Source organism: Oncorhynchus masou, chromosome 2 (genome assembly GCF_036934945.1).
Source record: "Oncorhynchus masou masou isolate Uvic2021 chromosome 2, UVic_Omas_1.1, whole genome shotgun sequence".
Classification (NCBI taxonomy): domain Eukaryota; kingdom Metazoa; phylum Chordata; class Actinopteri; order Salmoniformes; family Salmonidae; genus Oncorhynchus; species Oncorhynchus masou.
This window is the reverse complement of record NC_088213.1, coordinates 9,259,018-9,317,899: the sequence shown is the minus strand read 5'-3', so window position 1 is coordinate 9,317,899 and position 58,882 is coordinate 9,259,018. Positions and strand designations below refer to the sequence as shown.

General features: G+C 45.5%; 1 pseudogene; it reads left to right on the top strand.

The window, feature by feature from the left end:
- Positions 1-24,933: 24,933 nt before the first annotated feature.
- LOC135554994 (long-chain fatty acid transport protein 2-like) lies at positions 24,934-48,827 on the top strand (annotated as a pseudogene).
- Positions 48,828-58,882: the final 10,055 nt, after the last annotated feature.

Genomic DNA, 58,882 nt, shown 5'->3' with positions numbered 1-58,882 from the left:
GATACATACTGTAGATACATACTGTAGATACATACTGTAGATACATACAGTTGATACATACTGTAGATACATACAGTAGATACATAGTGTAGATACATACTGTAGATACATACAGTAGATACATACTGTAGATACATCAGTAGATACATACTGTAGATACATCAGTAGATACATACTGTAGATACAAACAGTAGATATATACAGTAGATACGTACTGTAGATACAAACAGTAGATACATACAGTAGATACAAACAGTAGATATATACTGTAGATACATAGAGTAGATACATACTGTAGATACAAACAGTAGATACATACAGTAGATACATACTGTAGATACAAACAGTGGATACATACAGTAGATACATACAGTAGATATAAACAGTAGATACATACAGTAGATACATACAGTAGATATATACTGTAGATACATACTGTAGATACATACTGTAGATACAAACAGTAGATACATACTGTAGATACATCCTGTAGATACAAACAGTGGATACATACAGTAGATACATACAGTAGATACATACTGTAGATACAAACAGTAGATACATACAGTAGATACATACAGTAGATATAAACAGTAGATACATACAGTAGATACATACAGTAGATATATACTGTAGATACATACAGTAGATACATAGTGTAGATACATACTGTAGATACATACAGTAGATACATACTGTAGATACATCAGTAGATACATACTGTAGATACATCAGTAGATACATACTGTAGATACATACTGTAGATACATACTGTAGATACATACTGTAGATACATACAGTAGATACATACAGTTGATACATACTGTAGATACATACAGTAGATACATAGTGTAGATACATACTGTAGATACATACAGTAGATACATACTGTAGATACATCAGTAGATACATACTGTAGATACATCAGTAGATACATACTGTAGATACATACTGTAGATACATACTGTAGATACATACTGTAGATACATACTGTAGATACATCAGTAGATACATACTGTAGATACATACTGTAGATACATACAGTAGATACATACAGTTGATACATACTGTAGATACATACAGTAGATACATAGTGTAGATACATACTGTAGATACATACAGTAAATACATACTGTAGATACATCAGTAGATACATACTGTAGATACATACTGTAGATACATACTGTAGATACATACTGTAGATACATCAGTAGATACATACTGTAGATACATACTGTAGATACATACAGTAGATACATACTGTAGATACATCAGTAGATACATACTGTAGATACATCAGTAGATACATACTGTAGATACATACTGTAGATACATACTGTAGATACATACTGTAGATACATACAGTTGATACATACTGTAGATACATACAGTAGATACATAGTGTAGATACATACTGTAGATACATACAGTAGATACATACTGTAGATACATCAGTAGATACATACTGTAGATACATCAGTAGATACATACTGTAGATACATACTGTAGATACATCAGTAGATACATACTGTAGATACATACTGTAGATACATCAGTAGATACATACAGTAGATACATACTGTAGATACATCAGTAGATACATACTGTAGATACATCAGTAGATACATACTGTAGATACATCAGTAGATACATACTGTAGATACATACTGTAGATACATCAGTAGATACATACTGTAGATACATACTGTAGATACATACAGTAGATACATACTGTAGATACATACTGTAGATACATACTGTAGATACATCAGTAGATACATACTGTAGATACATACTGTAGATACATACTGTAGATACATAGTGTAGATACATACTGTAGATACATACAGTAGATACATAGTGTAGATACATACAGTAGATACATACAGTAGATACATACAGTAGATACATAGTGTAGATACATACAGTAGATAATACAGTAGATAATACAGTAGATACATACAGTAGATACATAGTGTAGATACATACGGTAGATACATACAGTAGACACATACAGTAGATACGTACTGTAGATATATACAGTAGATACATACTGTAGATACATACTGTAGATACATACTGTAGATACATACTGTAGATACGGCATAATATCTGACAATGTCATAACTCTGGGAAGTCAAATGTGCTTCAACAGGGAGCCTAGAAAGTCAGCATGGAATACCTGTCGTTCAAACTGACCATGTAATGCTGCATTCAAGTTTCAGGCTCCCGAGTGGCTCAGCGATCTGAGGCACTGCATCTCAGTGCTAGAGGCATCACTACATACCCTGGTTCAATTCCAGGCTGTATCACAACCGGCTGTGATTGGGAGTCCCATAGGCGGTGCACAAATTGGCGCTGGGTTAGGGTTTGGCCGCCATTGTAAATAAGAGTTTGTTCTTTAACTGATTTGCCTAGTTAAATAAAGGTTAAATAAATTAGGCTAGTCACCAGAACATAGGGGTTTGCCTGTATGGGTGGATGTTGACATTAGAAAGCACTGTTTTGTAGAGTAGCATTTGTCTTTCTGAGCTGCGTTGCAGTACACACGTGTCTGTTGTTTTAATGCACACTGTAAGGCTATGCCGTTGTCTTGGCCAAGTCTCTCCCTCATAAAGGACATTCTTTATCTCAAGGGGACTTCCTGGTTCTATAAAGCTCATATTCCCTATTTAGTGCACTACTTTTGACAAGAGACGATAGGAGCTCCGGTCAAACGTAGTGCCATTTGGGACGCGAAACCTACAAGCTACTCTGCCCACACGTCAGTGGCCTCCATTACAGGCCAGTAGCAGCAGACGGTCTGCAGGACATCAATGCAGGTGAAGGGATCATAACATAATGCTAACCTATTTCACATGACATGGTGCAGACTACACTAGTACCATGAGGTCAATTCAACGTCATGACACTTGGTGTGAAGCCCACAGCCTGCATTGCAGCAAGCAGGTTAGTTGACAGAGAGACAGAGAGAGAGAGAGAGAGAGAGACAGAGAGAGAGGGGAGAGAGGAGAGGAGAGGAGAGAGAGAGAGAGAGAGAGAGAGAGAGAGAGAGAGAGAGAGAGAGAGAGAGAGAGAGACAGAGAGAGAGAGAGAGAGAGAGAGAGACAGACAGAGAGAGACAGAGAGAGACAGAGAGAGACAGAGAGAGAGAGACACTGACAGAGAGAGAGAGAGACAGAGAGAGAGACAGAGAGGGAGAGGGAGAGAGACAGAGAGGGAGAGGGAGAGGGAGAGGGAGAGGGAGAGAGAGCTAGAGAGAGAGAGCTTGATAGAGAGCTAGAGAGAGAGAGAGCTGGAGAGAGAGAGAGAGAGAGAGAGAGAGAGAGAGAGAGAGAGAGAGAGAGAGAGAGAGAGAGAGAGAGAGAGAGAGAGAGAGAGAGAGAGAGACAGAGAGAGAGAGAGAGAGACAGAGAGAGAGAGAGAGACAGAGAGACAGAGAGAGACAGAGAGAGACAGAGAGAGGGGGGGTGCACGTAGACAGGCAGTGTGTCAGCACCACACGTTTCTGTGAGCTGTTCTGTTTCTCAACGTGGCAAAGAGTGACCTCGGTGACCGCTGATATTGGCCTGGCTTCAAACCCAATAGCTGGAGAACAGGATTCAAAGGGTCTGGAATAGGAGGAGTATGATCATCCGTAACACAGGGGCTGTTAAGCTTGAGTTTATTAAACATAACAGCATAACGATATGAAATAACATTCTCTGTACGTGTTGAGGACCACAATAAAGCCATAAAATCACATAACGATATGAAATAACATTCTCTGTACGTGTTGAGCACCACAATAAAGCGATATGTTACAAAGGATATGTAATAGGATAAGGTATATCTACTTAGTCTTACGCTGTAAACGCCAGTCATCACAATAACCAAACCAGCCATTTCAGGACCCTAGACTTCCCCTGGGGCGGCAGGGTAGCCTAGTGGTTAGAGTGGAGGGGCGGCAGGGTAGCCTAGTGGTTAGAGTGGAGGGGCGGTAGGTAGCCTAGTGGTTAGAGTGGAGGGGCGGCAGGGTAGCCTAGTGGTTAGAGTGGAGGGCGGTAGGTAGCCTAGTGGTTAGAGTGGAGGGCGGTAGGTAGCCTAGTGGTTAGAGTGGAGGGGCGGCAGGGTAGCCTAGTGGTTAGAGTGGAGGGGCGGTAGGTAGCCTAGTGGTTAGAGTGGAGGGGCGGCAGGGTAGCCTAGTGGTTAGAGTGGAGGGGCGGTAGGTAGCCTAGTGGTTAGAGTGGAGGGGCGGCAGGGTAGCCTAGTGGTTAGAGTGGAGGGGCGGTAGGTAGCCTAGTGGTTAGAGTGGAGGGGCGGTAGGTAGCCTAGTGGTTAGAGTGGAGGGGCGGCAGGTAGACTAGTGGTTAGAGTGGAGGGCCGGCAGGTAGACTAGTGGTTAGAGTGGAGGGGCGGCAGGTAGACTAGTGGTTAGAGTGGAGGGGCGGCAGGTAGACTAGTGGTTAGAGTGGAGGGCCGGCAGGTAGACTAGTGGTTAGAGTGGAGGGGCGGCAGGTAGACTAGTGGTTAGAGTGGAGGGGCGGCAGGTAGACTAGTGGTTAGAGTGGAGGGCGGCAGGTAGACTAGTGGTTAGAGTGGAGGGGCGGTAGGTAGCCTAGTGGTTAGAGTGGAGGGGCGGTAGGTAGCCTAGTGGTTAGAGTGGAGGGGCGGCAGGGTAGCCTAGTGGTTAGAGTGGAGGGGCGGTAGGTAGCCTAGTGGTTAGAGTGGAGGGGCGGCAGGGTAGCCTAGTGGTTAGAGTGGAGGGGCGGTAGGTAGCCTAGTGGTTAGAGTGGAGGGGCGGCAGGGTAGCCTAGTGGTTAGAGTGGAGGGGCGGCAGGTAGCCTAGTGGTTAGAGTGGAGGGGCGGCAGGGTAGCCTAGTGGTTAGAGTGGTGGGGCGGTAGGTAGCCTAGTGGTTAGACTGGAGGGGCGGCAGGGTAGCCTAATGGTTAGAGTGGAGGGGCGGTAGGTAGCCTAGTGGTTAGAGTGGAGGGGCGGCAGGGTAGCCTTGTGGTTAGAGTGGAGGGGCGGTAGGTAGCCTAGTGGTTAGAGTGGAGGGGCGGCAGGGTAGCCTAGTGGTTAGGGCGTTGGGCTAGCTGCCGAAAGGTTGCAAGTTCAAATCCCCGAGCTGACAAGGTACAAATCTGTCGTTCTGCCCCTGAACAGGCAGTGAACCCCACTGTTCCTAGGCTGTCATTGAAAATAAGAATTTGTTCTTAACTGACTTGCCTGGTTAAATAGAGGTTAAATAGAGGTTAAATAGAGGTTAAATAGAGGTTAAATAGAGGTTAAATAGAGGTTAAATAGAGGTTAAATAGAGAGGTTAAATAGAAAATAAAGGTTAAATAAAGGTTAAATAAAAGTAATACTTTGCTCATCCATTAAACCTCTAAAAGGTGTGACACATTACCACACCTCAGATGTCTTGTCAAATAGGAGAAATGAGGCCCAACTTGTATGGGAATGACATCCTCCTTCACACTTTGCTTGTGTCTATAGTCAAAAGTAGTTCACTCCAGAGTGAGTGCCATTTGGCATGCAAGCCTTGTCTTGAAACCTCTCTGGGAGTGGTCTCTACAGCTGGGTGTGATGACAGGTCATTGGAGTTCCCAACATGGCACAGTATCTGTAGTGAGTGAGTGGGTTGTCACTTAGTGCACCTCGCAGTCAATTCTCTAGCAGAGGTTACATTGCCATGGAAATCCTATCTTCACACTGCCAAAACATCATCATTCCTCAATAACTTCAAGCATAGACTGGGGGTCAAAACTACCCAGTAGTAGACATGGAGTCAGGGTTCAGCCTGATGAACCGAACTACTCAGGAGTAGACTAGGGGTCAGACTGATGAACTAAACTATCCAGTTGTAGACTAGGGGTCAGGGGTCATCCTGATGAACCAAACTACCCAGTAGTACACTAGGGGTCAGCCTGATGAACCAAACTACCCAGTAGTAGACTAGGGGTCAGACTGATGAAACAAACTACCCAGCAGTAGACTAGGGGTCAGGGGTCATTCTGATTAACCAAACTACCCAGTAGTAGATGAGGGGTCAGCCTGATGAACCAAACTACCAAGTAGTAGACTAGGGGTCACCCTGATGAACCAAACTACCCAGTAGTAGACTTGGGGTCAGCCTGATGAACTAAACTACCCAGTATAGACTAGGGGTCAGGGGTCAGCCTGATGAACCAAACTACCCAGTAGTAGACTTGGGGTCAGCCTGATGAACTAAACAACCCAAAATTAGACTAGGGGTCAGGGGTCAGCCTGATGAAACAAACTACCCAGTGGTAGAATAGGGGTCAGGGGTCATTCTGATTAACTATACAACCCAGTCGTAGACTAAGGGTCAGGGGTCAGCCTGATGAACCAAACTACCCAGAAGTAGACTAGGGGTCAGCCTGATGAACCAAATCAAACCAAATCAAATCAAATCAAATTTATTTATATAGCCCTTCGTACATCAGCTGATATCTCAAAGTGCTGTACAGAAACCCAGCCTAAAACCCCAAACAGCAAGCAATGCAGGTGTAGATGCACGGTGGTTAGGAAAAACTCCCTAGAAAGGCCAAAACCTAGGAAGAAACCTAGAGAGGAACCAGGCTATGTGGGGTGGCCAGTCCTCTTCTGGCTGTGCCGGGTAGAGATTATAACAGAACATGGCCAAGATGTTCAAATGTTCATAAATGACCAGCATGGTCGAATAATAATAAGGTAGAACAGTTGAAACTGGAGCAGCAGCACGGCCAGGTGGACTGGGGACAGCAAGGAGTCATCATGTCAGGTAGTCCTGGGGCATGGTCCTAGGGCTCAGGTCCTCCGAGAGAGAGAAAGAAAGAGAATTAGAGAGAGCATATGTGGGGTGGCCAGTCCTCTTCCGGCTGGAGATTATAACAGAACATGGCCAAGATGTTCAAATGTTCATAAATGACCAGCATGGTCGAATAATAATAAGGTAGAACAGTTGAAACTGGAGCAGCAGCACGGCCAGGTGGACTGGGGACAGCAAGGAGTCATCATGTCAGGTAGTCCTGGGGCATGGTCTAGAGGTGGGTCAGTCTGATGAACCAGGTTAAGTAGTAACTAGGTTTAATGAAACAATACCTAGGGCTCAGGTCCTCCGAGAGAGAGAAGGAGAGAATTAGAGAACGCACACTTAGATTCACACAGGACACCGAATTGGACAGGAGAAGTACTCCAGATATAACAAACTGACCCCAGCCCCCGACACATAAACTACTGCAGCATAAATACTGGAGGCTGAGACAGGAGGGGTCAGGAGACACTGTGGCCCCACCCGAGGACACCCCGGACAGGACCAAACAGGAACCAAACTACCCAGTATAGACTAGGGGTCAGGGGTCAGCCTGATGAACCAAACTACCCAGTACTAGTCTAGAGGTCAGCCTGATGAACTAAACAACCCAGAAGTAGACTCGGGGTCAGGGGTCAGCCTGATGAACCAAACTACCCAGTGGTAGGTATAGGGGTCAGGGGTTATTCTGATGAACTATACAACCCAGTAGTAGACTAAGGGTCAGGGGTCAGCCTGATGAACCACAATAACCAGTAGTAGACGAGCGGTCAGCCTGATGAAAGAAACTACCCAGCAGTATACTAGGGGTCAGGGGTCAGCCTGATGACACAAACTACCCAGTAGTAGACTAGGGGTCAGAGATAAGTCTGATGACCCAAACTACCCAGTAGTAGACAAGGGGTCAGGGGTCAGCCTGATGAACCAAACTACCCAGTAGGAGACTCGGAGTCTGGGGTCAGCCTGATGAACCAAAATACCCAGAAGTAGACTAGGGGTCAGGGGTCAGGTGTCAGCCTGATGAACCACAATAACCAGTAGTAGACTAGGGATCAGGGGTCAGCGTGATGAACTAACTTGTAGTAGACTAGGGGTCAGGGATCATCCTGGTGAACCAAACTACCTAGTAGTAGACTGGGGGTCAGCCTGATGAACCAAACTGCCCAGTATAGACTAGGGGTCAGGGGTCAGCCTGATGTAACAAACTACCCAGTAGTAGACTAAGGGTCAGGGGTCAGCCTGATGACCAAACTACCAAGTAGTAGAATAGGGGTCAGCCTGATGACCCAAAATTCCCCAGTAGTAGACTGGGGTCAGGGGTCATCCTGATGAACCAAACTACCCAGTAGTAGACTAGGGGTCAGGAGTCAGCCTGATGAACTAAACAACAAAGAAGTAGATTAAGGGTCAGGGGTCAGCCTGATGAACCAAACTACCCATTGGTAGAATCGTGGTCAGGGGTCATTCTGATGAACTATACAACCCAGCCGTAGACAAGGGGTCAGCCTGATGAACCAAACTACCCAATAGTAGACTAGGGATCAGGGGTCAGCCTGATGAACCAAACTAACCAGTAGTAGACTCGGGATCAGGGGTCAGCGTGATGAACTAACCTACCCCGTAGTAGACTAGGGGTCAGAGATCAGCCTGATGAACTAACCTACCCAGTAGTAGACTAGGGGTCAGCCTGATGAACCAAACTACCCAGTGGTAGAAAAGGGGTCAGGGGTCATTCTGATGAACTATACAACCCAATTGTAGACAAGGGGTCAGCCTGATTAACCAATCTACCCAGTAGTAGACTAGAGATCAGGTGTCAACGTGATGAACTAACCCACCCCATAGTAGACTAGGGGTCAGAGATCAATCTGATGAACCAAACTAACCAGTGGTTGACTAGGGGTCAGGAGTCAGCCTGATGAACTAAACAACCCAGAAGTAGATTAAGGATCAGGGGTCAGCCTGATGAACCAAACTAACCAGTAGTAGACTAGGGGTCAGCCTGATGAACCAAACTAATCAGTAGTAGACTAGGGATCAGGGGTCAGCCTGATGAACCAAACTAACCAGTAGTAGACTAGGGATCAGGGGTCAGCCTGATGAACTAAACAACCCAGAAGTAGATTAAGGATCAGGGGTCAGCCTGATGAACCAAACTACCCAGTAGTAGACTAGGGGTCAGCCTGATGAACCAAACTAACCAGTAGTAGACTAGGGATCAGGGGTCAGCCTGATGAACCAAACTACCCAGTAGTAGACTAGGGGTCAGGGGTCCGCCTGATGAACTAAACAATCCAGTGGTAGACTAGGGGTCAGGGGTCAGCCTGATGAACTAAACAACCCAGTGGTAGACTAGGGGTCAGGGGTCAGCCTGATGAACTAACCTACCCAGTGGTAGACTAGGGGTCAGGGGTCAGCCTGATGAACTAACCTACCCAGTAGTAGACTCGGAGTCAGGAGTCAGCCTGATGAACTAAACAACCCAGTGGTAGACTAGGGGTCAGGGGTCAGCCTGATGAACTAAACAACCCAGTGGTAGACTAGGGGTCAGGGGTCAGCCTGATGAACTAACCTACCCAGTGGTAGACTAGGGGTCAGGGGTCCGCCTGATGAACTAAACAACCCAAAGTAGCCTAGGGGTCAGGGGTCAGCCTGACGAATTAAATTACCCAGTAGTAGTATAGGGGTCAGCCTGATGAATTAAACAACCCAGAAGTAGACTAGGGGTCAGGGGTCAGCCTGATGAACCAAACTACCCAGTAGTAGACTAGGGATCAGGTGTCAACGTGATGAACTAACCCACCCCATAGTAGACTAGGGGTCAGAGATCAATCTGATGAACCAAACTAACCAGTGGTTGACTAGGGATAAGGGGTCAGCGTGATGAACTAACCTACCCCATATTAGACTAGGGGTCAGAGATCAATCTGATGAACCAAACTACCCAGTAGTAGACTAGGTGTCAGGGATCAGCCTGATGAACCAAACAACCCAGTAGTAGACAAGAGGTCAGGGGTCAGCCTGATGAACCAAACTACTCAGTTGTAGACTAGGCGTCAGGGGTCAGCCTGATGACCCAAACTACCCCGTAAAGGACTATGGGTCAGGGGTCATCCTAATTAACCAAACTACCCAGTAGAAGACTAGGGGTCAGCCTAATGAACCTAACTTCCCAGTGGTAGACAAGGGGTCAGGGGTCAGCCTGATGAACTAAACTACCCAGTGGTAGACTAGCAGTCAGGGGTCAGCCTGATGAACCAATCTACCCAGTACTAGACTAGGGGTCAGGGGTCACCCTGATGAACCAAACTACCCAGTAGTAGACTAGGGGTCAGGGGTCAGCCTGATGAATCAAACTACCTTGTAGTAGACTAGGGGTCAGCCTGATGAACCAAACTACCCAGTAGTTGACTAGGGATCAGGGGTCAGCCTGATGAACCAAACTACCCAGTAGTAGACTTGAGATCATCCTGACGAACCAAACTTCCCAGGAGTACACTAGGTGTCAGATTGATGAAACAAACAACCCCAGCAGTAGACTAGAGGTCAGACTGATGAACCAAACTACCCAGTAGCAGACAAGGGGTCAGCCTGATGAACCAAACTACCCAGTACTAGACTAGGGGTCAGGGGTCAGCCTGATGGACTAACCTACACAAGTGGTAAACTAGGGGTCACCCTGATGAATCAAACCAGCTAGTAGTAGACCAGGGGTCAGGGGTCAGCCTCATTAACCAATCTACCCAGTAGTAGACTAGAAGTCATCCTAACGCACCAAACTTCCCAGTGGTAGACTAGGGGTCAGGGGTCAGCCTGATGAACTAAACAACCCAAAGTAGCCTAGGGGTCAGGGGTCAGCCTGATGAACCAAACTACCCAGGAGTAGTCTCGGGGTCAGGGGTCATTCTGATGAATTAAATTACCCAGTAGTAGACTAGGGGTCAGCCTGATGAACCAAACTACCCAGTGGTAGAAATGGGGTCAGGGGTCATTCTTATGAACTATACAACTCAATCATAGACAAGGTGTCAGCCTGATTAACCAAACTACCCAGTAGTAGACTAGGGATCAGGTGTCAACGTGATGAACTAACCCACCCCATAGTAGACTAGGGGTCAGAGATCAATCTGATGAACCAAACTACCCAGTAGTAGACTAGGGGTCAGGAGTCAGCCTGATGAACTAAACAACCCAGAAGTAGATTAAGGATCAGGGGTCAGCCTGATGAACCAAACTACCCAGTAGTAGACTAGGGGTCAGCCTGATGAACCAAACTAACCAGTAGTAGACGAAGGGATCAGGGGTCAGCCTGATGAACCAAACTAACCAGTAGTAGACTCGGGATCAGGGGTCAGCGTGATGAACTAACCTACCCCGTAGTAGACTAGGGGTCAGGGGTCAGCCTGATGAACTAAACAACCCAGTGGTAGACTAGGGGTCAGGGGTCAGCCTGATGAACTAACCTACCCAGTGGTAGACTAGGGGTCAGGGGTCAGCCTGATGAACTAACCTACCCAGTAGTAGACTCGGAGTCAGGAGTCAGCCTGATGAACTAAACAACCCAGTGGTAGACTAGGGGTCAGGGGTCAGCCTGATGAACTAAACAACCCAGTGGTAGACTAGGGGTCAGGGGTCAGCCTGATGAACTAACCTACCCAGTGGTAGACTAGGGGTCAGGGGTCCGCCTGATGAACTAAACAACCCAAAGTAGCCTAGGGGTCAGGGGTCAGCCTGACGAATTAAATTACCCAGTAGTAGTATAGGGGTCAGCCTGATGAATTAAACAACCCAGAAGTAGACTAGGGGTCAGGGGTCAGCCTGATGAACCAAACTACCCAGTAGTAGACTAGGGATCAGGTGTCAACGTGATGAACTAACCCACCCCATAGTAGACTAGGGGTCAGAGATCAATCTGATGAACCAAACTAACCAGTGGTTGACTAGGGATAAGGGGTCAGCCTGATGAGTGAACTAACCTACCCCCATATTAGACTAGGAGTCAGAGATCAATCTGATGAACCAAACTACCCAGTAGTAGACTAGGTGTCAGGGATCAGCCTGATGAACCAAACAACCCAGTAGTAGACAAGAGGTCAGGGGTCAGCCTGATGAACCAAACTACTCAGTTGTAGACTAGGCGTCAGGGGTCAGCCTGATGACCCAAACTACCCCGTAAAGGACTATGGGTCAGGGGTCATCCTAATTAACCAAACTACCCAGTAGAAGACTAGGGGTCAGCCTAATGAACCTAACTTCCCAGTGGTAGACAAGGGGTCAGGGGTCAGCCTGATGAACTAAACTACCCAGTGGTAGACTAGCAGTCAGGGGTCAGCCTGATGAACCAATCTACCCAGTACTAGACTAGGGGTCAGGGGTCACCCTGATGAACCAAACTACCCAGTAGTAGACTAGGGGTCAGGGGTCAGCCTGATGAATCAAACTACCTTGTAGTAGACTAGGGGTCAGCCTGATGAACCAAACTACCCAGTAGTTGACTAGGGATCAGGGGTCAGCCTGATGAACCAAACTACCCAGTAGTAGACTTGAGATCATCCTGACGAACCAAACTTCCCAGGAGTACACTAGGTGTCAGATTGATGAAACAAACAACCCCAGCAGTAGACTAGAGGTCAGACTGATGAACCAAACTACCCAGTAGCAGACAAGGGGTCAGCCTGATGAACCAAACTACCCAGTACTAGACTAGGGGTCAGGGGTCAGCCTGATGGACTAACCTACACAAGTGGTAAACTAGGGGTCACCCTGATGAATCAAACCAGCTAGTAGTAGACCAGGGGTCAGGGGTCAGCCTCATTAACCAATCTACCCAGTAGTAGACTAGAAGTCATCCTAACGCACCAAACTTCCCAGTGGTAGACTAGGGGTCAGGGGTCAGCCTGATGAACTAAACAACCCAAAGTAGCCTAGGGGTCAGGGGTCAGCCTGATGAACCAAACTACCCAGGAGTAGTCTCGGGGTCAGGGGTCATTCTGATGAATTAAATTACCCAGTAGTAGACTAGGGGTCAGCCTGATGAACCAAACTACCCAGTGGTAGAAATGGGGTCAGGGGTCATTCTTATGAACTATACAACTCAATCATAGACAAGGTGTCAGCCTGATTAACCAAACTACCCAGTAGTAGACTAGGGATCAGGTGTCAACGTGATGAACTAACCCATCCCATAGTAGACTAGGGGTCAGAGATCAATCTGATGAACCAAACTACCCAGTAGTAGACTAGGGGTCAGGAGTCAGCCTGATGAACTAAACAACCCAGAAGTAGATTAAGGATCAGGGGTCAGCCTGATGAACCAAACTACCCAGTAGTAGACTAGGGGTCAGCCTGATGAACCAAACTAACCAGTAGTAGACGAAGGGATCAGGGGTCAGCCTGATGAACCAAACTAACCAGTAGTAGACTCGGGATCAGGGGTCAGCGTGATGAACTAACCTACCCCGTAGTAGACTAGGGGTCAGGGATCAGCCTGATGAACTAAACAACCCAGTGGGAGACTAGGGGTCAGGGGTCAGCCTGATGAACTAAACAACCCAAAGTAGCCTAGGGGTCAGGGGTCAGCCTGATGAATTAAATTACCCAGTAGTAGACTAGGGGTCAGCCTGATGAACTAAACAACCCAAAGTAGCCTAGGGGTCAGGGGTCAGCAAACAGAGGGCCACCATGCTACCACCCCATAGACCTTACGATTGCCCCATCGACCTGTTTCCGGGCACTTGCCCCCCCAGGGGTCGGATCTTTTCCCTATCTCCACCCGAACGAGCTGCTATGGATACCTACATCAAGGACGCTCTGGAAGCAGGCCTCATGCGTCCATCCACCTCCCCGGCGGGAGCAGGGTTTTTCTTTGTGGCCAAGAAAGACGGTGGATTACGTCCTTGCATCGACTACCGGGGACTCAATGCCATAACCGTCCGTAACCGTTACCCGCTACCCCTTATGGCCACAGCCTTCGAGCTGCTCCAGGAAGCAGTTGTTTTCACTAAGCTTGACCTGCGGAACGCATACCATCTTGTGCGGATCAGACCTGGTGACGAGTGGAAGACCGCTTTCAACACGCCTACTGGTCACTATGAATACTTGGTCAGGCCGAAGGGCATCACCAACGCCCCAGCGGTGTTCCAAGCGCTCATAAACGATGTGCTTAGGGATATGCTTAACATATTTGTGTTCGTTTACTTGGATGACATCCTCATCTTTTCGAGCTCCCTTCAAGAACACACTAAGCATGTCAGACAAGTACTCAAACGCCTCCTAGACAGCCATCTGTACGTTAAGCCGGAAAAATGTGAATTCCATTCATCCCGAGTACAATTCCTGGGATTTGTAGTGGAACCCGGTCGAGTCCAAATGGACCCCAGGAAGGTAGGGGCGGTAGCGGATTGGCCCACCCCCAAATCCGTTAAGGAAGTTCAGCGTTTCCTGGGCTTCACAAACTTTTACCGCAAGTTCATCAAGAACTTCAGCTTGGTGGCAGCCCCTCTCTCAGCTTTAACCAAGGGTGGCAATGCAAGGTTTTTGTGGGGAAGAAGAAGCTGAGACGGCCTTCCCAAGGACTCAAGCAGCGCGTTCTCTCTGCTCCCATCCTGATACTACCGACTACGGATGAACCATTTGTGGTGGAGGTAGACGCATCAGAGGTTGGTGTTGGAGCTGTCCTGTCTCAGAGGGGTGAAGACAAGAAGCTTCATCCGTGCGCTTTCTTCTCACACCGGCTTACCCCGACTGAGAGGAACTACGATGTGGGGGATCGTGAACTCCTAGCGGTTAAGATGGCATTGAAGGAATGGAGACACTGGCTCGAGGGGGCTTCTCACCCGTTTCAAGTGCTTACGGACCACAGAAATCTGGAGTATATCCAGCAGGCGAAGCGGTTGAACTCTAGACAAGCTAGATGGTCTCTTTTCTTCAATCGATTCCAGTTTATCCTCACCTATCGGCCCGGGTCGAAGAATCTCAAACCGGATGCCCTGTCCCGAGTCTACGCTCCTGCCATTCGAGATGACACGGACATGCCTGTCCTTCCTGCTGCTAAGATTGTGGCTCCGATCTCGTGGCAAGTTGAGGATACCGTGAGACGTGCTCAAGCTAGCGAACCGGACCCGAAAGGAGGTCCTGCCAATCGGTTGTTTGTCCCCAAGGCAGTGAGGACTCAGGTCCTTCTGTGGGGGCACTCCTCTCGCCTCACCTGTCATCCGGGCGTAGGTCGCACCTTGGAGTTCATCCAGCGTAAGTTCTGGTGGCCTACCATAAGAGAAGACGTTGTCACTTTCGTCAATGCCTGTCCCGTGTGCTGCCAGGGCAAATCTTCTCACCTCCGCCCTCAAGGACTCCTTCACCCTTTACCTGTTCCCCACAGACCCTGGTCCCATATCTCATTGGACTTTATTACTGGCCTTCCTCCATCCCATGGCAATACTACTATCCTAGTCATAATCGACAGGTTTTCAAAGGCGGCCAGGTTCGTCCCTCTGACTAAGTTACCTTCTGCCAAGGAAACGGCTGAGTTGGTAATTAATCATGTGTTCCGAGTCTTAGGCATTCCTCAAGATATGGTTTCTGACAGAGGTCCCCAGTTCGCCTCAAGGTTTTGGAAGGCCTTCTGCCAACTCATGGGGGCTTCTGCCAGTCTATCTTCAGGGTACCATCCGGAGTCCAACGGCCAAACAGAGAGGATGAATCAAGAGCTGGAAACCACCCTCCGATGTATGACTCGTGACAACCCGTCCACATGGTCATCCTTTATTGTTTGGGCCGAATACGCGCACAACACCTTGCGCTCCTCCTCCACTGGTATGTCCCCGCACGAGTGTCAGTTTGGCTATGCTCCTCCATTGTTCCCGGACCAGGAGGCAGAAGTCAGAGTGCCTTCAGCCTTGAAGTTCGTCAGACGCTGTCGGCTTATGTGGAGGAAGACCCGTCTTAATCTTATGCGTTCCTCACAGAGGTACCAACAACAAGCCAACAGACGTCGCCGTCCCGGGCCTACCCTGCGCCCCGGCCAGAGAGTCTGGCTCTCCACAAGAGACTTACCTCTACGGGTGGAGTCTCGCAAGCTGTCCCAAAAATACATCGGTCCCTTCAAGGTTGCCAGGAGAGTTAACCCAGTTTCTTATCGCCTACACTTACCCAGATCCCTTAAGATTAATCCCACATTTCACATTTCATTGTTAAAACCTGTTGTTTTTTCTCCCCTTGTCCCGGCAGACAGACCTCCCCCTCCGCCTCGTGTCATTGGAGGCCAGCCGGCTTATACCGTCCATCGGATACTGGATTCCCGCCGGGTGCAGCGGTCCTGGCAGTATCTGGTGGACTGGGAAGGCTACGGTCTCGAGGAGCGCTCCTGGGTTCCTGCCAAAGACATCCTGGACCCTGACCTCATTCGTCAGTTCAGGGCCCTCCACCCTGAGAGAGCTGGTAGGAACGTCAGGAGCCGTTCCTAGGGGGGGGATTCTGTCAGGATTTGGCCAGGGTTGTTCCGGGTTTTGGTCACTAGATGCCCCCATTGTGCTTTTTGACCTTGTGTTTTTTCCCTTGTTCCCCATTATTATTTGCACCTGTGCCTCGTTTCTCCTGATTGTATTTAAACCCTTAGTTTCCCTCAGTTCTGTGCTCTGTGTTTGTATGTTAGCACCCAGCCCTAGTGTTCTGTGTATTCTTGTCGATTCCGGTGGATGCTCTTGTGGAATTCTGTTTTTGTTTTTGAGTATCTCTTGAGGCTTTTTTGTGCTATTCCTACCACCTTTTGGATTTGCCATTTTTGTATTGAAGGACTTCTCCTTTTTACTTTATTAAATACACCGTCTTAAGTACTGCTGTGTCTGCCTCATCTTCTGGGTTCTGCTGACTATTCGTGGCTCAGTTGGTTAAGTGACTGTTTCTCACTCCGGACACCCAGGTTCGTAACCGGGTCCTGACAAGTAGTAGACTAGGGGTCAGCCTGATGAACCAAACTAACCAGTAGTAGACGAAGGGATCAGGGGTCAGCCTGATGAACCAAACTAACCAGTAGTAGACTCGGGATCAGGGGTCAGCGTGATGAACTAACCTACCCCGTAGTAGACTAGGGGTCAGGGATCAGCCTGATGAACCAAACTACCCAGTAGTAGACTCGGAGTCAGGAGTCAGCCTGATGAACTAAACAACCCAGTGGTAGACTAGGGGTCAGGGGTCAGCCTGATGAACTAAACAACCCAGTGGTAGACTAGGGGTCAGGGGTCAGCCTGATGAACTAACCTACCCAGTGGTAGACTAGGGGTCAGGGGTCCGCCTGATGAACTAAACAACCCAAAGTAGCCTAGGGGTAAGGGGTCAGCCTGATGAATTAAATTACCCAGTAATAGACTAGGGGTCAGCCTGATGAATTAAACAACCCAGAAGTAGACTAGGGGTCAGGGGTCAGCCTGATGAACCAAACTACCCAGTAGTAGACTAGGGATCAGGTGTCAACGTGATGAACTAACCCACCCCATAGTAGACTAGGGATCAGGTGTCAACGTGATGAACTAATCCACCCCATAGTAGACTAGGGGTCAGAGATCAATCTGATGAACCAAACTAACCAGTGGTTGACTAGGGATAAGGGGTCAGCGTGATGAACTAACCTACCCCGTATTAGACTAGGGGTCAGAGATCAATCTGATGAACCAAACTACCCAGTAGTAGACTCGGAGTCAGGGGTCAGCCTGATGAACCAAACTACCTAGTAGTTGACTAGGGGTCAGGGGTCAGCCTGATGAACCAAACTACCCAGTAGTAGACTTGAGATCATCCTGACGAACCAAACTTCCCAGGAGTACACTAGGGGTCAGATTGATGAAACAAACAACCCCAGCAGTAGACTAGAGGTCAGACTGATGAACCAAACTACCCAGTAGCAGACAAGGGGTCAGCCTGATGAACCAAACTACCCAGTACTAGACTAGGGGTCAGGGGTCAGCCTGATGGACTAACCTACCCAGTGGTAAACTAGGGGTCACCCTGATGAATCAAACCAGCTAGTAGTAGACCAGGGGTCAGGGGTCAGCCTGATTAACCAATCTACCCAGTAGTAGACTAGAAGTCATCCTAACGCACCAAACTTCCCAGTGGTAGACTAGGGGTCAGGGGTCAGCCTGATGAACTAACCTACCCAGTGGTAGACTAGGGGTCAGCCTGATGAACCAAACTACCCAGTAGTAGACTAGGGGTCAGGGATCAGCCTGATGAACTAAACAACCCAGAAGTAGCATAGGGGTCAGGGGTCAGCCTGATGAACCAAACTACCCAGGAGTAGTCTAGGGGTCAGGGGTCATTCTGATGAATTAAATTATCCAGTAGTAGACTAGGGGTCAGGGGTCAGCCTGATGAACCAAATTACCCAGTAGTAGACTGGGGGTCAAACTACCCAGGTAGACTAGTCATCCCTGATGAACCAAACTACCCAGTAGTAGACTGGGGGTCAGGGGTCAGGGTCAGCCTGATGAACCAAACTACCAAGTAGTAGACTAGGGGTCAGGGGTCAGCCTGATGAACTAACCCACCCCGTAGTAGACAAGGGGTCAGGGATCAGCCTGATGAAAAAAACTACCTAGTGGTAAACAAGGGGTCAGTATCATTTACATTATCACTGACAGTCCCCAGCTCTCTCTCTATCATATATATTATCACGACAGTCCCCAGCGACAGTCCCCAGCTCTCTCTCTATCACATTATCACTGACAGTCCCAGCTCTCTCTCTATCATATCACAGACAGTATCACCAGCAAAGCACACCCACACCATCACACCTCCACCTCTATGCTTCACGGTGGGAACCACACATGTTGCAAGCATCCGTTCACCTCAGAAAGAGACAGCGGTTGGAACCAAAAATTGCAAATTTGCACTTATCAGAACAAAGGACAGATTTCCACCGGTCTGATGTCCATTGCTCGTGTTTCCTGGCCCAAGCAAGTCTCTTCTTATTATTGCTGTCCTTTAGTAGTGGTTTCTTTGCAACACAGGACACTTTATGTCCCTTAGAGTCATACCTGCTGATCCCTAATCAGATTGACACCACAACAAGACAGTGAAGAATGTAGGTTACAGTCAGTGAGTCAAGATGTGGGGTTTGAAAGGGCTTATTTACTAGACTGAGACCCTTTATCTTAGTCACAGTACACTCTGGTTATGTCAATTCTATTGACCCAGGTCACACACACACACACACACACACACACACACACACACACACACACACACACACACACACACACACACACACACACACACACACACACACACACACACACACACACACACACACAGCTCTCTCTCTATCATATACATTATCACTGACAGTACCCAGCTCTCTCTCTATCATATATATTATCACTGACAGTCCCCAGCTCTCTCTCTATCATATACATTATCACTGACAGTCCCCAGCTCTCTCTCTATCATATACATTATCACTGACAGTCCCCAGCTCTCTCTCTATCACATACATTATCACTGACAGTCCCCAGCTCTCTCTCTATCATATATATTATCGTTGACAGTCTGACATCCATGTACTGTCCACCACTACTGCTCCCATCAGAGAGCAGACACACTGAGGGAATTTACTAGTTTGTTTGTGTGTATGTCGTTTAGCCGTCAAAGGTTGCTCATCTTCCAAGAGTCTATAAAGTAGAACATCCCTGCCCTTTAAAACCCACTACAGCTTCTGCCAAGGGGTTTGAGCTTGTTTGGCGCAGCTGGTTATATGGGCATGTCCTCATTGCGCTGAGCTCGTTCTGCCAAGAGGTTTGAGCCTGTTTGGCACAGCTGGTTATATGGGCATGTCCTCATTGCCCAGGGCTCAGTTGCTGGTTTGAGTCCAGTGTTTACAAATTGCATCCCAAATGGCACCATTTTCCCTATACAGTGTACAACTTTGACTAGAGCCCTACTCCCTATATAGTGCACTCCTTTGACTAGAGCCCTATTCCCTATACAGTGCACTCCTTTGACTAGAGCCCTATTCCCTATACAGTGCACTACTTTGACTAGAGCCCTACTCCCTATATAGTGCACTCCTTTGACTAGAGCCCTATTCCCTATACAGTGCACTCCTTTGACTAGAGCCCTATTCCCTATATAGTCCACTACTTTGACTAGAGCCTAAAGGCCCTGTGAATACAATGCCATTTGAGACACATCCCGAATCCACAGACAACCCCCCACCCTCCCCTTCCCCACACTTTACAGTTGAACAAAATGGAGGGTACTACAGGTATAGAGTATCAATCCTAGAAGTACCCTACGTAGGACTGTACTGGCCATGATATGGTGCTTTAAACCTGATCTGAGAAGCACATCGTTCCCATTGCTCACTACTAGCGTCAAGCTCCTTGTGCGTAGGGTCCAGGGAGGAGCTGGAGCTTCAACACTCTGGGCAGATTTCCAAGCAGGGAAATGAGAGGCTATAGAGGCCAATGGACTACAAGTTGGAAATGAGGAAATGTTGAAACTTGGCTCTAGGAGGATCCTATATAATTATGTATTATGATAACATAGATAGGTCAACCACGTTGAATGCATTGGTTACTTGCCCTTCAAAGTGTAAGATTGTATTTATAGGTATCCAAGCAGTGCATGTAGAGGCAGGCTACTGCAGGGCTATTTGACCAGGACGGAGAGTGATAGAGTGCTGCCTCAGATGACCTGGCCTCCACAATCACCCCACCTCAACTCAATTGAGATGGTTTGGGATGAGTTGGACCATAGAGTGAAGGAAAAGCAGTCAACAAGTGCTCAGTATACAGTAGGTGGGATCTCCTTCAAGACTGTTGGAAAAGCATTCCAGGTGAAGCTGGTTGACAGAATGCCAAGAGTGTGCAAAGCTGTCATCAAGGCAAAGGGTGGCTACTTTGAAGAATCTCTCAAATACATTTTGATTTGTTTAACACTTTTTTTGGTTGCTACATGATTCCATATCTGTTATTTCATAGTTTATTGGGGGGTCGGGGGGGGGTCAGTGAACTTCCTGCATTTCAACACATTTTACCATGGTGCAGAGAGAAAAATGTTCGGTTTTATAATACTATTATACACATTCTGTTTCAAAGTTTTAAAGCTCATTTCCAGCAATTCAACATGTTTTGCCATGGGTCAGGGGGGTTGCTGTTTTATATCTCATATCATGCTTTAGTTCACATTCTGTCATGACACTGAGAGAACTTTTCACTGTTTTAAAGCTGATTTCCTGCTATTACACATTTTGACATGATGTTGAGAGAAAATTGTGCAGATTTAAAGCAAATTTCCCGCTTTTCTACCCATGTTTCTATCAAATGCTACCTAGGGCCCCACCCAAAGATAGGTTGAGGCCCCTGGGGCACGGGGCCTGCGTGACCATTTGGAAATCCTGCTTTGAGCGCATTAGCTCAACCACCACGAGGTTATCCTAGATCCTGTTAATATGAGTAGTCTGAAAGCAGGCTAACTCTGCTCCCTCCCTGGAGCCTGCTATGCTCTGTGTGTGTGTGTGTGTGTGTGTGTGTGTGTGTGTGTGTGTGTGTGTGTGTGTGTGTGTGTGTGTGTGTGTGTGTGTGTGTGTGTGTGTGTGTGTGTGTGTGTGTGTGTGTGTGTGTGTGTGTGTGTGTCACCTGGGTCAATAGAATTGACATAACCAGAGTGTACTGTGACTAAGATAAAGGGTCTCAGTCTAGTAAATAAGCCCTTTCAAACCCCACATCCTGACTCACTGACTGTAACCTACATTCTTCACTGTCCTGTTGTGGTGTCAATCTGATTCGGGATCAGCAGGTAGGACTCTAAGGGACATAAAGCGTCCTGTCAGTCAGGAGCCATCTGCTAATTTTCATTCTATCTCAGGCAGAGCCGCTTCTGCCTATAAGCAGACTACATGCTGACCGTCGGGGTCAGTCAGTTTCCCTCTTGTTATGTCAGTCACTGACAGTCAATCAATTACCCATGTCAGCTAACATGTTATAGATTGCCAGTTATCTAAACCTTGTAGAAACAATGGCTGAATTATTGACCAGGCACACAAGGCACGTGCCCAGGGGCCCTGACCTCCATTGGGCCAGCATTTATTTTGTTAGTCACTCTCACTCAGATATCATATGATCATGACATACAGTACCTGTCAAAAGGTTTAGAACACCTTCTCATTCAAGTGTTTTTCTTTATTTTTTTACTATTTTCTACATTGTAGAATAATAGTGAAGACATTAAAACTATAAAATAACAGATATGGACTCATGTAGTAACCAAAAAAGTGTTAAACAAATCTAAATATATTTTATATTTCAGAATCTTCAAAGTAGCCACCCTTTGCCTTGATGACAGTTTTGCACACTCTTGGCATTCTCTCAACCAGCTTAATGAGGTAGTCACATGGAATGCATTTCAATTAACAGGTGTGCCTTGTTAAAAGTTAATTTGTGGAATTTCTTTACTTAATGCGATTCAGCCAATCAGTTGTGATGTGACAAGATAAAAATGGTATACAGAAGATAGCCCTATTTGGTAAAATACAAAGTCCATAATATGTCAAGAACAGCTCAAATAAGCAAAGATAAACAACAGTCCATCATTCATTTAAAACATGAAGGTCAGCCAATCAGGAACATTTTAGGAAATGTGAAAGTTTCTTCAAGTGCAGTCGCAAAAACCATCAAGCGCTATGATGAAACTGGCTCTCATGAGGACCGCCACAGGAAAGGAAGACCCAGAGTTACCTCTGCTGCAGAGGATAAGTTCATTAGAGTTAACAGCACCTCCAATTGCAGACCAAATAAATGCTTCACAGAGTTCAAGTAACAGACACATCTCAACATCAACTGTTCAGAGGAGACTGTGTGAATCAGGCCTTCATAGTCAAAGTGTTGCAAAGAAACCACTACTAAAGGACACCAATAATAAGAAGAGACTTGCTTGGGCCAGGAAACACGAGCAATGGACATCAGCCCGGTGGAAATCTGTCCTATGTTCTGATAAGTGCAAATTTGCAATTTTTGGTTCCAACCGCTGTCTCTTTCTGAGGTGAACGGATGCTCGCAACATGTGTGGTTCCCACCGTGAAGCATAGAGGTGGAGGTGTGATGGTGTGGGTGTGCTTTGCTGGTGATACTGTCTGTGATTTATTTAGTCTTCAATGACCTGGCTCCCACAATCACCCAACCTCAACCCAATTGAGATGGTTTGAAATTATTTGGACAGCAGAGAGAAGGAAGCGCTCAGCATATGTGGGAACTCCTTCAAGACTGTTGGACAAGCATTCCTCATGAAGCTGGTTGAGAGAATGCCAAGAGTGTGCAAAGCTGTCATCAAGGCAAAGGGCGGCTACTTTGGAGAATCTAAAATATATTTGGATTTGTTTAACACTTTTTTGGTTACTACATGATTCCATATGTGTTATTTCATAGTTTTGATGTCTTCACTATTATTCTACAATGTAGAAAATAGTAAAAATAAAGAAAAACCCTTGAATGAGTAGGTGTGTCTAAACTTTTGACTGGTACTGTAAGTCATGGCAAAATGTGTAGAACTGCAGGGAATTACCTTTAAAAATGCAAATTTGTCTCTGTATCCCATGGCAAAATGAGTAGAATCGCATGAAATGTGCTTTAAAACTTCAAGGTTTGCCATATAGCACGCTTCTGTCTCTTTGAGCTGGTTAGTATGTGTAGGTAATCCTGTCAAACGTGTATTTAAAAATATATATATTGCTTAGTAGAACTGCATCAGTGTTGCTCTCCACTTTCTGAGTTTTGAAATCAGTGGAAATGTGCATGTGATAGCTAAGGAGATGGAGAAAACACCTGTCTCCGGATTACATCTTCAAACTATGGCATCCGTGACAGGGAGAAGCATCCAACCATGATGTACACGGGTAAGATAGTCTAGCTAGTTACATTTTCAGATATTGCACGTTTCTAATTTTGACAAAGTAATTTTAATTTCAAGTTAAAGTGTACAGTTAGCTAGCAAGCTAACGTTAGCTGGCTGGCTCGCTAGCTAAGGTCACGTGAATGATCTTTTATATATATATATATATTTTTTTTATCTCACAGCCATTTGCTTGGCTAGTTATAGCCTAATGTTGGCTAGCTAACATTAAACCTGGTTGGTTAGCTACCTGCAGATTAATGCAGGGTAGTAACATAATGAGTTGGGATTATGGTTAATTGTTTAGCTCGCTAGCTAGCTACATGTCTTAACAAAAGACTCCACTATGCAAGTATCCATTTCAATAGAATGTCACTGCGACAACTGTTGATAGACGTAGCTGGTAAATTTGCTCTGGTTATATACTCCGATTTCAAACCACGGGTAAGATAGTCTAGCTAGCAACATTTTCAGATATTACACATTTCTAATTTCGACAAAAAGTATTTTCATTTCAAGTTAAAGTATACTGTCAGCTAGCTAACTAACGTTACGCGTATGATCTTATGATTTGTATCTCAGATCCATTTGCATTGCTTGTTATAGCCTAACTTTAGCTAGCTAACATTGAACCTGGTTGGTTAGCTACCTGCACTTTGCAAGCGTCCATTTTAATACTGCGACAACTGTTAGCCAGTTAGCTTGTGTTTGACTGCTTTTGTTAGGTCAGAAAGCTCGGATCAACCCTTAAAGAGATTGGTGGAGCTAAAGCTTAAGAGGGTGTGAACGATACTGAATGGGTGTCGACAAAGAAGAGCTCTCCAGAAGGTACCAAAACATTCAAGGGCCATTTTCTCAAAAGTGAGGTTACAGTTTTATCAACTTTCAAAGCAGTATTACTTTGTCATTGTTCATTGAATGCAGTGCATGATATACAATTTTGTAGCTCAGTGTCTCTGCTTTTATCCAATGTAAAATGTTGCTACATAAGAACGATTCCAGGCGGAAGGTCACAAATGTTATCTTCGCAGCCATGAGGTGGACCCCTAAATTGTTATGCCTGCGAGTTGGGGGGTCAACCAAATCTTGTGTAGGGCCCCCAAAACGCTAGAAGCGGCTCTGTGTGTGTGGCTCTGTGTGTCTATTTTGAGCTGAAAGAGGGTGTATAATATGGGATTTCAGAAGAAAGAATGAAAAACGTGGGCCTCCTGCATTATTAAATACTCAATGCCACGCCCTCACTTGAAAAAAACCCATGTTTAGTCGAGTTTAGGCAAAGACAATACTGTACGCTGTGAATCTACAATTTACCCAGAAGCATAGGAGCTCGACGTTGTGCTCAACAATGTACTTGGTTTCTATCCTTTTTGCCAGTTTGGCCATCACACCGCTAGTTCTTAAAACGTTCTTCCCTTACTTCTGGAAAGATGCATTTTACATCGCGAACTTGGTTCGTATTTTGCTGAAGCTTGTTTTACGGAGGAGAAGAAAACCGTTATTTTTGGTTTTGGACCGATTTTTGGAGCAGTCGGTCGCGCATGCCGACAGACCGTTCATCGTGTTTGAAAATAAAACCTATTCGTATCTGGACACGGACAAAAGAAGCAACAAAATAGCCAATGCTTTACAGAGGCACTCGAAGCTGCGACCGGGGGATACCGTGGCTCTTTTTATGGGAAACGAACCTGCCTTCATCTTCACCTGGCTGGCCCTGGCCAAACTGGGATGTCCCGTTGCGTTTCTCAACCATAATATCAGATCTAGATCTCTGCTGCACTGCTTCAACTGTTGCAGCGCCAAGCTGCTCATAGCAGCCGAAGGTAAGTGACCAGTACCACTGGTTCAGTAGGCAGAGAAACTCATCCCGAGGCTAATTCCTCATAGGCGGAAGTGTCTGGTTGAGATTGCTACATTATGACAATAGGTATTAGTTTATCAGAGACATGCACATCCAGACTGATGGAATGAAAAAGACAAACGTGTGTCATAGCCTATTGGAACACAAATGATAATGATAATCAAACGATCATTCAATCATTCAATCACATGGGGGCAAAAGCATTACATTTTTTTTCTCTGCAGTCCAGTTTTGATGAAATATTGAATATTGAGTTGTTTTCTCAGAGCTGCAGGAAGCGGTGGAGGAGGTGCTTCCATCCCTGAGGGAGCAGGGTGTGTGTGTCTACCTGATGACTAAACAGTGTGACACACCTGGCGTGGAGGGGTTCTCTGACCAGGTGGAGGGAGCATCGGACACACCTCTCCCTCAGGCCCTCCGCTCAGACATCACCTTCAAAAGCCCTGCTGTCTACATCTACACCTCTGGGACCACAGGTGAGGGGGAGGCCGGAGGGGAAGGGAGAGGGAGGGGTACAGAAGCAGCCACTGTATATGAACCCCCCCTGTCTTCTGCCTGAAGCAGCCACTGTATATGAACCCCCCCCCCTCGTCTTCTGCCTGAAGCAGCCACTGTATATGAACCCCCCTGTCTTCTGCCTGAAGCAGCCACTGTATATGAACCTTCTGCCTGAAGCAGCCCCCCCTGTCTTCTGCCTGAAGCAGCCACTGTATATGAACCCCCTGTCTTCTGAAGCAGCCACTGTATATGAACCCCCCCCCCCTGTCTTCTGCCTGAAGCAGCCACTGTATATGAACCCCCCAGGTGTCTTCTGCCAGGGCCCATTCTACTGCTGTAACTCATCTCTCTCCTCTGCCTGTTACTCCTGTAGGTCTTTATATGTAACTCATCCTAAACTCCTGTAGGTCTGCAGCAGTGATTAATCAGAACCGGATGCTGGTAGCCCTGTCCGTGCTGGACTCCACCGGTATCAAACCAGGTGATGTCATCTACCTCAACCTGCCCCTCTACCACACCGCCGGCTTCCTCATCGGCTTCATAGGATCCATCGAGACAGGTGAGTTTACATAGGATCCACAGAGATAGGTGAGTTTATATAGGATCCATAGAGACAGGTGAGTTTATATAGGATCCATAGATACAGGTGAGTTTATATAGGATCCACAGAGACAGGTGAGTCCATTATATAGGATCCATAGAGACAGGTGAGTTTATATAGGATCCATAGAGACAGGTGAGTTTATATAGGATCCACAGAGACAGGTGAGTTTATATAGGATCCATGAGTTTAGAACAGGTTCACCAATTTGTAAGTTTGGATAAGAGCGTCTGGGTTAAATGACTTAAATGTAAATGTAAATCCACAGAGACAGGTGAGTTTATATAGGATCCATAGAGACAGGTGAGTTTATATAGGATCCATAGAGACAGGTGAGTTTATATAGGATCCATAGACACAGGTGTGTCAAGTTGGCTGGGTGGTGGATCATTCTTCATACACACGTGATATTGTATTGTATGAGGTAGTAGCTGGGTAGGGCTTAAATATTGGGGTGGTAGGTGGGTAGGGTTAATATTGAGGTAGTAGGTGGGTAGGGGGTAATATTGAGGTAGTAGGTAGGGTAGGGTTAATATGGGTATGGGTTAATATTGAGGGTAGGGTGGGTATGGGGTTAATATTGAGGTAGTAGGTGGGTAGGGGTGTGAGGTAGTAGGTGGGTAGGGGGTAATATTGAGGTAGTAGGTGGGTAGGTGGGTGGGTAGGGGGTTAATATTAGGGGGTTAATAAGGTTAGGGGGGTTATTGAGGTAGTAGGTAGGTGGGTAGGGGGTTAATATTGAGGTAGTAGGTGGGTGGGGGTTAATATTGAGTAGTAATAATATTGAGGTAGTAGGTGGGTGGGGGGTTAATATTGAGTAGTAGGTGGGTATTAATATTGAGGTAGTAGGTGGGTAGGGGGTTAATATTGAGGTAGTAGGTGGGTAGGGGGTTAATATTGAGGTAGTAGGTGGGTTAATATTGAGGGTAGGTGGGTATTATTGAGGTAGTAGGTGGGTAGGGGGTTAATATTGTAGGTGGTAGGGGGTTAATATTGAGGTAGTAGGTGGGTAGGGGGTTAATATTGAGGTAGTAGGTGGGTTTAATATTGAGGTAGAGGTGGGTAGTAGGTAGGGTGGGGGGTTAATATTGAGGTAGTAGGTGGGTAGGGGGTTAATATTGAGTAGAGGTAGTAGGTGGGTAGGGGGTTAATATTGAGGTAGTAGGTGGGTAGGGTTAATATTGAGGTAGTAGGTGGGGGGGTAATATTGAGGTAGTATGGGGGTTAATATTGAGGTAGTAGGTGGGTAGGGGGTTAATATTGAGGTAGTAGGTGGGTAGGGGGGGGGTTAATATTGAGGTAGTAGGTGGGTATGGGGTTAATATTGAGGTAGTAGGTGGGTATGGGGTTAATATTGAGGTAGTAGGTAGGTTAATATTGGGTAGTAGGGGTTAATATTGAGGTAGTAGGTGGGTAGGGGGTTAATATTGAGGTTAATATTGAGGTTGTAGGTGGGTAATATTGAGGTAGGGGGTTAATATTGAGGTAGTAGGTGGGTAGGGGGTTAATATTGAGGTAGTAGGTGGGTAGGGGGTTAATATTGTAGGTGGGTAGGGGGTTAATATTGAGGTAATATTGATATTGAGGTAGTAGGGGGCAATAGGTGGGTAGTAGGGTTAATATTGAGGTAGTAGGTGGGTAGGGTTAATATTGAGGTAGTAGGGGGTAGTTAATATTGAGGTAGTAGGTGTAGAGGTAGTGGGTATGGGGTTAATATTGAGGTAGTAGGTGGGTATGGGGTTAATATTGAGGTAGTAGGTGGGTAGGGTTAATATTGAGGTAGTAGGTGGGTAGGGGGTAATAATGTGGCTTGGCCTGTCTAGTTGAAGCCTTTACTTATCCATTTACCCCCCCCCCCCCCAATGGGAAATAAAATGAAAGAGGTCTTTGTGAACGTAAACCCGGTAGTCTGAACACAGCCAAAGCTACTGGGTGGAAGAAAACTAAACAGCAAGTAGGTTAGTCTGTCCCTTCTTCCTTTCCTCCTCCGCCCCAACTGGCACCCTTTTCCCTTTATAGTGCACTACTTTTGACCAAGGCCCATGCACTATGTAGGGAATAGGGTGCCATCTGAGATACCACCTCTCTTCGTGAGACCCGTTTTCCTGAGTTCTTCAAGTGGGCTATAGTTCATTCGAGTCCTCTGTTTGACCTCAGAGCAGAGCAGAGGTACTAATTGAAGGAATATTTAATCCTGTAGCGAAAACAAAACAGACTCTTTTACCTTGTCTTGAACTGTGGTTCTGGAATGTCAGGGTCGGTTTAAATACCAGCCCAAGTTTCCCCCCTCACCACTTAACATGACCAGGAAAAGCTCCTGGCTCTAGTTAGAGACTATGTTTAGGGTCCAGAGTTTTCCCTCACCATGTAATCTGACCAGGACAAATTCTAAACAAGGCTCTAGTTATGGTCTAATGTATAAATGGGGCCTGGAGGTTGCCCAGGGGTTCATTGTATTTGTTCTGGGAAATAATGGTTGATGCTAAATGACTAAAATGTCAAATGAGACAGCAGAGGGAGCACACCCTCATCCACATCGACGGGAGAAGGTGAAAAGCTTCAAGTTTTACACATCACAGACAACCTGAAATTGTCCACCCACACAGACAGTGTGGTGAAGAAGGTGCAACAACACCTCTCCAACCTCAGGAGGCTGAAGGAATTTGTCTTGGCCCCCAGAGCCACGGCCGGTTCATTTCACTACCATCCAGAAGGCCAGGTCAGTACAGGAGCATCAAAGCTGAGAGACTGAAAAACAGCTTCTATCTCAAGACCATCAGACTGTTAAATAGTCACCACTATCTGGCTCGTACCCAGTACCCCACCCTGGACTTTAGTCACTGTCACTAGCTGGCTATCATCTGGTTACTCTACCACTGGCACTTTAATAATGGAACACTTTAATAATGGAACACTGGGCACTTTAATAATGGAACACTGGGCACTTTAATAATGGAACACTTTAATAATGGAACACTGGGCACTTTAATAATGGAACACTTTAATAATGGAACACTGGGCACTTTGGGAATAATGGAATAATGGAACACTGGGCACTTTAATAATGGAACACTGGGCACTTTAATAATGGAACACTGGGCACTTTAATAATGGAACACTGGGCACTTTAATAATGGAACACTGGGCACTTTAATAATGGAACACTGGGCACTTTAATAATGGAACACTGGGCACTTTAATGTTTACATACTGTTTTACCCACTTCACATGTATATATCTGTTGAATGCATTCAGTTGTACAATTGACTAGGTATCCCCCTTTCCTTTCCCTTATACTGTATTCCAGTTAAGGTCATCCTATTCAACTATTACTGTACATGTACTATTCTTCAGCAATACTACATATTCTATCCATATACTGTCCATAATGTGTATACACTGCCGGTCAAAAGGTTTAGAACACCTACTCATTCAAGGGGTTTTCTTTATTTTTACTATTTTCTACATTGTATAATAATAGTGAAGACATCAAAACTATGAAATAACACATATGGAGACATGTAGTAAGCAAAGAAGTGTTAAACAAATCAAAATACATTATATATTTGAGATTCTTCAAAGTAGCCACCATTTGCCTTGATGACAGCTTTTCACGCTCTTGGCATTCTCTTAACCAGCTTCACCTGGAATACTTTTCCAACAGTCTTGAAGGAGTTCCCACACACTGTATACTGAGCACTTGTTGGATGCTTTTCCTTCACTCTGCGGTCCAACTCATCCCAAACCATCTCAATTGGTGATTGTGGAGGCCAGGTCATCTGATGCAGTACTGCATCACTCTCCATCTTGGTCAAATATCCCTTACACAGCCTGGAGGTGGGTTGGGTCATTGTCCTGTTGAAAAACAAATGATAGTCCTACTAAGCGCAAACCAGATGTGATGGAGTATCGCTGCAGAGTGCCGTGGTAGCCATGCTGATTAAGTGTGCCTTGAATTCTAAATAGATCACTGACAGTGTCACCAGCATAGCACCCCCACACATCACACCTCCTCCTCCATGCTTCACGATGGAAACCACACATGCAGAGATCATCCGTTCACCTGCTCTACGTCTCACAAAGACACAGCTGTTGGAACCAAAAATATCAAAAGTGGACTCCTCAGACCAATGGACAGATTTCTACCTGTCTAATGTCCATCGCTCGTGTTTCTTGGCCCAAGAAAGTCTCTTCTTCTTCTTGGTGTCCTTTAGTAGTGGTTTCTTTGCAGCAATTTGACAATGTAGACTTTATTCACACAGTCTCTTCTGAAAAGTTGATGTTGAGATGTGTCTGTTACTTGAACTCTGTGAATCATTTATTTGGGATGCAATTTCTGAGGCTGGTAACTAATGAACTCATCTTCTGCAGCAGAGGTAACTCTGGGTCTTCCTTTCCTATGGCGGTCCTCATGAGAGTTTGATCATAGCGCTTGATAGTTTTTGTGACTGCACTTGAAGAAACTTTCAAAGTTCTAGAAATGTTCCTCATTGACTGACCTTCATGTCTTAAAGTAATGATGAACTGTCATTTCTCTTTGCTTATTTGAGCTGTTCTTGCCATAATATGGACTTGGTCTTTTATCAAATAGGGCTGTCTATCTATGTATACCATCCCCCACAACACAACTGATTGGCTCAAACGCATTAAGAAGGAAAGAAATTCCACAAGTGAACTTTTAACAAGGCTCACCTGTTAATTGAAATGCATTCCAGGTGACTACTTCATGAAGCTGGTTGAGAGAATGCCAAGCGTGTGCAAACTGTCACCAAGGCAAAGGGTGGCTATAGATTGTTTAACACTTTTTTTGTTTAGTACATGATTAAATATGTGTTATTTCATAGTTTTGATGTCTTAACTATTATTCTACAATGTAGAAAATTGTAAAAAAAAATAAACAAAAACCCTTGAGAAGGTGTGTCCAAACTTACTGTATATATACACTCGGGACTCCGACGTTGCTTGTCCTATTATTGATATATTTCTTAATTCCATTCTTTTACTTTTAGATTTGTTTTGTATTGTTAGATTTTACTGCACTGTTGGAGCTTGGAACACAAGCATTTCACTACACCTGCAATGACATCTGCTGAAGATGTGAATGTGACCAATAACATTTTATTTGAAATGTCCCGGTCAGGTGACGTGGTTAGGAAAAACTCCAAGCTGATTATGATGCACATGCAGTACCAGCTTAGTACTTTCTTTTGTCCACAAAAAAAGGCCCTTGTTCCTCTAATGGGTGCATATTTAAGGGACATTTAGTACTGAAGTGAATACAACCGGTTCACAGCATACGTGGCAACTTTTCTGCTCTCACGGCCATTACAAGGTCATTTATAAGAGCACTGTCCTGCTCGTTCCTGTTCCTGGACTAATACCTGTACCTGGGTGTTAGGGATTTTTATGATGATGATGATGATGATGATGCACACTGCTGACTTAGCATAACAGTTTTGTCAGCATTTCAGGTCTGCCATTGGTTGATAATGAAGCGATATCACCTGCATGTTCTTAAAACTGATATTTTCATTGTTCCTCTCTCATCTCTTCTATCTGTCCATCCCAGGCTGCACCATCATTCTGAGGAGGAAGTTCTCAGCCTCGCAGTTCTGGGATGATTGCAGGAAGTACAACGTTACGGTGATCCAGTACATAGGAGAGGTGTTACGCTACCTCTGTAACACACCCAAGGTAAGCAACCTCAGCTGCAAGCTTTATACAAGGTCACCTTCATTTTGTCATTCATTGTTATTACATAATAGTTGCTATGGTTTTCGCATCCTGTCCAGGGGGTTTATGACATAGTAATGACATAGTAGTTGCTATGGTTTTCACATCCTGTCCAGGGGGTTTATGACATAGTAGTTGCTATGGTTTTCACATCCTGTCCAGGGGGTTTATGACATAGTAATGACATAGTAGTTGCTATGGTTTTCAGCATCCTGTCCAGGGGGTTTATGACATGACATAGTAGTTGCTATGGTTTTCATCCTGTCCAGCATCCTGTCCAGGGGGTTTATGACATAGTAAAGACATAGTAGTTGCTATGGTTTCCTAGCATCCTGTCGAGGGGGTTTATGACATAGTACTGACATCGTAGTTGCTATGGTTCGTAGCATCCTGTCCAGGGGGTTTATGACATAGTAATGACATCGTAGTTGCTATGGTTTCCAGCATCCTGTCCAGGGGGTTTATGACATAGTAATGACATCGTAGTTGCTATGGTTTCAGCATCCTGTCCAGGGGTTTATGACATAGTAATGACATTGTAGTTGCTATGGTTTCCAGCATCCTGTCCAGGGGGTTTATGACATAGTACTGACATCGTAGTTGCTATGGTTTCCAGCATCCTGTCCAGGGGGTTTATGACATAGTAATGACATCGTAGTTGCTATGGTTTCCAGCATCCTGTCCAGGGGTTTATGACATAGTAATGACATCGTAGTTGCTATGGTTTCCAGCATCCTGTCCAGGGGTTTATGACATAGTAATGACATCGTAGTTGCTATGGTTTCCAGCATCCTGTCCAGGGTGTTTATGACATAGTAATGACATCGTAGTTGCTATGGTTTCCAGCATCCTGTCCAGGGTGTTTATGACATAGTAATGACATCGTAGTTGCTATGGTTTCCAGCATCCTGTCCAGGGTGTTTATGACATAGTAATGACATCGTAGTTGCTATGGTTTCCAGCATCCTGTCCAGGGGGTTTATGACATAGTACTGACATCGTAGTTGCTATGGTTCGCAGCATCCTGTCCAGGGTGTTTATGACATAGTAATGACATCGTAGTTGCTATGGTTTCCAGCATCCTGTCCAGGGTGTTTATGACATAGTAATGACATCGTAGTTGCTATGGTTTCCAGCATCCTGTCCAGGGAGTTTATTTGTACAGCAAGCTGCCTCGTGCCACATAAGCAGGAGGTACGGACCCTTTCTGGCTCAGACAAGGCTTACATATCCTCTCTGGTATTGGGTATGTGACTGACCAGGCATGTTTTCAGCCATGTTTCAGACAAGGTGTTAGTTACAGACTAGTGTTACAGACTGGCGTTACAGACTGGCGTTAACAGAATAGTGGAATCCAGATTGTTCAAGTCAAGTGATCTTCTTCCCAGTATTCAGACAGACTAAGTTAAGTTACACCCGAGGCAGAGTGTCACAGAGAGCTTTTTCTGCACGTTCAAATACTATTTGAAATGTTCAAATACTTTAAAACTTCTTGAAACTCCCCATCCCGGATCCGGGATCGTGACTAAAGCCTCAGGCTCATTAGCATAACGTAACGTTAACGATTTCTGAAAATCGCAAATAAAATGAAAATAATGCGCCTACTCTCAAGCTTAGCCTTTTCTTAAACAGTGTTTTCTGACTGAGCCTTCCTTCCAAGGCTGATGGGCGGGTTTGGACCCGTTGGACTTGGTTCCATTGCATCAGGCATGTTGAATCAAGCACATCTAAACTATTCAAAAGATTCCAAATACTACTTGAAGCCAGGTGTGGTTTATGCCCAGGCTTTGTGGCGCGAACTGCTCCCTCTGTGTGTCCAATCAGACCGAGACCCTGTCAGCCACTTCTAAATCTCTCCAGCGAGGTTGTTTTACAACCCGGGCCACAGCTGTAGCGTCAGAAATAGAATCATTAAGATTCCCAGTGTCACCTTACTGTGATGTCACTGACCTGGAATGTTCTAAAGTGATATTTTCAATTGAGTTGGATTGAATCCAGACGATTGATGGAGTTGAAAAGGTCATTGATAGGTTATGTTTCAATCAGGTTATTATGATAGTAGATGTTTCTACCTCTTTTTGGAGGTACAATATGCAGGCAGTTGGGAGATGCCAATTCATGGAAGATGCTATCACCTTTTATTTTCTGGACTAGGCTCCATGCAGACCGTTCTGGACTAGGCTCCATGCAGACAGTTCTGGACTAGGCTACATGCAGACAGTTCTGGACTAGGCTCCATGCAGACAGTTCTGGACTAGGCTACATGCAGACAGTTCTGGACTAGGCTCCATGCAGACAGTTCTGGACTAGGCTCCATGCAGACAGTTGGACTGGACTGCAGATAGTACTGGACTACATGCAGACAGTTCTGGACTAGGCTCCATGCAGACAGTTCTGGACTAGGCTCCATGGACTAGGCTACATGCAGATAGTTCTGGACTGCAGCTCTGGACTAGGCTCCATGCAGACAGTTCTGGACTAGGCTCCATGCAGACAGTTCTGGACTAGGCTCCATGCAGACAGTTCTGGACTAGGCTACATGCAGACAGTTCTGGACTAGGCTCCATGCAGACAGTTCTGGACTAGGCTCCATGCAGACAGTTCTGGACTAGGCTCATGCAGACAGTTCTGGACTAGGCTACATGCAGACAGTTCTGGACTAGGCTGGACACATGCAGACAGTTCTGGACTAGGCTCCATGCAGACAGTTCTGGACTAGGCTCCATGCAGACAGTTCTGGACTAGGCTCCATGCAGACAGTTCTGGACTAGGCTCCATGCAGACAGTTCTGGACTAGGCTCCATGCAGACCGTTCTGGACTAGGCTCCATGCAGACAGTTCTGGACTAGGCTCCATGCAGACAGTTCTGGACTAGGCTTTCATGCAGACAGTTCTGGACTAGGCTCCATGCAGACATTTCTGGACTAGGCTCCATGCAGACAGTTCTGGACTAGGCTACATGCAGACAGTTCTGGACTAGGCTACATGCAGACAGTTCTGGACTAGGCTCCATGCAGACAGTTCTGGACTAGGCTCCATGCAGACAGTTCTGGACTAGGCTCCATGCAGACAGTTCTGGACTAGGCTCCATGCAGACCGTTCTGGACTAGGCTACATGCAGACAGTTCTGGACTAGGCTCCATGCAGACAGTTCTGGACTAGGCTCCATGCAGACAGTTCTGGACTAGGCTCCATGCAGACAGTTCTGGACTAGGCTCCATGCAGACAGTTCTGGACTAGGCTACATGCAGACAGTTCTGGACTAGGCTCCATGCAGACAGTTCTGGACTAGGCTCCATGAGACAGTTCTGGACTAGGCTCCATGCAGACAGTTCTGGACTAGGCTCCATGCAGACCGTTCTGGACTAGGCTCCATGCAGACAGTTCTGGACTAGGCTACATGCAGACAGTTCTGGACTAGGCTACATGCAGACAGTTCTGGACTAGGCTCCATGCAGACAGTTCTGGACTAGGCTCCATGCAGACAGTTCTGGACTAGGCTCCATGCAGACAGTTCTGGACTAGGCTCCATGCAGACAGTTCTGGACTAGGCTCCATGCAGACAGTTCTGGACTAGGCTACATGCAGACAGTTCTGGACTAGGCTCCATGCAGACAGTTCTGGACTAGGCTCCATGCAGACAGTTCTGGACTAGGCTACATGCAGACAGTTCTGGACTAGGCTCCATGCAGACAGTTCTGGACTAGGCTCCACATGCAGACAGTTCTGGACTAGGCTACATGCAGACAGTTCTGGACTAGGCTCCATGCAGACAGTTCTGGACTAGGCTACATGCAGACAGTTCTGGACTAGGCTACATGCAGACAGTTCTGGACTAGGCTCCATGCAGACAGTTTTGGACTAGGCTCCATGCAGACAGTTCTGGACTAGGCTCCATGCAGACAGTTCTGGACTAGGCTACATGCAGACAGTTCTGGACTAGGCTCCATGCAGACAGTTCTGGACTAGGCTCCATGCAGACAGTTCTGGACTAGGCTACATGCAGACAGTTTGGACTAGGCTACATGCAGACAGTTCTGGACTAGGCTACATGCAGACAGTTCTGGACTAGGCTACATGCAGACAGTTCTGGACTAGGCTCCATGCAGACAGTTCTGGACTAGGCTCCATGCAGACAGTTCTGGACTAGGCTACATGCAGACAGTTCTGGACTAGGCTCCATGCAGACAGTTCTGGACTAGGCTCCATGCAGACAGTTCTGGACTAGGCTCATGCAGACAGTTCTGGACTAGGCTACATGCAGACAGTTCTGGACTAGGCTCCATGCAGACAGTTCTGGATTAGGCTAGGCTCCATGCAGACAGTTCTGGACTAGGCTCCATGCAGACAGTTCTGGACTAGGCTCCATGCAGACCGTTCTGGACTAGGCTCCATGCAGACAGTTCTGGACTAGGCTACATGCAGATAGTACTGGACTAGGCTACATGCAGATAGTACTGGACTAGGCTACATGCAGATAGTACTGGACTAGGCTACATGCAGATAGTACTGGACTAGGCTCCATGCAGACAGTTCTGGACTAGGCTACATGCAGATAGTACTGGACTAGGCTCCATGCAGATAGTACTGGACTAGGCTCCATGCAGACAGTTCTGGACTAGGCTACATGCAGACAGTTCTGGACTAGGCTCCATGCAGACAGTTCTGGACTAGGCTACATGCAGACAGTTCTGGACTAGGCTACATGCAGACAGTTCTGGACTAGGCTCCATGCAGACAGTTCTGGACTAGGCTACATGCAGACAGTTTTGGACTAGGCTACATGCAGACAGTTTTGGACTAGGCTCATGCAGACAGTTCTGGACTAGGCTCCATGCAGACAGTTCTGGACTAGGCTACATGCAGACAGTTCTGGACTAGGCTCATGCAGACAGTTCTGGACTAGGCTACATGCAGACAGTTCTGGACTAGGCTCCATGCAGACAGTTCTGGACTAGGCTCCATGCAGACAGTTCTGGACTAGGCTCCATGCAGACAGTTCTGGACTAGGCTCCATGCAGATAGTACTGGACTAGGCTACATGCAGACAGTTCTGGACTAGGCTCCATGCAGACAGTTCTGGACTAGGCTCCATGCAGACAGTTCTGGACTAGGCTACATGCAGACAGTTCTGGACTAGGCTACATGCAGACAGTTCTGGACTAGGCTCCATGCAGACAGTTCTGGACTAGGCTCCATGCAGACAGTTCTGGACTAGGCTCCATGCAGACCGTTCTGGACTAGGCTCCATGCAGACAGTAGGACTAGGCTACATGCAGATGTTTGGACTAGGCTACATGCCAAGATAGTTCTGGACTAGGCTCCATGCAGATAGTTCTGGACTAGGCTACATGCAGACAGTTTTGGACTAGGCTCCATGCAGACAGTTCTGGACTAGGCTACATGCAGATAGTACTGGACTAGGCTCCATGCAGACAGTTCTGGACTAGGCTCCATGCAGACAGTTCTGGACTAGGCTACATGCAGACAGTTCTGGACTAGGCTCCATGCAGACAGTTTTGGACTAGGCTACATGCAGACAGTTCTGGACTGGTTACATGCAGACAGTTTTGGACTAGGCTCCATGCAGACAGTTTTGGACTGGCTCCATGCAGATGTTTTGGACTAGGCTACATGCAGACAGTTTTGGACTAGGCTGTACATGCAGACAGTTCTGGACTAGGCTCCATGCAGACACTCTGGACTAGGCTACATAGATGCAGACAGTTTTGGACTAGGCTACATATATGACTGTACAGACAGTTCTGGACTGGCTACATGCAGACAGTTCTGGACTAGGCTCCATAGATGCAGACAGTTCTGGACTGGCTCTGCAGACAGTTCTGGACTAGGCTCCATGCAGACAGTTTGGACTAGGCTCCATGGATAATGGACTAGGCTACATGCAGACAGTTTTGTAGGCTCCATGCAGACTCTGGACTGGTGCAGATAGTACTACTAGGCTACTGTGCAGACAGTTCTGGACTAGGCTACATGCAGACAGTTCTGACCAGCTCCATGTCAGTCTGGACTAGGGCTCCATGCACAGTTCTGGACTGGCTACATGCAGACCTGGACTCTACATGCAGACCCCCCTAACCCTAGTTTTGAACTAGGCTAACATGAACAGACAGTTTTGGATCCAGGCTCCTTACTTTTTATGGCAGACAGTTCTGGACGTGGCTACATGCAGACAGTTTTGGACTAGTACAGCAGACAGTTTTGTCTAGGGTCTACAGTAATGCAGACAGTTTTGGACTGACAGTAGATGCCAGTTTCTGGACTAGGCTACATGCAGACAGTTTTGGACTAGGCTACAGTAGATGCAGACACTTGGACTAGGACAGTAGATGCAGACAGTTTTGGACTAGTACAGTAGATGCTACTAGGCTACTGTAGATAGACTCCTGTTTTGACTGACTAGGCTACATGTACAGTGGACTAGTATAGCAGACAGTTCTGGACTAGGGTTCTGGATACTGCAGACAGTTCTTGGACTAGACTACAGTAGACATGCAGACACTCTGGACTAGGCTAATGACAGACAGTTTTGGACTGGGACTGTAGATGCAGACGTTTTGGACTACACATATCTGTAGACAGTTCTAACTAGGTAATAGATGCAGACAGTATGGACTAGGCTACAGTCAGACATGTTTTGGCAAACAGTTTTATTGGACAGTTTAAAATAGATGTCAGACAGTTTTGTAGGCTACATGCAGACAGTTTTGGACTAGGCTATATGACAGACAGTTTTGGTCTCTATGAGAGACTTTTATGAGACTCCTGTCTCTAATGTTGACCCTAATACACTAATAACTGTAACCCTAGCCCAACCCCTAACCTGTAACCCTGAACTAATGGTAATAATTCAGAAATTAAATATTGACGTCATCCAGACTCCTTCTCTTTTATGGTCATATATATGACTGTATATGACTGTACAATGTAAACATTCTGTCTTCTAATGGTAACTGAACCCTATATGACTGTACAGACTCCTGTCTCTCCCACAGCCTAGTGGTACACTATATGACTGTATGGAACCTGTCTCTATGAGTTTACAGGGCAACAGTAGTCTCTATGAATGGTTGCCACAGACTCCTGTCTCTGATCTGGTGGTCCTGAATAGCTAGTGGCCTTTACATTGGAACTCTAATGTGTAATGACAGTCATGACTGGGGCTGAGGGCTGGCGCTTAGGCTGGGATATATCTGTCTCTATTGGAAGGGGAATGTAATCACTATATGGCGGGTCATGTTTTCAAACTCTTTTATTGGATAGTTTAAAATAACTGTTAGGTTAGAATGTTATAGAACTCCTGTCTAGGTTAGAATGTATGAACGTTAGGTTAGAATGTTATAGAACTAATGTAATGACTGTGCAGACTCCTGTCTCTATGACTGTACAGACTCCTGTCTCTATGACTGTACAGACTCCTGTCTCTAATGGTAATACACTATATGACTGTACAGACTCCTGTCTCTATGACTGTACAGACTCCTGTCTCTAATGACTGCACAGACTCCTGTCTCTATGATGCACAGACTCCTGTCTCTATGACTGTACAGACTCCTGTCTCTATGACTGCACAGACTCCTGTCTCTAACTACACAGACTGTACAGACTCCTGTCTCTATGACTGTACAGACTCCTGTCTCTATGACTGCACAGACTCCTGTCTCTATGACTGACAGACTCCTGTCTCTATGACTGCACAGACTCCTGTCTCTATGACTGTAAGACACCTGTCTCTATGACTGTACAGACTCCTGTCTCTAACTGTACAGACTCCTGTCTCTATGACTGTACAGACTCCTGTCTCTAATGGTAATACACTATATGACTGTACAGACTCCTGTCTCTAATGGTAATACACTATATGACTGTATAGACTCCTGTCTCTATGACTGTACAGACTCCTGTCTCTATGACTGTACAAACTCCTGTCTCTATGACTGTACAAACTCCTGTCTCTAATGGTAATACACTATATGACTGTTCAAATGAGAATTTTAATTAGAAAATCATAATTGTTCACCAAATGTGTGCATTCGTCTTTGACTTCACAATAACATGATTGACATATAACCAAAATTAAAAAACATTGAAAAGATGAATGTTTGTGTTTTCTCCCAACGTTCCCAGAGAGACAACGACAGAGAGCACAAAGTCAGGCTGGCCATTGGTAACGGCGTGAGAGCAGAGATATGGAGGGAGTTCCTGAACCGCTTTGGGAGCGTCTACGTGAGGGAGTTTTATGCTTCAACTGAGGGCAATGTGGGATTGATCAACTACACCGGGAAGATAGGAGCTATCGGACGAGTCAACTACCTGCACCGGGTAAGGACTGACTACTGAACAGCCCTGTCTCCTGGGCCCGGATTCATAATGTCTCACTACCTACACCAGGTAAGGACTGACTACTGAACAGCCCTGTCTCCTGGGCCCGGATTCATAATGTCTCACTACCTACACCAGGTAAGGACTGACTACTGAACAGCCCTGTCTCCTGGGCCCGGATTCATAATGTCTCACTACCTACACCAGGTAAGGACTGACTCCCGAACAGCCCTGTCTCCTGGGCCCGGATTCATAATGTCTCACTACCTACACCAGGTAAGGACTGACTACTGAACAGCCCTGTCTCCTGGGCCCGGATTCATAATGTCTCACTACCTACACCAGGTAAGACTGACTACTGAACAGCCCTGTCTCCTGGGCCCGGATTCATAATGTCTCACTACCTACACCAGGTAAGGACTGACTACTGAACAGCCCTGTCTCCTGGGCCCGGATTCATAATGTCTCACTACCTACACCAGGTAAGGACTGACTACTGAACAGCCCTGTCTCCTGGGCCCGGATTCATAATGTCTCACTACCTACACCAGGTAAGACCTGACTACTGAACAGCCCTGTCTCCTGGGCCCGGATTCATAATGTCTCACTACCTACACCAGGTAAGGACTGACTACTGAACAGCCCTGTCTCCTGGGCCCGGATTCATAATGTCTCACTACCTACACCAGGTAAGGACTGACTATGAACAGCCCTGTCTCCTGGGCCCGGATTCATAATGTCTCACTACCTACACCAGGTAAGACCTGACTACTGAAAAGCCCTGTCTCCTGGGCCCGGATTCATAATGTCTCACTACCTACACCAGGTAAGGACCTGACTACTGAACAGCCCTGTCTCCTGGGCCCAGTTCATAATGTCTCACTACCTACACCAGGTAAGGACTGACTACTGAACAGCCCTGTCTCCTGGGCCCGGATTCATAATGTCTCACTACCTACACCAGGTAAGGACTGACTACTGAACAGCCCTGTCTCCTGGGCCCGGATTCATAATGTCTCACAGAGTGAAGATCTAGGATAAGCAGGTCCCCCCTGTTCTACGTCAAACCTTATTCATTATGATCTAAAAGGCAAAATTGGATCCTTGGTCAGTACTCCTACTCTGAGACACTTTATGACTAAGGGGCCTGAAGATCTGACTCTAAAAAACCAGGGTTGGGGACAATTCCATTTCATTTCAGTTACTGAATTGAAATGGAATTGACTCCAACTCTACTGAGATATCATGCTTCCCTCTACATTTACATGCCATTTGAATCATTTAAAAGACGCTCTTATCCAGACTCACAGTTACATTTATCTTAACAGATACGAACACCCTGCGAGAGTGAAACACAGGACATGGCATAGCTAGATACTTATATTTGTATTAAATTGGTAAAGCTTGTACTTCTTACATTGGACATTTTACCAGGGTTGGGATCAACTGAAATGCTGCGTCTTTGTCATAGTGATGTCTCTCTCTGTTATAGAAGCTGTTTCACTGTATTCTGATCATAGTGCCTCTCCTGTCTCTCTAATAGAAGCTGTTTCACTATGTTCTGATCATAGTGTCTCTCCTGTCTGTTATAGAAGCTGTTTCACTATGTTCTGATCATAGTGCCTCTCCTGTCTCTCTAATAGAAGCTGTTTCACTATGTTCTGATCATAGTGTTTCTCCTGTCTCTTATAGAAGCTGTTTCACTATGTTCTGATCATAGTGTCTCTCCTGTCTCTCTAATAGAAGCTGTTTCACTATGTTCTGATCATAGTGTCTCTCCTGTCTCTCTAATAGAAGCTGTTTCACTATGTTCTGATCATAGTGTCTCTCCTGTCTCTTATAGAAGCTGTTTCACTATGTTCTGATCATGATGTCTCTCCTGTCTCTCTTATAGAAGCTGTTTCACTATGTTCTGATCATAGTGTCTCTCCTGTCTCTCTTATAGAAGCTGTTTCACTATGTTCTGATCACGATGTCTCTGTTATGGAAGCTGTTTCACTATGTTCTGATCATGATGTCTCTCCTGTCTCTTATAGAAGCTGTTTCACTATGTTCTGATCATGATGTCTCTCTCTCTTATAGAAACTGTTTCACTATGTTCTGATCACAATGTCTCTCCTGTCTCTCTTATAGAAGCTGTTTCCTTATGCTCTGATTAAATACGACACAGAGAGAGATGAACCAATCAGAGACTCTACCGGACTGTGTGTAGAAGCTCCTAAAGGTGAGATGCTCTTTCATATGTGTGTTAGTATTGGCCTTTTATTTAACCAGGGAGATTATTGTACAATAATGACCTCACAATTACACCCATCTCAATGTACATTATGCTATTCATGTTTGGGTGTTTGGCCCGTTCCCTAAGGAAGAGACAGGACTGTTGGTGTGGGTATACATTATTGTGTGTGTGTGTGTGTGTGTGTGTGTGTGTGTGTGTGTGTGTGTGTGTGTGTGTGTGTGTGTGTGTGTGTGTGTGTTTGTCTTCCTGAAGATGAAACAGGACTGTTGGTGTGGGTATACATTATGGTGTGTGTGTGTGTGTGTGTGTGTGTGTCTTCCTGAAGATGAAACAGGACTGTTGGTGTGGGTATACATTATGGTGTGTGTGTCTTCCTGAAGATGAAACAGGACTGTTGGTGTGCAAGATCACAGACAGTGCTCCTTTTGTTGGATACGCTAACAGCCAGCAGACAGAGAAGAAGAGACTGAGAGACGTGTTTCAGAAAGGAGATGTGTACTTTAACAGTGGAGACCTGCTGAAGATAGGCCAGGACAACTTTATTTACTTTCAGGATCGAGTCGGAGATACATTCAGGTAAACAGGAATATAGCAAGCCGGTGTCCATGGGTATCCACTTCCCAGAGCTATTTTATCTGACCTACAGTATGGCATTCCAAATATATGGAACCATATGTATATTATATTGAGTTCAAATGTAACGCCCTACAGGTGGAAGGGAGAGAATATATTATATTTAGTTGAGTTGTATTGAGCCTTTTGTTTGTGGAAGGGAGAGAATATATTATATTTCCCAGTTGAGTCCAGTATTGACACCTACAGGTTGCAATGAAGCCCATATATTGTATTTTTAGTTGAGTTACATTGACCCCTACAGGTGGAAGGGTTCAGAGAACGCCTATATTATATTCCGTAGATTGATTGTATAAGACCCAAATCAACGTTGCCTTGTGGAAGGAAGCTAGAATATATTCTTTTGTTGAGTGTATTGACCCCTATCAGGTCAAGGGAGAGAATATATTATGTTCCTAGTTGACTTGTATTGACCAGCTACATACTAAAAGCATATATTATATTATATTTAGTTGAGCCCTTGTTTGACCCCTACAGGTGGAAGGGGAGTGTGTATATTCATATTTTAGACTTTATTGACCCCTACAGGTGGTAATTAACTCTGAAGGGAGAGCATATATTATATTATATTTAGTTCAAACAGATTGTATCTCCTACAGGTGGATGGGAGATTGAATATCTGTTATATTTAGTTGGTTGTATTGACCCCTACAGGTGGAAGGGGGAGAAATATATTATATTGTATTTAGTTGGACTAGTTCTATGTGTCCCTCTTCATGGAAGGGGTTTTATATTAGCTATTTAGTTGACATCTTGTATTTGTCCCTATGGTTAAGGGGAGACACATATTATATTATATTGAGTTGACTTGTATTGACCCCTACAGGTGGAAGGGAGAGAATATATTATATTTAGTTGACTTGTATTGACCCCTACAGGTGGAAGGGAGATAATATATTATATTTAGTTGAGTTGTATTGACCCCTACAGGTGGAAGGGGGAGGTTATATTATATTTAGTTGAGTTGTATTGACCCCTACAGGTGGAAGGGGGAGGTTATATTATATTTAGTTGACTTGTATTGACCCCTACAGGTGGAAGGGGGAGGTTATATTATATTTAGTTGACTTGTATTGACCCCTACAGGTGGAAGGGGGAGGTTATATTATATTTAGTTGAGTTATATTGACCCCTACAGGTGGAAGGGAGAGAATGTGGCCACAACTGAAGTAGCTGACATCCTCACCCTGATAGACTTTGTCCAAGAGGCAAATGTCTACGGTGTTCAAGTACCAGGTAAATCTAACCCTAACCTTCATCCAAGTACCAGATAAAGCTAACCTTAATCCAAGTACCAGGTAAATCTAACCCTAACCTTAATCCAAGTACCAGGTAAATCTAACCCTAACCTTAATCCAAGTACCAGGTAAATCTAACCCTAACCTTAATCCAAGTACCAGATAAAGCTAACCTTAATCCAAGTATCATGTAAATCTAACTTTAACCTTAATCCAAGTACCAGGTAAATCTAACCCTAACCTTAATCCAAGTACCAGGTAAATCTAACCCTAACCTTAATCCAAGTACCAGGTAAATCTAACCCTAACCTTAATCCAAGTACCAGGTAAATCTAACCCTAACCTTAATCCAAGTACCAGGTAAATCTAACCCTAACCTTATCCAAATACCAGGTAAATTTAACCCTAACCTTAATCTAAGTACCAGATAAATCTAACCTTAATCCAAGTATCATGTAAATCTAATTTTAACCTTAATCCAAGTACCAGGTAAATCTAACCCTAACCTTAATCCAAGTACCAGGTAAATCTAACCCTAACCTTAATCCAAGTACCAGGTAAATCTAACCCTAACCTTAATCCAAGTACCAGGTAAATCTAACCCTAACCTTAATCCAAGTACCAGGTAAATCTAACCCTTATCTTAATCCAAGTACCAGGTAAATCTAACCCTAACCTTAATCCAAGTAGCAGGGAACCCTAACCCTAATCCAAGTACCAGGTAAATCTAACCCTAACCTTAATCCAAGTAGCAGGGAACCCTAACCCTAATCCAAGTACCAGGTAAATCTAACCCTAACCTTAATCCAAGTAGCAGGGAACCCTAACCCTAATCCAAGTACCAGGTAAATCTAACCCTAACCTTAATCCAAGTAGCAGGGAACCCTAACCCTAATCCAAGTACCAGGTAAATCTAACCCTAACCTTAATCCAAGTAGCAGGGAACCCTAACCCTAATCCAAGTACCAGGTAAATCTAACCCTAACCTTAATCCAAGTAGAAGGGAACCCTAACCCTAATCCAAGTAGCAGGTAAATCTAACCCTAACCTTAATCCAAGTAGCAGGGAACCCTAACCCTAATCCAAGTACCAGGTAAATCTAACCCTAACCTTCATCCAAGTAGAAGGGAACCCTAACCCTAATCCAAGTAGCAGGGAACCCTAACCCTAATCCAAGTACCAGGTAAATCTAACCAACCTTAATCCAAGTAGAAGGGAACCCTAACCCTAATCCAAGTAGCAGGGAACCCTAACCCTAATCCAGGTAGCAGGTAAATCTAACCCTAACCTTAATCCAAGTAGCAGGGAACCCTAACCCTAACCTTAATCCAAGTAGCAGAGAACCCTAACCCTAACCTTAATCCAAGTAGAAGGGAACCCTAACCTTAATCCAAGTAGCAGGGAACCCTAACCCTAACCTTAATCCAAGTAGCAGGGAACCCTAACCTTAATCCAAGTAGCAGGGAACCCTAACCCTAACCTTAATCCAAGTAGCAGGGAACCCTAACCCTAACCTTAATCCAAGTAGCAGGGAACCCTAACCCTAATCCAAGTAGCAGGGAACCCTAACCTTTCCCTTAAAATCAAACAGTACAATAATCCCCATAATAATCTGTCAGTTTAAACTAGAGATATCTTGCATTGGCGTCTCAATCCACCACATCCGCCGATGTCGCACTTCTGCATCTGCAGTGATCGGTGACGGAGCGGTGTTGTCAGACCAATAGGACAGGCACTTCAGAACAACCTTGTTATTCAATGTGTTTGTATGGGCTAATAGCAGTAAGGACAAATTCACTTTGACATCAAATCAGTGTTTTTCTATCTTTTTTTATATACTTCAAGGGGTCTTAGAATTCTAAATTAAATAGATAAATGATCCTTGGTATGACATTCTTAAAACAATTCCATATAGTTTAGTGGAACGCCCCTTCTCCCTCCCTCCCTCCCTCCCCAGTTTAGACAGGGTTTAAACTGTAGAGGGTTTTAAAGGGTTTAACAGTCCATTCACTCTGACCTGTAATTAACCAGTAGGTCCCAATCATAAGAATACAAAAACACAACCATTACTATAAGTATTTCCCAATTTAAATGTACAACTATTGTTTCCCATTGCAAACATCTTTTTCACATTCAGCACTAAAAAGTAACCAGTGATCTAAAGATGAACTAAAACAATGTTTCACACAGCAAGCGAGCTGGTATAAAAAGTACGGTTCCACTCACCACGTGATCATCATTTCAAACTTAACTTCTTAATAAAAGTGAAAGGAAAATTCCCCTCCAAAAAGATCTTTCGGTTTTGTTTTCATTCGTCCACTGTTGATACAGTCCCAAAATGTTTTGCATGTCAACATTAAAAGTTTTCAAGGACTGGAACTTTAAAATACAGGAAGTGTCGTCACAGTATGTTGCGTTCTGATTGTTTAGTTGTTGGAATGAGGGATTGTTGTATTCTGTCTCCAAGGCAACGAGGGCAGGATAGGAATGGCTGCCGTCACGGTGAAGCGGGGAGAACAGTTTGATGGCAACAAAACGTTCAGCCATGTAGCCAGCTACCTACCGGCGTATGCACGGCCCCGCTTCATACGCATCCAGGTAACTATTCAAAAGTCTTGCTTCCTTATATTTACATCATTCATTGTAGACAATTCATGTTATTATTTATTTGAAAGTAGAATCAAAAAATGTTTGCTTTTGTTTCAACCTAACGGTTGAAAAACGCTATGTGGGAGCATATCGGGGTGCGTGGACTCTTTTTGTGGTTATGAGATCAGGGGGTTATCTGGATAAAAAAATGAACGTAAGTGCTGGACGTGACAGGGAGCGCTATCAGCCCGTCGGCTTGGCTGCATTTTGGAGACAATTTTAGAGGCCCCCATCTTGGTGATGTAGAGACATATTTGCATTTTGAAGTCAATTTCCTACAATTCTACACGTCTCAATGGAGCTGAAACAAGTTTGTGCAGTTTTAAAGCTAATTTCCTGCAATTCTAGGCATTTAGCCATGTTCAATGCTGTGTTCTTTTGTTCAACCTAAAAAACAAAATCTATACGATCCAGGCTGTATCACATCCGGCCGTGATTGGGAGTCCCATAGAGGGGCGCACAATTGGCCCAGTGTCGCCTGGGTTTGGCCGGGGTAGGCCCTCATTGTAAATAACAATTTGTTCTTAACTGACTTGCCTCGTTAAATAAATCTTACATGTAAAAATAAAACAAATCTATAATGCAAAATTCATTGTTTTTGTAACGTTCTATTTTCCCTGACTGTCTAGCTTTTATTTTGGTTATTTTTAGTTCTCAAAGATTATATTATTGAAAATATTATTTTAGTCGTTTAAGTTTACACTGAAATGTTTTTTCACCCCAAAAATGTATTTAAAAATACATTTTTGCACTGTTTGGACTTCAATGGCAGAAAAATCCCTGGAGATTAATAGTGAATAGTCCACTGAGCCAAAAGCCTGTGTGTGTTTACATGTCTTTCTATGCCCCCTCTCTCTCTCCTGTCTGTCTGTCTGTCTCCACCCCCCCCCATCCAGAATGCGGTGCAGGTGACAGGGACCTTCAAGCAGATGAAGGTGAGGTTAGTGGAGGAAGGTTTCGACCCGGCAGGCATCACAGACCCTCTGTACATTCTACAGGAGAGAAATCAGAGTTACACACCAATGACTGGCCAGATCTACGGCTCCATAGTGGCAGGCATCATCAAGCTGTGAACAGATCTATGGTGATACTACTCCTGGGTCCTATTCATTAGGACATGCAATTGAAAATGTTTCAAAAATGTTTTGCAACGGAAAACAAAAATGAGCATTACTTAGTCCCTCCCTGTTTTAGTCCACGCCAGCCCTCATTCTTTACCTGCGCATCGTCTGAGACCGGCCACCCGGACAGCTAATGACATTTAGGAGTATTTCTGTCCGTAATAAAGCTTTTTGTGTGGAAAATCTAATTCTGATGGGCTGGGCCTTGTTGAAGTGATTTAAATGTTGAAAGATAATGATGAAATAATTCCACTCTGAAACCTTATAACTGTATGAAATTGATTAGAATTACAATTATTAAAAGTCAGTAAAATATATATCTGTGAGTGTAGTTTTAGTCAGAATTAGGGTTAAACAATATATCTGTACAATATGTCTTTAGAGTATCTTAAACACAGACTCTCTGAGCAAAATTCAGTGCCGACCTGGCTAGAGGTTTGGGAGAGGACAAGGAGTACTTCTCAAGGTCTCCTGTCTAATCTTTGTTGGCTGGGTAATGATACAGTATGTGTGTAGGATACCTACTGTTTGTGTGTGAAACCTATGTGCGTAGGATACCTACTGTTTGTGTGTGAATGTAAGTGCATAAGGAGCCAGTATAAAATGAATGGTTTTGTACAACGGACTAGCGCTCTCATGAATAAACATTTTGACTATCATAGCTGGGCCTCTGTCTGTTTCAATCAACCAGTATCTTACAAATTCTGGGTTGCAGACCGAGTAGTTTAATTGAATTGGGTTTTGAACATTGAGAACATAATTCTCGTGACAGCCTGGGCCTGGCTCCCAAGTGGGTGGGCCTATGCCCTCCTAGGCCCATCCATGGCTAGCCTACACCTTCACCAGGGGTCAGAGAGCAGATTTTGGGTGGGCATCTATGGGTGGGCCTGGCTCCCTAGGTAGAGCCTACACCTTGACCAGGGGTCACAGAGCAGATATTACATCTATATAGACTAGGTGGAGCCTACACCTTGACCAGGGGTCACAGAGCAGATATTACATCTATATAGACTAGGTAGAGCCTACACCTTGACCAGGGGTCAGAGAGCAGATATTACATCTATATAGTCTAGGTAGAGCCTACACCTTGACCAGGGGTCACAGAGCAGATATTACATCTATATAGACTAGGTAGAGCCTACACCTTGACCAGGGGTCACAGAGCAGATATTACATCTATATAGACTAGGTAGAGCTTTATTTTAGACCAGGGGTCACAGAGCAGATATTACATCTATATAGACTAGGTAGAGCCTACACCTTGACCAGGGGTCAGAGAGCAGATATTACATCTATATAGACTAGGTAGAGCCTACACCTTGACCAGGGGTCACAGAGCAGATATTACATCTATATAGACTAGGTAGAGCCTACACCTTGACCAGGGGTCACAGAGCAGATATTACATCTATATAGACTAGGTAGAGCCTACACCTTGACCAGGGGTCAGAGAGCAGATATTACATCTATATAGACTAGGTAGAGCCTACACCTTGACCAGGGGTCACAGAGCAGATATTACATCTATATAGACTAGGTAGAGCCTACACCTTCACCAGGGGTCAGAGAGCAGATTTTTACATCTATATAGTCTAGGTAGAGCCTACACCTTGACCAGGGGTCACAGAGCAGATATTACATCTATATAGACTAGGTAGAGCCTACACCTTGACCAGGGGTCACAGAGCAGATATTACATCTATATAGACTAGGTAGAGCCTACACCTTGACCAGGGGTCATAGAGCAGATATTACATCTGTAGTAAGATGTCCCTTGGGGGCATCCGTACCTATGTAGGACATGCAAGGGTTAGGTTAATAAACAGGCTGGAGCTAGAACCTCGTGGTCGCACGTCTTTATTTTAGATCATACTACATGGTGTCAGAAGTGGTTTAAAAATTCACATAAACGTGAAGGAGGTACCAAGTAAATCATACATTCAGGCTGTTTCAAAGCAGGGAGGGCACAGTGTTGGAGATAAAACAGCGCATATCATTATTTTGCTAGCTAACGGGCAACGACTAAGTTACTGTTAAGCAACATGTTGCAAGAGGAAGAAGCTGGCGGGATTTCAGGGTTTGCGACTCCAAGTTCAACGGGCTCTGGCGCAAACACGGCCAGGCCAGTGGCTCGTGCTGACGGATTTCGCATTAGTTCCCCGGAGAATTTTGTTTGTATGGACATTCAAAACTGGCCGAAATGGATCAGGCGCTTTGAAAGGTACAGGGTAGCATCAGGCTTAAACGTGAATAATGAGGCATTTCAAGTTAATACACTGATCTACTCTGGGTGATAAAGCCGAGGATATATTAAATGGTTCAACGTTGACCGAGGAAGAGACACTTAACTACAGGGCCGTTAAAGACTGTTTTGAAACACATTTTGTAGGGAGACACAACATTATTTTTGAGAGAGAGAGACCCCCCCCCGGGTGCCTATCCCTTTACTGGCCAGAGTAAAGGAACAGTTGGGGAGGATGGAAGACATTGGGGCGGTGTCTAAAATAGAGAGTCCCTCAGACTGGTGTGCACGGATGGTTGGTGGTCCCAAAAGCCAATGGGGAAATAAGGATCTGTGTGGACAACTAAATTGAATGAGGCACTCTGCAGAGAGAGACGCATCTTACCATCAGTGGAGCAGTCACTGGCTCAGTTGGATGGCTCACAAGTCTTCACAAAGCTGGATGCCCGCTCAGGTTTCTGGCAGATACCGCTGTCATCAGAGAGTAGGGCACCACAACGTTTATAACACCGCTGTCGTCAGAGAGTAGGACACTCAACGTTATAACACCGCTGTCGTCAGAGAGTAGGACACTCAACGTTATAACACCTCTGTCATCACAGAGTAGGGCATCACAACGTTTATAACACCGCTGTCATCAGAGAGTAGGGCATCACAACGTTTATAACACCGCTGTCATCAGAGAGTAGGGCATCACAACGTTTATAACACCGCTGTCATCAGAGAGTAGGGCATCACAACGTTTATAACACCGCTGTCATCAGAGAGTAGGGCATCACAACGTTTATAACACCGCTGTCATCAGAGAGTAGGGCATCACAACGTTTATAACACCGCTGTCATCAGAGAGTAGGGCATCACAACGTTTATAACACCGCTGTCATCAGAGAGTAGGGCATCACAACGTTTATAACACCGCTGTCATCAGAGAGTAGGGCATCACAACGTTTATAACACCGCTGTCATCAGAGAGTAGGGCATCACAACGTTTATAACACCGCTGTCATCAGAGAGTAGGGCTCACAACGTTTATAACACCGCTGTCATCAGAGACATCACAACGTTTATAACACCGCTGTCGTCAGAGAGTAGGGCATCACAACGTTTATAACACCGCTGTCATCAGAGAGTAGGGCATCACAACGCTGTCATATAACACCGCACTGTCATCAGAGAGTAGGGCATCAGGCCAGTAGGCTCATCACAACGTTTATAACACTGCTGTCATCAGAGAGTCACATCACAACGTTTGCTGTCATCAGGGGCATCACAACGTTTATAAACCGCTGTCATCAGAGAGTAGGATCACAACGTTTATAACACCGCTGTCATCAGAGAGTAGGGTTTATAACATCTGTCATCAATCGTTTATAACACCGCTGTCATCAGAGAGTAGGGCATCACAACGTTTATAACACCGCTGTCAGGGCATCAGAGTTTATAACACCGCTGTCATCAGAGAGTAGGGCATCACAACGTTTATAACACTGCTGTCATCAGAGAGTAGGGCATCACAACGTTATAACACCGCTGTCATCAGAGTCATCAGTAGGGCATCACAACATCACAACGTTTATAACACTGCTGTCATCAGAGAGGGCATCACAACGTTTATAACACCGCTGTCATCAGAGGCAGAGAGTAGGGCATCACAACGTTTATAACACCGCTGTCATCAGAGAGTAGGGCATCACAAGTTTATAACACCGCTTTATAACACCGCTGTCATCAGAGAGTAGGGCATCACAACGTTTATAACACCGCTGTCATCAGAGAGTAGGGCAGTTTATAACACCGGTCATCAGAGAGTAGGGCATCACAACGTTTATAACACCGCTGTCATCAGAGAGTAGGGCATCACAATAACACCGCTGTCATCAGAGAGTAGGGCATCATCAACATTTATAACACCGCTGTCATCAGAGAGTAGGGCATCACAACGTTTATAACACCGCTGTCATCAGAGAGTAGGGCATCACATAACACCGCTGTTCATAACACTGGTCATCAGAGTAGGGCACCACAACGTTTATAACACCGCTGTCATCAGAGAGTAGGGCATCACAACGTTTATAACACTGCTGTCATCAGAGAGTAGGGCATCACAACGTTTATAACACCGCTGTCATCAGAGAGTAGGGCAACAACGTTATAACACCGCTGTCATCAGAGAGTAGGGCATCACAACGTTATAACACCATCAGAGAGTAGGGCTTTTATAACATATCAGAGAGTAGGGCATCACAACGTTTATAACACCGCTGTCATCAGAGAGGGCATCAGGGTCATCAGAGAGTAGGGCATCACAACGTTTATAACACCGCTGTCATCAGAGAGTAGGGCATCACAACGTTTATAACACCGCTGTCATCAGAGAGTAGGGCATCACAACGGGCTTTATAACACCGCTGTCATCAGAGAGTAGGGCATCACAACGTTTATAACACCGCTGTCATCAGAGAGTAGGGCATCACAACGTTATAACACCGCTGTCATCAACACACAACGTTTATAACACCGCTGTCATCAGAGAGTAGGGCATCACAACGTTTATAACACCGCTGTCATCAGAGAGTAGGGCATCACAACGTTTATAACACCGCTGTCATCAGAAGGGCACAACGTTTATAACACCGCTGTCATCAGAGAGTAGGGCATCACAATGTTATAACACCGCTGTCATCAGACGGGCATCATCACAACGTTTATAACACCGCTGTCATCAGAGAGTAGGGCATCACAACGTTTATAACACCGCTGTCATCAGAGAGTAGGGCATCACAACGTTTATAACACCGCTGTCATCAGAGAGTAGGGCATCACAACGTTTATAACACCGCTTCATCAGAGAGTAGGGCATCACAACGCTGTCATCAGAGAGGGCACTCACAACGTCAGGGAGAGTAGGGCATCACAACGTTTATAACACCGTTTGGCTGTCATCCAGAGAGTAGGGCATTTCCAAAGGCAAGCTGTTTATAACACCGCTGTCATCAGACAGAGCAGAACATGATGTATCACAGCAGTTTATCCAACAGACTGGCCTGACACTCAATGAATAATGCAGAGGTCTTGTTCTTGGGACACAAAATCAGTGCAGCTGGAATAGAGCCCGCCGGACCCGCTGTCAGAGAGAAGATTATAACACCGCTGTCATCAGAGAGTAGGGCATCACAACGTTTATAACACCGCTGTCATCAGAGAGTAGGGCATCACAACGTTTATAACACCGCTGTCATCAGAGAGTAGGGCATCACAAACGCTGTCATCATAACACCGCTGTCATCAGAGAGTAGGGCATCACAACGTTTATAACACCGCTGTCATCAGAGAGTAGGGCATCACAACGTTTATAACACCGCTGTCATCAGAGAGTAGGGCATCACAACGTTTATAACACTTGTCATCAGAGAGTAGGGCACCGCACCGCTGTCATCAGAGAGTAGGGCATCACAACGTTTATAACACCGCTGTCATCAGAGAGTAGGGCATCACAACGTTTATAACACCGCTGTCATCAGAGAGTAGGGCATCACAACGTTTATAACACCGCTGTCATCAGAGTAGGGCATCCACAACGTTTATAACACCGCTGTCATCAGAGAGTAGGGCATCACACAAACACTTTATCAGAGAGTAGGGCATCACAACGTTTATAACACCGCTGTCATCAGAGAGTAGGGCACTCACAAAGTTTATAACACCGCTGTCATCAGAGAGTAGGGCACTCACAACGTTTATAACACCGCTGTCATCAGAGAGTAGGGCATCACAACGTTTATAACACCGCTGTCGTCAGAGAGTAGGGCACTCACAACGTTTATAACACCGCTGTCATCAGAGAGTAGGGCATCACAACGTTTATAACACCGCTGTCATCAGAGAGTAGGGCATCACAACGTTTATAACACCGCTGTCATCAGAGAGTAGGGCATCACAACGTTTATAACACCGCTGTCATCAGAGAGTAGGGCATCACAACGTTTATAACACCGCTGTCATCAGAGAGTAGGGCACTCACAACGTTTATAACACCGCTGTCATCAGAGAGTAACACCGGTCATCATCATCAAACGTTTATAACACCGCTGTCATCAGAGAGTAGGGCATCACAACGTTTATAACACCGCTGTCATCAGAGAGTAGGGCATCACAACGTTTATAACACCGCTGTCATCAGAGAGTAGGGCATCAAACGTTTATAACACCGCTGTCATCAGAGAGTAGGGCACCAACGTTTATAACACCGCTGTTCAGAGAGTAGGGCATCACAACGTTTATAACACCGCTGTCATCAGAGAGTCATCACATCAGAGAGTAGGGCATCACAACGTTTATAACACCGCTGTCATCAGAGAGTAGGGCACACAACGTTTATAACACCGCTGTCATCAGAGAGTAGGGCATCACAACGCTTATAACACCGCTGTCATCAGAGAGTAGGGCACTCACAGTTTATAACACCGCTGTCATCAGAGAGTAGGGCATCACAACGTTTATAACACCGCTGTCATCAGAGAGTAGGGCATCACAACGTTTATAACACCGCTGTCATCAGAGAGTAGGGCATCACAACGCTCACCGCTGTCATCAGAGAGTAGGTCACAACAACGTTTATAACACCGCTTTCAGAGAGTATAACACACTGCTGTCATCAGAGAGTCATTCACAACGTTCACCGCTGTCATCAGAGAGTAGGGCATCACAAAGAGAGTAGGGCATCACAACATCACAACGTTTATAACACTGCTGTCATCAGAGAGTAGGGCATCACAACGTTTATAACACCGCTGTCATCAGAGAGTAGGGCATCACAACGTTTATAACACCGCTGTCAGAGAGTAGGGCTCACAACGTTTATAACACCGCTGTCATCAGAGAGTAGGGCATCACAATGTTTATAACACCGCTGTCATAACACCGCACTGCTGTCAGAGAGTAGGGCATCACAACGTTTATAACACCGCTGTCATCAGAGAGTAGGGCATCACAACGTTTATAACACTGCTGTCATCAGAGAGTAGGCTGTCATCACAACGCCAACACTGCTGTCATCAGAGAGTAGGGCATCAGAGAGCTGTCATCAGGGGGCATCACAATGTTTATAACACCGCTGTCATCAGAGAGTAGGGCATCACAACGCTATAACACCGCTTCGCAGAGAGTAGGGCTCACAACGCTTATAACACCTCTGGGCATACAACGTTTATAACACCGCTGTCATCAGAGAGTAGGGCACACAACGTTATAACACCGGGTCATGGGGCATCACAACGTTTATAACACCGCTGTCATCAGAGAGTAGGGCATCACAACGTTTATAACACCGCTGTCATCAGAGAGTAAACCGTTTATAACTGTCATCAGAGAGTAGGGCATCACAACGTTTATAACACCGCTGTCATCAGAGAGGGCATCACAAGGTTTATAACACCGCTGTCATCAGAGAGTAGGGCAACGTTTATAACACCGCTGTCATCAGAGAGTAGGGCATCACAACGTTTATAACACCGCTGTCATCAGAGAGTAGGGCATCACAACGTTTATAACACCGCTGTCATCAGAGAGTAGGTTTATAACACCGCATCACAACGTTTATAACACCGCTGTCATCAGAGAGTAGGGCATCACAACGCTATAACACCGCTGTCATCAGAGAGTAGGGCATCACAACGTTTATAACACCGCTGTCATCATAGGGCACCTGTCATCAGAGAGTAGGGTCATCACAACAGATAACACCGCTGTCATCAGAGAGTCAGGGCATCACAACGCTTATAACACCACTGTCATCAGAGAGTAGGGCATCACAACGTTTATAACACCGCTGTCATCAGAGAGTAGGGCATCACAATGTTTATAACACCGCTGTCATCAGAGAGTAGGGCATCACAACGTTATAACACCGGGGCAGAGAGTAGGGCATCACAACGTTTATAACACCGCTGTCATCAGAGAGTAGGGCATCACAACGTTATAACACCGCATGTCATCATCATCACAACGTTTATAACACCGCTGTCATCAGAGAGTAGGGCATCTTTATAACACCGCTGTCATCAGAGAGTAGGGCATCACAACGTTTATAACACCGCTGTCATCAGAGAGTAGGGCATCACAACGATAACACCATCAGAGAGTAGGGCATCACAACGTTTATAACACCGCTGTCATCAGAGAGTAGGGCATCACAACGTTTATAACACCGCTGTCATCAGAGAGTAGGGCACTCACAAAGTCCGCTGTCATCAGAGAGTAGGGCACTCACAACGTTTATAACACCGCTGTCATCAGAGAGTAGGGCATCACAACGTTTATAACACCGCTGTCATCAGAGAGTAGGGCATCACAACGCTTATAACACCGCTGTCATGAGAGTAGGGCATCATCAACGCTTATAACACCGGGGTCATCAGAGAGTAGGGCATCACAACGCTTCATCATAACACCGCTGTCATCAGAGAGTAGGGCATCACAACGTTTATAACACCGCTGTCATCAGAGAGTAGGGCATCACAACGTTTATAACACCGCTGTCATCAGATAACACCGCTGTCAGTAGGGCATCACAACGTTTATCAACACCGCTGTCATCAGAGAGTAGGGCATCACAACGTTTATAACACCGCTGTCATCAGAGAGTAGGGCATCACAACATCATCATCAGAGAGTAGGGCATCACAACGTTTATAACACCGCTGTCATCAGAGAGTAGGGCATCACAACGTTTATAACACCAGCTCACAACGTTTATAACACCGCTCATCAGAGAGTAGGGGCATCACAATGTTTATAACACCGCTGTCATCACATAACACCGCTGTCATCAGAGAGTAGGGCATCACAACGTTTATAACACCTGTCATCAGAGTCATCAGAGAGCTGTCGTCAGGGTAGGGCATCACAACAGATAACACCGCTGTCATCAGAGAGTAGGGCATCACAACGTTTATAACACCGCTGTCATCAGAGAGTAGGGCATCCATCAACACATCAGATGCAACACCTGGTCACAACTTATAACACACCGCTGTCATCAGAGTGTTTATAACACCGCTGTCATCAGAGAGTAGGGCATCACAACATAACACCGCTGTCATCAGAGAGTAGGGCATCACAACGCTTCATATAACACCGCTGTCATCAGAGAGTAGGGCATCACAACGTTTATAACACCGCTGTCATCAGAGAGTAGGGCATCACAACGTTTATAACACCGCTGTCATCAGAGAGTAGGGCACCACAACGTTTATAACACCGCTGTCATCAGAGAGTAGGGCATCAAACGTTTATAACACCGCTGTCATCAGAGAGTAGGGCATCACAACGTTATAACACCGCTGTCATCAGAGAGTAGGGCATCACAACATAACACCGCTGTCATCAGAGAGTAGCATCACAACGTTTATAACACCGCTGTCATCAGAGAGTAGGGCACTCAAAGTTTATAACACCGCTGTCATCAGAGAGTAGGCAACAACGTTTATAACACCGCTGTCATCAGAGAGTAGGGCATCACAACGTTTATAACACCGCTGTCATCAGAGAGTAGGGCACTCACAACGTTTATAACACCGCTGTCATCAGAGAGTAGGGCATCACAACGTGATAACACCGCTGTCATCAGAGAGTAGGGCATCACAACGTTTACACCGCTTCATTAGGGCATCACAACGTTTATAACACCGCTGTCATCAGAGAGTAGGGCATCACAACGTTTATAACACCGCTGTCATCAGAGAGTAGGGCATCACAACGTTTATAACACCGCTGTCATCAGAGAGTAGGGCACTCACAACGTTTATAACACCGCTGTCATCAGAGAAGCACTGCTGTCATCAGAGAGTAGGGCATCACAACGTTTATAACACCGCTGTCATCAGAGAGTAGGGCATCAGATAACACCGCTTCATTATAACAGCTGTCATCAGAGAGTAGGGTTTATAACACATCAGAGTAGGGCGTTTATAACACCGCTGTCATCAGAGAGTAGCATCACAACGTCACCGCTGTCATCAGAGAGTAGGGCATCACAACGCTTATAACACCGCT